Consider the following 72,089-nt stretch of genomic DNA (forward strand, 5'->3'; position numbering starts at 1 on the left):
GAGCATGCTCCAACGACAAAAGTAGAAACACCACAAGATAGATTGAGAGACAATAATAACAACAAAGTAACCACAATATGTGATTCAACATTCAGGGATCAAGAGATGGCTTGCATTGGCTTATTTGTCCCTGGACTTCTTCAACTTCATCAATATAAGAATCCCGTCAATATAAATAAAATCCTTGTCCGAACCACTTCTTCTTCTCCGGAATTGTTCGCATCTATCGTCGGAAAATATAATAGGAACACAATCAAACACATTTCACCAACAAAACAACAAGCAACAAGCATCAATCAAAAACTAACCACTCTTATACGGCTAACATACTAAAGACTTATAGATACTACAAAGCAACTAAAAGAGAAACCATTTTATTTACCTAGTAAAGGTATGAGAGTATCACACTTAGCAATTTCCTCTCTCGGTATCACCATGGCACAACTAAGTATCCCCTGGTAGATAACATCATAAAGGGGGCAAGTGCATTAGTTTGGCATTACAAACATTCATATTATATTTTGAAACATTTTTGGAAAAGCGGGAAATCATTCTCCCTATTTTATTTTGTTTACAAAACACTACTAAGAATAGGAAGTAAATGATATGCCACACCATTTGAAGACTTAAGCCAAACAATAGAACTAAGGTTAAGTTGCAGAGGTTTTGTTTTGCAAGAATAAAACATTGGTTGACCAATTTTAATGCAAAGAGGTGGTTAAAGTTTTCAAATAAACCAAAAAGTTTTGCTTCAACAACCCATGTCACACATACACATTACTAACAGTAACAAATAAGAATGAACAGAGACTAACACCATTTTTCCTAGATGGCCAGTATTAATACAAGACTAACCCAATTGGATTCACCCAAAAATATTAATCCTACAAATTTAGGAATTTGTTTGAATCTGACTGTACAGAAAACAAGATCTGTAAGCCATAAATCGTAGAAAAATCCTAAAAATATGATACCAATGCCATTCGAAAGATATTTAAATAGAGATGCATACAAAATTGGATTTGAGTTTAAATTATTTCTGAAACACTCAAAATTGAATTAACAAGGTTACTGCATGTCTTTACCATTTTCTTTATCTCTGGAGTTACAGAACAGATAAAAGTTTGAAACTTGTTTGAGATGATTAAGAAAACATCCAGCAGTCCTACAAAGTTGGAATCACTCAATTAGGTTCAAAGATGAATTTTTGGTGATTTAAAAGCTAACAGCCATGTCTGCAGAACACACAGAATAAGTTTAATTCATCAAAAATCGTACAAAAGTCCTAAAAATATGGGACCAGTAGCATTGGAAAGATAATTTCATTTGTGAACTAATGCAATTTGTTTCACTCGATTTGGGTGTGTAGATCTGGAGTTATTCACTAAAGAAGTTCTCTGGTTTTTGAACCATTAATTAACAGAGAATTTAAATTTCAGGCGGGCGGGAAAAATCTGGGCCGCGCAGTTTTGAGACGTGGGCCGGCCCAGGAGACATCTCCAGGTGGAGGTGAGGGAAAAAAAGAAAAAGAAAGGGAAGAGAGGGGCCCGGGTGGGCCAGGTGCATGGGCCGACGTGGCCATGCAGGCCACGCAGGCGCACGACCACGATCGGGAGGATCCTCGATCGTCTTCCTCCTGCGTCTCGGCACGCACGCGTGCGGAAGAAAGGACGGCGGCCAGGGCTCACCTGCGAGCAGCGCGGTGACCGGCAGAGACTGGGCGGGCTGGTGGCGGCTTGGGGCGGACCAGGGACGGCTTGGGGCGCCTCCTTCGTCCTCCACGGCTCCTCCCGTGAGCGACCTCCTCCCAGCTGTCCACGGGCCATGGCGACGGCGGCGAGCTCCGGTGGTCCTGGAAGCGCCGAGGGTAGGGTTAGGTTGAGCAGGACGGGGCCAACACAGTGGAAGGGAAGGAGGGAGAAGGGGGTGGCCAGCAGCGTCGCCAACCATCCGGCCACCCACGGTGACCACCGTGGGCAGCCTCCGTGGCGAGCAGCGGTGGATGGGGAGGGCTTCGGCGCCCCTGGTGGAGTACTGGGAGGAAGTGGAGAGGTGGGAGGATGGAGTGGAGTGGTGTGAGGGAGTGGAGTGGCTGGGGGCGCCTTTTATAGGCGGGGAAGGCAACGGGAGGGGGAGCCGGCGGTGGCATTGCCCAATGGGTGGCCGGGGCTGGCGTCAGGGGTGACGTAGGAGTGTGGGGTCGGGGTGACGTCCGGCTGTAGACGTCAGCAGGAGGGAGGGGCGAGCGGGAAGAGAGGGGGTCGAGCGGGAGGCTCCCAGAGACGCTGGTTCACGCTTGTTAGGGTTTGGAGTAGCTCGGGCCAAGGCCTCATGGGCTTGGGCTCGGTTTAGAAGAGATGGGGAGGGAGTCCAGGGTGGTTTGAGAGGGTTGGGGTCGGGCCAAGGAGGTGTAGGGGGTTAGGGTGGTGTACGGGCACCATGGCCCGGCCATGTGGAAGAAGGAAAAAGTGAGAGAAGGGAAAGAGAGAGGGGGTGGTGTTCTTCTAGGGTTTGCAAGAGAGAGGGGAGGAAAAGAGAGGGAAATAATGAGATAGAGAGGGTGCCATGCAAAGGTGGGACATGATCAAGTGTCATGGTTTAGAAGAAAAAGGTCAAAGCAAAAGAATTGGAGAAAGAAGGAAAATGAGAGGTGGTGTGGTGGTGATGATGGTGGTACCCAAGTTGAATTTTGAAGAAAGATCAAAAGAGTAGGTGAGAAGGAGTAGTAGGGTTATTCTGGGAGGTTTTGTATTTGCACAAGTCAAATTGGCTATCAAAAGTTCATGGTTCACCACATAGATATTTCAGATGTATTGTTGGTAATGACCATACCATGGGTATTTAATCACAGATCAAATAGCCTTTAATTTATTTTGGTGTCTATGGCCTTGTTTTTGATAGAGATTAAACTGATAGGCTTACTTGAAATATTTGAAAAAGAGGAGAGGTAGAATAATCCATAGAGGAATAGAAAATGTAGATCATTCTATTTTATTTAAGGAAACCAAAACTACAAATAAAAGCTTTTACAAGATTTTAGAGTCACATAAAGTAAGGGTAAGCCATTTGGTAAATATTTTGTGTTAAAACAAAATAACCGAAGAAACCATTTTGTGACACTATGATCTAAGGTGGTCATAGCCAATTTTAAAAGGAAAGGTTTTTGACAAGATCCTTTGAAACAAAACACAAAGAGGTTCTTGTGATTTTTGTGAAAGGTTATCTCAATGTTTTTGAAGGGAGGTGTTAAGGTAATACAAGAGTGACCATAGCTTCACCATTTTTCTGGAGACTAGAAATTGTGTGTTGAGGTATTTATGGGAAAAACACCAAGCATAGGGTTTATGCATTGTTAAAGAAAGGAAAAGAATTTTTCCAGGGCCACACATGTGTTTTATTTAGTGAGTTGCTTGTTTAACCACTAGAGGTGTTGTTCTTAAGGGTAGCTCAAAACAAAACTCAACCAGCAAATCAAGACAATTCATCATAACAAACAGATCAAGGCAATTCATCTTAATTAGTCTATAGAAAAAGTTTTTGTTTCCCCTAATTTTTGCACTTGGGATAAATAAACATGTTTGCAAAAGTTGGGGTGTTACAACCCCCGCTCGAATTGAGACCACCTGGAGAACGAGGACATCGAGGCGCACCCTCCGGTGCCCACGGAACAGCGTGGGGTGGACGGAGACGATGGGGCCATGGTGGTGCTGTGAGGTGGAGCTCGGTGGTGTTCTCAGAAAAAGAAGAGGGGAGAACTGGCGGTGGCAAAAGATGGAAGAGGGGGAATAGGTTTGGTGGCTAGGGTTTGTGGGTCGAGAAGATAATGAGGAGGGGGAGCAGGTGAGGCGCGGTGGGTGCGTGGTGATGCGGTGACGTCGGCCACGGACGGGTCACTCCTCCCGCGTGCGAAGAAGACGACAGAGAGGGGAGGATGAGCAAAGGGGTACGCAGGCTGGTGAGGGAAGAGTTGGGCCTGATCGGGCTGGACTGGAGGAAGGTGGAAACTGGACCGCTGGGGAGAAAGTTGGAGGGGGAAACGGGCCTGAGAGAGGGAAAGGGTCCAGGAAGGGGTTAGGGGTTTTCTGTTTTGTTTTCTTTTTTATTTTAAAACTGTTTTGTAAACTGGTTTTAAAAATAGTTCAAGCAAATTTGAATTTTGAATGAAGAGGTGAAAGGAGAGAAAAAAAAATAGTTTAAATAATAAATCTATTTGTTTGCAAGTGTTGGTTTTAGGCTTTTGTTAAAATGAAAGGAGAGAGGAGGGTTTATTAAACCATAAGAGAGGGGAAAACAAGATAATTAGGGTTTCAAAATAATTTTTATTTTGTAAAAACCATGGATGATATGATGCATGATGTCATGATGATTCCCAAAAGAAACACAAACAAATCTAATAGGGGTACTACCCGGGGCCGTTACAAAAGTGATCCATACACTTTTTGTGTGGGAATTTAAACTTGACATTCCCTTCTTTAGAATCAATGATAGCTCATGTTGTTCTCAGAAAAGGTCTTCCAAGGATTATAGGACTAGAGGTATTTTTCCTCATGTCCATTACAATGAAATCAACAGGTACATATGTCATATGCAATTCAACCATTACATCATTTACTTTTCCTAAAGCCTTTTTGGTTAAATCATTAGCAAGTAATAAATCAATAGAGCATTTATCCATATTTTTTAGATTAAGCAATTCATATAGCTCTTTTGATATGACAGAAACACAAGATCCTAAATCTAGAATGGCATGATGTGTTTATTTATCAATAGATATTAAAATTTTAGGGCTCCACGCATCCCCAAGCTTAGGTGGTATCATGGCCTCATAATTGTACCTCTCAATCTTCTCTTTAATGACATAGTTAGCAATATAGGAACCAAAACTAGCTTGATTAACATTGATAGTTGGATCTTTAGCAAATTTCTCAAGTATAGCAATCAATTCATTCAAGCTACATTTATCAAGATCCAAGAGTGGTTCCCTAGCTTCACTAAGCATTTTAACTTCTTCAATATATTTATCATTAGCAAACATAAAATTTTCTTTTTCATCCATAGTATTCAAAGTTTTTCAAGATTTATCTATAACTTCTTGCACATATTTAATTGTTTCTTCATGGCTCTTTTGTTGTATGATATTTTTGAAAGACACAACTTCTTGTGTTAAGAGCTCAACTTTACCAATCAATTCGTCTTGCCTTTGAAATTTTGCTATGAATTCCTTATTCAACTCTTTTTGTGAAGCAATAAAAGATCTAATGGTGTTTTCTAATTCATTAGAGTTACTACCACTAGCATATTTGTTTGGCACACAAGGGGGACGACCATAGCTATTATTATAATTATTATTCCCATATCCATTGTTGCCAAAGTTCCTTATCAAATTAACATCCTCATTTTCATTGTCGTTGCCAACTAAATCTTGTAAAAGGACATTATCATTATTTTGTTTAGCTATGTAGGCAAGTATGGCATAAATTTTATTGTATAAAGGTTTTTCTTCCTCAATAGAATGCACTTTCTTTGTAGGATTAGGTGCTCTTTCATTATGACATTGACTATGATTATGCAACATGCTTTCTAATACGGCTTTAACTTCACGCATAGTTTTACCCATAAAAACACCTCCCGCAGCAGAATCTATCATGATTCTAGACATTATGTTTTATAGAAAGAATGTAAGATAGTCCATTCATTAACTCCATGTGATGGGCAAGTTCTAAGCATGTTTTTAATTCTTTTCCATGTTGTTGCTACATGTTCATTATCATTTTGTATAAAAGACAAGATGCTATTTTGATTTTGTAGAATCTTAACAGGTGGGTAATACTTTTTATTGAAAGCCTCTTTAAGATCATCCCAAGAATTAATGCTAGCAGTAGGTAATGATAATAACCATTCTTTATCTTTTCCTCTAAGAGAAAATGGGAATAATTTTGGCTTGACACTAATGTTTTCCACATTTTGAAACTTTTGCATATCACAAATTTCGCAGAAATCATGTAAAATGCATAGAGTCATCTTCACTAGAACTACCACCAAATTGTTCGCTAGTTATAAGATTTAATACTTACTTCAAAAATTTCAACAGTTATTTCAAGTGTAGTGATAGGCTTAGCAATAAAATGATCATTAGGAGTATTTGTGTAATCACACAATTTAGTATTTCTTTTCCCCCATGATTTTCAGAAGATAGTTACTACTACTTTTTATGTGTTTTTCAAATTTTAAGAAAAAGAAGTAACAAGCAAAAACTAAAAACAAGCAAACAAAGACTAAAAACAAGACAAATAAAATACTATGCAAAATCTAAAAGAGATAAGAGAGCTCACAACGATGTTACCTCCCCAAGCTTTGATGAGATGCGGTTGTAAAAAGATTCCTACGACCTCAGAAAATATCACTAGCTGTGGAAGTTGGCAAACACTGTAATGCACTCCTTTCAGGTCCCCAACAATGGTGCCAGAAAATATCACTAGATGTGGAAGTTGGCAAACACTGTAATGCACTTCTTTCAGTTCCACGGCAACGGCGCCAGAAAATACTCTTGATGACGGCTACTAGCAATGCCAAACAGATCTTGATACGTTGGGACTTTAAGTGCAGAGTGTTATATCAGCAGAGTATCTTCCCCACAAGGGTGACTCGAGGGTTTATATCGAACTCTCGGGGAACTGGAAAAAAAAGTGTATACTCTTCTCCCTTCTTCTAGCAATCCTACAAATAAAATAAAAGTCTTGTGTCCCAAACTCCACTGTGTGGTTGTCAAGCACAAGGTTTCGCGTAAGTAAATAAACACAAGTAGAAATAAAGCAAATAAAAATAGACTAGATAAAATAACTAAGTAAAAACTGTAAAGGGGTTCACTGTTTTTGGTGTTTTAGAGGAAAATAAGAAAAGTAAATATTCTTGTATTTTACGATTAAAATAGTGCAGCAAAAAGAAAGCAAGATAAAATCAATATAAATGTGTTTCTTATGATAAAAAGTGAACCTGGGTTCATGGGTTCACTTGACTATTCTCTCTTTAAGTTGTAGTGGACAAATAATAATTCATCAATGAGATATGAAGGTACAAATAATAGTATGCGTAAGATCAGAATTAATATGGGCATCACGTCCTAACATAGAAATGATGCAACACATCTCTCTTATGCTCCACAAGAAAGAAACTTCATCAATCTTGTATTAAGAATTAACAGAGCATAGCCATAAGTACTTTGACATGAAGTTTGAATATCAAATATGCTACCTTGAACAAACGAGATCATCACTACTGTCACGTGACGAACATAGCACATGCATTCACTTTATCCCTAGTGAGACAAAAGAAAATGCAAAGCCATAATAGATCTTGAACATATTGTCACTATCCAATCACTAAAACCATGCTACTCCATCTAATACACACATCACCCCACACATGCGCTTGCATAGATGTTGGATCAGAACAAATTCTTAAAAACGGGGTACATAATATGCATCTATCAATACATCTTACACATAATATGATCAGATCTCATAGCACAATATCATAGAATAAGGATCCACCACATAGGTATTACAAATATGGCCATAATCATGTTAGGCAACTCATATGGCACTAAGAACTATGAAAAACATGAGAGAAATATATCAAGCTACTGCCACAAACCCGTAGTCCAGAGGTGGACTACTCTCCCTTGATCATGGTGATGATGATGAAGACGTTAGAGAAGGTGGAGATCCCTCCGGTGGTGATCTCGATGGAGTTTCACCCTCCAATCTTCTCTGCGCAGCCTCCGTTTTTGTGTTTCTATGTTGAGAGAATTCCTTATATGACACTAGTCTTAAATCTGATGCATTATATGACACTATCAACTTTTTGCTTCCTCATATGACCTGTTGTATAAAATTTATACCTTATATATATGACACTCTCGTCGATTCTGTTAACTTGTTCCGTCACTTTTTGCTCATCTGGACCAAAATACCCCCTTTTCCATTGATGTAATGGTTATTTTGGACTTCCTGTGATATGAGGATTCTTTTGGAAGTCTTTTAGCCTGACATATGTGAACTATTTGTGACTTGTGTGAATCTTGTTGCTTATGCCACTTGTTGAGATTTGTTCAATCAATTATATACATATAAACTGTGTGCAGGGGATATGGCATCAAAATACAGGGGAAGTTCTTCTGATTTTTTGAATTATCGTTTCAGTTATTATTAGTATATTTATATAGTTAAACAACTGTTTCTCTTATTGTCACATGAATTTTTGTCACACATTGCACCAGAGGCAGAACTGACTTTGTATGTGAAAAGTTGACACCGTTAGCTCAAAAAAATACACTAGAGTGTCATGTGAGGCATAAATTTTACACAAGTGCCCATAGAAGGAAGAAAAAAGTTGAGAGTGTCACATAAGGCATCATATTTTAGAACTAGTGTCATATAAGGAATTCTCTCTTCTATTCTTGTGCGGCGCTCTCCTCCCGAGAACTCTTCGGGGCCATATATATAGTGACTTTTAGGTCAAAATACGTCGGTGGGCGAAAGAACATGGGTGGCGCCCTCACTTACTGGGCGCGCCACCTGGTCTCTTTCGGGCCTCAGGCCTCTCCAGGTGTGCTTCCAGGGTCCAGGGTGCTTCTCCCGATGAAAAAATGATGCTCCAAAATTCCCAGGTTAATTTGACTCTGTATAGGTCTCTCAAAGTGAAAAATACGCAAAACAGGATTTTCCTGTTCTGCAGAGTTATATACCAAATAAAGGGGATCATTGGTAAATCCCCATAAATCAATGTAAAACATGGTATTATCATCATATATGTTGCAAATATGTGAGAATTCAATATGATAAAGGACAAAGTTCATGTATGCATTTTACATGCACCACCGCCATCTGATCTGCTCGAGCGACGGAAGCGAAGCAAAAGGCCGCATGAGACAACCCTGCTGAGGTAATATGACCACTGGCCCGCGACATCACGAGGAAGATCTATCACCGGCGTGCAAATAGGGAGAAGCTAATGAGAGATGCAGGACAGAGGAAGGATAACACTAGAGCTAGCAGCTTGGAAGACCAATCCCTATGATGTGTGGCGGTCCATGTGGACAAATAAATGATGCCCCTCGTTTGAGGTGGTAAACTGCGTCTACATAATCATCAAAAGTCACGCTGATAGAGTAGCAGAAGACTAAGGCAACACACACTCTCAGACGGGCATGTCCTCGGCAGCGGATCCGTCCTATCCGGTGCCATGCCCCGGGGCTACTATTGGTGTGCGAATATGACCACTGGCCCACGGCATCACGAGGAAGATCTATCACCGGCGTGCGAATAGGGAGAAGCTAATGAGAGATGCAGGATGGAGGAACGATACTCACTAGAGTTGGCAGCTTGGAAGACCAATCCCTATGATGTGTGGCCGTCCATGTGGACAAATCAATGATGCCCCTCATCTGTGGTGGTAAACCACGTCTACAGAAGCATCAAAAGTCGCGCCGATGGAGTAGCAGAAGACTAAGGCAACACACACTCTCAAAGGGGCATGGCCTCGGCAGCGGATCCGTCCTAGCCGGGGCCATGACCCGGGGGTACTATTGGTGTCACAAGAACCGGGGACTGCACGACCCGGCCAGCGCGCCTCACCTCCTTGGCATGTATGGTCTGATTCTGCTTCCCTGGGAACACACACCCAAGAGGGGCAGTGCCACTCTCATGGAGGACATAGCACATGGCGAAGGAGCCTTCACTCTGGCGTATACCTGGGCATGGGAAGCCCGGCCCGAACGGCCCGACCCGACCCGGCCCGAAAATCCCGGGCCGGGCCGGGCTTTTTCTCTCTATCGGGCCGGGCTCGGGCCAACATTCTTCAGCCCGTAACTAAATCGGGCCGGGCTCGGGCCACCGAAAAAAGCAAATTACCACTAGATCGGGCCGGGCCGTCGGGCCAGCCCGAAAAACCGGGCTTTTCGGGCCGCGGGCCGGGCTCGGGCCGAAATTTGCTGAAAGTTGGTCGGGCCGGGCCGGGCTCGGGCCAAGGATTTCCCGTCGGGCTTTTTTCGGGCCAGCCCGAAGCCCGGCCCGGCCCGAGAAATGCCCAGGAAGACTCTGGCGCTCCTTTTGGGGGACACGGGAACATGATCCCGGCCCTCCTAACCAACACAGCTTGTCCGGAGCATGGAGACCCTCTTGGACACTACTGCTCGTCAACTCAAATGGTCGCACGCGTGAAGGAACATACCTCTTCACGGGCAACTGGTGAAGTGTGGGCGTACACATGACGCCCATGTGCACAGGATGGCTGGATCCTATAGCAACTGAGGGCTAAGGAGAGAGTCTTCTCACCTTAGTTCTTCGGAAGGTGAAGAACAAGCTTGAAGGGTTCTCCCCCGCAAGTTCTTCATTGTAATCATCACTCCGACGATGAATTCGGGTAAGCAGGACGTGGGGCCTTAGCTCAAAAGAGCATCGTGAACTTGGGTAAAATTTTCATGTGTTTCTTGTGCTTGCATGAGATTGTTCGTATTGCCTTACCACCCCTCACCGAACCAAAAGAAGTGTTCTCACCCGGTGTCCATGAACGAACCCACGACAAATTGGCAACCTGATCTAAGGTTCGCGCTTCTTGTGCTGATGGTGTTGCCCCACTAGGGTTTTCTCGCGAGATATTAATCAGACTCCGCTATGCTGCTTGTTGTAAACTTGTAACCTAGTGCTTGATGGAGCAACCCTGTTTAGCAGAAGGCACATCCTCTTGGTGAGATTCAAGCAATCCTTTGGGCGTTGAAGCTTAGTTTGGTTTACTTGTTTCTAGTTGCTTAGTGTATTTAGTTGTTCACCCTGTGCATTCTCTTTTTTTTTCTTTGAATAAAACTGTGCCTATATATGTACCTAGTTTCCAATTTGAGCTCTTTTACGGTGATTGGCACCGAACCTAGGTTCCATGTGGTTTCATCTAATTTTATTTGCTAACTGTCACAAAAAAAATAGTCGGTCAGTTTTGGAAGGGAATAGCCTCCGATCATCTCTGACACACGTTTGTGAGTCCAAACCTACGTCTCCTTTGATCCTCTCCGACCCGACGAGCTCCTCCTAGATCTCCTCTTCGGTGATAGATATGCTCAACTGATCGTTGCTTCAAGATTTGTGCAATTTGCTTTAAGAAAAGTGTGCAAATTTTCTTAATTGATTGTTGTTTCAAGATTTGTGTTGTCGATGCTTCGGCCGCTCAAAAGGACCCTGTCTTTTATAATGTTCACAAGATATATTTGAGGTTTCGGTTCCACAGATTTTGGTTCCGGTCCCACATTTTTAGTTTCGCCTGTATGGTTCTGTCTATTTGTCACCGATAGATCGAGGTGGATGGGCGGTTATTAAAAATAGCAACCACTCTAAAGCTTATACATTTCCGTTTTTTGTTGTTCGTATGCGTAGTTCACGTGGCCGGTGGTTGATGTCTTAGTTAATTTAATCCCAGTCTCATTTCGAATCTTCCGGCTTTCATAACTGAACGTACTATCAAAGTGCAGGATCAAACAAAAGGCCATATGAATATCTCCGTCAGGTTCACCCAAAAACTAAATCCAAGCCGAGAAGATCATTGCTCCATTCGCCATCTTCGAACAAGACACGAGCGGCACCACACCCGTTCAACGTCACGGCCGATAGTAGCTAGCTCAACGACTCAAGCTGACGAAATGCCAAAAAGATACTTATCACGCAGCACCGTTGCTGGTAAAAATGACCTTGTCAGCCGAGTCATCGTGGTCCGGTAGTGCGACCTGCGCCGTGGCCCGCCGTCATGTCGCTTCTCAGTCTTCCCTTGTCTCCCTTCCGATTTTTCTTAGAGCATCTCCACTCGTCCCCCGACGAGGTCCCCGGCGAGTTTTTTTTACATCCGGATGACGTAAATCGGCTTAGTCGCGCCCCCGGTTCCTCGTTTTTGTCCGGATTTGGCCCTTCATCCATCCGGCGAGCCCACGTCATCCCCGGCCTCCCGGGGCGCGCTCGGGGACTCCGGATGAAAGATTTTGGCGCGAAACGTCGTGTGGACCCGCGTAGTCGGCGACAGGAAAAACCAAATCCTGTCGATTTTCCCTCCAATTTGCTTGCATATCCCCATTCTCTCCCGCCGAATTTGGCTATTCTCCTCGTCTTCCAGTTCCAGTTCCCGGCGGCGTCTTCTCGTCCACCACCACTCTCCTCCTCGTCCACCACAATGCCGCCGAAGGCGCCGGTGAGGAAGCCGCGGGCGAAGAAGACGAAGCCGCCGGGCATGTCGAACGCCGAGTGGGCGGCGGATGAGAGACGGCGCGACGTGGAAACAAGCGGCAGGGCGGAGAGGGTGAAAAGAGCCGCCGCGAAGAGGGCGGTGGCGGCGGCCCAGGACGAACAAGCGAGGATGATCAGCATGGCCATGAGCGGCGGCGGCGGCATGTTCCCCGGCCAATGGCCGACGCAAGGTACAACCAGTTCCCCGTCGTCCTTCTCCCCTTCGCTGTACTCGCCGTCGCCGACTGCCGTGTTCCAAGAGGGCGCCTACGTCCAACCGTCCAGGTCCACGACGTCGCCGCCCGAGCTTGACGTCGGCGGCGGCGGCCTGTTCGAGGGCACCTCGCCGGTCCTGCGACGAGGGCCGCTCCCGTTGGGTGCGATGGCGGCGCCGAACGAAGAGGAGATCCACGAGATGATCACCTCCGGCTCCATGGCCGCCGCTGCGAGCCTGGGGTTCTTCATGGCCGCCGCCGCTGCGTGCCCGGGGTTCTTCACGCAAGAGGAGACGAGGGCGACGGCAGCTGTGGCGGCGCGCAACGAGCATCGGGAGGATGTTGCCGACGGAAGCCAAGCCGTCGAAGAAGAAGACGAGGAAGAAGAAGAGCCAACTCAAGCCGCCGCCAACTCGTCGAAGGGGAAGAAGAAGAGGAAGAAGGACTCGCCGCCTGCCGAACCGCGTATCAAATGGACGCCGAAGGAAGAGGAGTGCCTCGCCGAAGCTTGGATGACCGTGTCCACGAACGGCATAATCGGGGCCAATCGGTCGTTCGACACATGCGGCTTCGAGTGAGGCGAGGCGTACGAGGAACGCAAACTCGTCGATCCCTACTTCAACAAGACGAACATGAACGTGTACCGGGGAGACAAGGCAATGGCCACCCATTGGGGGATCATGCGGACGGCGTGCGGCAAATGGCACGGCATACGAGGAGGAGGTCGACAAACGGCCGATCGGCGGCCACGATTTGGAGCAAAAGGTATGCTCCGTCGACCCCGCATCACCGAGGTACATCGTCGTTAAGCGACCCGTATCGCCGTGCTCTTTTTACCAGACTGCGCCGAGCTTTGGACATGTACACGGACGACACCGGCCCGCGGTTCAAGTTCCTCAACGTCTACGCCCGCCTTGAGAACTGCGAGAAGTGGAAGGAAACTCGCACGACCCTCTCGAAGAGCAAGACCGAGCGAGTACAACCCCGACGCTCCGGCGGCTTGCGCGGCGGAAGGGCGCCCGAACTCGGCCAGAAGAAGCTCAAAGAGCTCAAACGGACGGACAATCTCGCCGACAGGATGCGGGCGTCGATCGACAAGTGCTTGGACCGACTTGAGGTCGCACGCCGACGGGAGGAACGACAAGTTCGACGGCAGGTGGCGGGAGATGCTCGCCAACCAAGGCGTCCGGATCGCCTCGCCGAAGACGACGGCGGCGGCGAAGAAGAGGAACACGGACTTGACGTTCTCGATGGGCGGCGGCGACATGGAAATGATGGACGAGGAGATGAGGAATTGGTACCGGGGCCACCGCGGCGACATCCTCCGAGCCACTCCGGCCGATCCTTCGTCATCTCCGCCGGCTCCTACCTCGGCTTCCTCGCCATCTACCTCGTCGGCTGCGGCCGCTTCGACGTCCACCGCTGCTGCTTCCTCGTCGGGCCGCCGCGGCCGCTCGGCCACGGCGTGTGAGGAAGCGGGTCCGTCGGACACCGACGTGCTGGCCGGGACCGCCGAGCGAGCTCGTCTCCGTGTAATTTCCCTCCGATCGCCGATCTGTGGCCGATCCTTTTGCTCCTTTTGCCGATTAACTGGCCGTACTTGTAGCGCGGGACGGCGCTTTGTTTGAATTTAAACTATGTCCGCCGAACTCCGGGTGGACGACTGGAAATACGATACTCCCCACGATTTAATTTCGTCCAATCCAACGATTGTTTCGTTCGGATTTGGGCGTGGGGAGCGCCAACGAGTGAGGATGCTCTTAGGCAACCAAAGGCTTCTTTTCTTCCGGACCGCACCAATCCCTCCTCCACCCAGCTGTCTCGGGTGTTTGGTGTGGCTTTTTTTGGCTTTTGGCTTTGGCAAAAGCCACCAAAAGCACCTAAATAGGTGCTTTTTTTGGCTTTTGGATTTTGGAAGCCAAAAACAAAGATCCTATTCTTTTGGCTTCAAAATCCAAGCCATTAAAAAGATCTATTTGGTGCAATTTTACATTAGCCTAGCCAAAAAAGCCACACCAAACACCCCCTCAGTCACCCAGCAGTCGTCGTCACCGCGTCCTCTCTCCCCCTTTTCCCCCTTTCTCCTCCCCTTCCTCTCTCTTTCATTCCTCTCCCGGTCTCTCTCTCTCTTCTCGAGTTCCCTTGGAGCTGCAGCATAGCCAATCCCTCCGGTTGTTGGTCTCTGTTCCGGATCCAAGAATACTAGGAACTCTCCGCTGTCCGCAGGCGCGTGTTTTCTTGTTGGTATAGCTCTCTCCTTTCTCTTAGTTCTTGATCTTGACTTGATTGTGATGTGGCACATGTTGCTTTTGCCTGGTAGTTGGTTGTTGGTCTTGATTTTGGCTCAAGACTTTGTGGTCTATATGCTTTTCATGTTAGTTCCATGGTTTTTTTTCTTGGTTTTGTGGTAAATTTGGCGGAAACCACTTAGACGCTCCAGACGAAGTACTCTAGGTTAGTTGTTTGGTTCTGTTGACTCTAGTCTCAAGTGTGTATTAGTTTCTCAACTGTTTAAGATGCAAATTTTAGTCGGTCTGCTGTTCACTGAGGTTTCACCTCAATGGTAGTAGTCTGTTGCTCTTTCTTGGTTTGAACTTCTTGCTTTATTTCCTACTATTGGTACGCATTATCCCTGATATACACATCTCTGTTCTATCATTTCATAGCGAAAGATGTCGCTTGGACATTCTCCATAATTAAGGCCCTATCAGTTTCCTGTAGTTAGTGGAACGGAACTTAAATTATATGACCCAGTCGATCTTTGAGACATATAGGTATATCTTCCCTGGTAAAGGTGTTAGGGTTGTTTTTATTTGTGGCTCATGGTTGAGGATGGTACATGGCTTTAATGATACGCTTCACTGGGGTTGATATTTTCTTTTGACTTCTTAGCTCTCTTGCCATCATACAGAACAACATCTGCTCATTTCTTTCGGAATAGGAGCATTACTAATTATAGGACATAATGCAAGTTTCTTGGAAATACATTAGCTTGATTGGATCTCTTTCTTGAACCGTTTGGTTTGTGACCTAGCGATTAATTTTTTTATCCACTCCTCTGTTGTTTATGTTGTGTTCTTGACATAACAGTAGCGCAGAATCTGTTTAATCAGTCCATGGCAAACTATGTCAGTGGCCTGGCTTCAGTAATCGATGCCCTGCTACCTCCATGCAATTTTCTTGGGTCCATTTGAACATACTAATATATGTCCCACTAGAACTTTTCGGACACAATTGGTCCATTCTTCTCATGAAATTACAGGATTGCTCTCACTTGTTGTTTTAATGATGATGCAGTCCAATATTTGTTAGGTTTGTTCAGGTGTCATGTTTCCTCCTAACTTTGTTGGTATAGTGATCTTTGTTAGCTAGCGTGAAATTACACTTGATTCATTTGTTGGCAATTGAAGCTTCCATCGCATGCTTTAATCATCTAGTCCAATTATTAGATTCATGAAGCATGTGATGGACTAGATGATTAAAGGATGCGATGGAATCTAATAATTGGATTTCGGTCTTGTTGCAATTTCGCAGTGCGTTACTAAATCTAGGAGATATTGCAAGTTTCTTTGAATTTGTTACCTTAAATTGACCTCTTTTGTAAACCAGTGGAGAGATAAACTGGCTTTTTTTACGTGGCTTAAATATTATTGTTTATACTCAGTTCATGGTGGAAATATATATATACTAAATATGTTTTTGTTGAAGATGGCAGGATCAACTACATTTTGAGTATTGTTGCACAAGCTTGTAACCACCAGTATGTCGGCTAAGGCTTCAGGTCGTACATACAGACACACGGATGATTCACAAATGGCATACTACAACAATTCAGTGCCTTTGGGGGAAAATGGAAGGTTCTATGTAACGCAAAGCCATCTGGATGTTCACTACGTTTCTTCAGATGAGGGGTCACAGAAGATAAGATCCAACCCTCAAGTATTTGAGCCACAGTACTGCACCCTGGAGTCATCATCAGGGAATGGTGTGTATCCTACACAAAGCTCCACATCTTCTCAGAGCATCTCCCCTATAAGTGGGAGCCCCTTGTCTCAGCATGACAGCCACTCAGACAATGTATATGGTTCACCCCCAAGTGTCTCCTGTGTCACTGAGGTTGCGGATCTCCAGGTTAAACTGAAGGAGCTAGAGAATGCAATTCTTGGACCTGAATTAGACATAGCTTATGACAGCCCTGAGAGCTCCTTGCAAGCTAACAATCCTTTGAAACCTGATAATTGGAGACAACTTCTGGGAATTAATACAGGGGACTTGAAGGAGGTGATCATAGCATGTGGTAGGGCTGTTGCCGAGGATGATGTATTTGCAACAGAACTACTGCTATCAGAGCTAGGTCAGCTGGTGTCTGTCTCTGGTGATCCAATGCAACGACTGGGTGCATATATGTTGGAAGGCCTTGTTGCCAGGCTTTCTTCCTCTGGGAGTAAAATATATAAATCCTTGAAGTGTAAAGAACCTACAGGCTCTGAGCTCATGTCATACATGACTCTTCTTTATGAGATCTGCCCATTTTACAAGTTCGGTTACATGTCAGCAAATGGTGCCATAGCTGAAGCTATCAAAGGTGAGAACTTTGTTCACATCATTGATTTCCAAATTGCACAGGGGAGCCAGTGGGTAACTGTTATACAGGCTCTTGCCGCGAGACCTGGTGGTCCACCATGCCTAAGAATCACTGGTATTGATGACTCAGATTCTGTTTATGCCCGAGGTGGTGGACTGGATATAGTTGGGGCTAGATTGTATAATGTTTCTCAAGCGTGTGGTCTTCCCTTTGAGTTCAATGCTATTCCAGCCGCTAGCCATGAGGTTTACCTTGAGCATCTTGACATAAGGCCTGGGGAGGTTATTGCTGTGAATTTTGCTTATCAGCTGCATCATACTCCTGATGAAAGCGTGAGCACAGAAAATCACCGCGATAGGATTTTGAGAATGATCAAGAGTCTCTCTCCAAGGGTGGTGACTCTTGTTGAGCAGGAGTCAAATACAAACACAGCTCCATTCTTCCCAAGATACTTAGAGACTCTTGACCACTATACGGCAATGTTTGAGTCAATAGATGTTGCTCTTCCGAGGGGTGATAAGAGAAGGATGAGCGCAGAGCAGCACTGTGTTGCGAGGGATATTGTCAACCTAATCGCGTGTGAGGGCACTGATAGGGTTGAGAGGCATGAGGTGTTCGGAAAATGGAAGGCAAGATTTGAAATGGCTGGATTTAGGCCATACCCGCTTAGTTCAGTGGTGAACAACACCATCAAAACACTGCTGAATAGTTACAACAGTTACTACAGGCTTGAGGAGAGAGACGGTGTCCTTTACCTTGGATGGAAGAATAGAGTGTTGGTTGTGTCTTCTGCATGGTGTTGACATGTCTTCACGAGAATCTGATGTATGTATATTGTTTGCTTCCCGAACTTATAATCATTCAATAGTTTTTGCTAGATTGTTCTATATAACTCTAGCTACAAACCTTAAAAATATCTTCAGATGAATGCATTTATATCTAGGTCTACTACATAAACCATTCCATGCTAACTCAAATTGACCTTTACTTTGGTGATAAGACCTAGTCTGAGGTACCAGGATCAACAATGTCAGAAAACTGGTTGCTCCATTTTTTGCTTGAAAACAAGAACGATAATTTCAGACAGCCTTTAATTTTTACAGTTTCCTCAGTTTATGTTTTTTCTACATGCGATTGTGTTATTTGGTTGAGAACACTTAGTGTATGTTATAAGCACTGTATTGGATTCACCACTTTCAATATTGTACATGTACCAAAATTCACTTTTGATCTTGGGTGCATATGCTCCTGCCACCGAAAAAACTTATTAAAAATTCAAAAAAGATCCGAACAAAAAATTGGCGCGCACATATCGACATTCTATGTGTGCACGCCTAGTTTCACGGAAAATCAACATTTTGTGTGTCATGTGTAAAAAAAAGATAAAGAAATGTCTCCTGAAAAGCTTTTTCTAGCACCTTTTTGTCACACGACACAAAAGATATCGGTTTTCCGTGAAACGACTTTGTGAGCAAATAGAATGTCGAGATGTACGCGTTTTTTTGTCGGAATTATTTGACGTTTTAAACTATGTTCAAAACTCATTTCACCGGGAGCATATGCTCCCGAGTGCCAAAACGCCTTGTCTGCACTTTCTAGTGTGGTAGTGCCATAGCAGTACTTGACAGTAACCGATTAGAATTGATTCAAGTTTATTTTCATACATCCCTTGTGCAGTAGTGCTAGGCACACTCTCTTTTTTGCCTTTTTTTATCAGCACTGTTTAATTAATAGTTTGTTTAGACACCATGATGCCGGTTTGAGTATCAATATTAAAAATATCTTGCGTTTGTTAGTTAAATACATCCCCTGTGACTGCTGATGTGATCTTCTGTACCAAACTCCTTTAAAACATCATACCAGACGTGTCAAGAGAAGGAACACCCAGTAAGCAAATGCATGATCCATTCATCCTCCTGCTCCCACAGCACATGATTCAGGGTGAACCAGACCGCGACACTACAAGGGTCCTTGGACTTGGCTTCCTCTTAGGATCTTTGGATGGATTATGCTGCTCAACAGCTCCAGCTGCAGCAACTTCTTGAGCTATCTCTACCTGCAACATGATGCTAGCACGATATGGAATGGAGGAAACTACAAAGCAAATCAGTTCAGCGGGAAGGATTGGAATGAGAGGAGGAAAACAGATCAAGGGAGGAAGGTGGGCGGATGAGAAGATCAATCACTGGCAGAGGTTTGCAACATAGTCAGTGTTGTGGCTACTAGTATGGCCGCCGCCTAGCAAGGCTAGGGTTAGCAACACCCAAGAGGCGACTCGATCTGGAGGGTGGAGGGTGCGTGAGTGCACAAGAGGATCTAGGGTTAAGCGGCCAGCATAATGCTTCCTCCTGCTCAACTGGAGGGTGCGTGAGTGCACCTTTTTTGTTCTAAAAAAACAATTGCACCGGGAAATTTCAGTTACAAATGGGAGAATTTCAGTTGTAATCTTCATACAAGTCAAGAAAAACTCAGTTACAACCAGCCAGCACGAATCTCCGTTTTAGGATGATTCTCATCTGACAGAGAATTAGCAAAAGCGCTTTTCTAAAGGTAAATGTGGGCAAATTTTGAGTCACTCGACTCAAGGGGCTAGATTAGTCACTGGCTACTTAGCCAGCCTCTCACTATGCCAACAAGTCAAATCCAGGTGCCAGTTGACATCCAACTTACGAGTTGCAGACCGGGACTAATTTGAAGATAGATTGGGTTTTTTCATCACACGTGCAAATTGCTGATTTAACAAAAACTAATTTGATAAGATAACTGGGTGTTTAGTCCCTCCTGGACCACTGTGGCACTTGCAGCCGGTTAAAGGCCTAGTCTCCACTTGCAAGAAAAGACTCTTTGTTCTGTCAGACTCCGTACTATATTATTTTAGTTTTCTAGAGGATTTGTGCGGCACGTAAAGTGATCAGACAAGCAGGTTTTCTTTGACCTGGAGAATGGCAAACCTGGGTATCAGCTATCTTGCCCATTATCAAAAATGAGGATTTGTGTAGCATTAGGGGTATTGAACAACATTATCAAAAATGAGGAATTGTGCGGCGTTAGGGGTATTGAACAACATTACTAATTCGGTTGATAGTTGCAAACATTTTTTCATGCCGTAATAATTTTTAATGGCTGGATTGTAGTTTAAGCTTTTACACCGGTCCTTCCTTGCAATGTTCTAGCCTTCTTTTTTCTTGAGGAATACAATGCTTAGCTTACAACTGCAGGTCTTGTTACTATTATCTTCTAGTATATTGACATTTGAATCCTCAGTATGGTCATTACCTCTGAAGTCTAAATGTTAGATGACAAACTCGAAGTATACACATTTTAGAAACAAAGTATCACGCCTGTTATATCATCTGAAATCATGAACTTAATCATTTATATTTCCTCCGTCGCAGGTCCCATTGTGTCTTGGTCTCCATCTCAGGGATGCAAGAAAACCTGCGCTTTGTAGTGATACAACACTACTTGTGCTGCTTGATCGTGTTCAGTTATCAGCTCACCCATGCTCACTGGCGATTCTAATAGATGTTGTAATGTTTGGAGATTAAGATAGGCAGGCACAAGATTAGTCTCTGCATGTATGTGTTGACCCTTAATATGTAGATTGGCATAGCGGTGCTATGGTTTGCTGTAATGCTATTACTGGCTCTTGTAACACTACATGATGTTACATCGTACCCTGCTCCTGCAGTTGTTGTAGATGTTTATGTTTTTGAAGATTGCCTTTTGTCATTTTGGTCTGACCTATGCCATCTCTAATGGAACTATTTCATATATGTGCACACATAGATGTATATATGTGGATTATTTCCTAAGTTTGTACGCTAGACATCTTTTGCCTCAATTTTTTCTTTTGGTGCTGCACCTCTCTGAACCACCCTCTCAAACATGAATGTATGAAAAATGAGAGCAAAAAATACATGCAAACACGACACCAGCAGATATTCTCGGTTTGGAATTTTTAAAAATGTTCAATCTCTAGAATTGTTAACCTCATTGACCGTTTCTTTTAACCGTTGCCTTAGCGCTAGGAGAACTTAGTTTTCACCGTTGCCTTAGCGGTAGTGTCAAGGCTAGAAATAGTTTAGGTAATGGCCAAACAGAGACGATAACACATCGCGGTTGAGGTTTGATGTTGCTCCTTGAGTATCCTGACTTTGAGCTCCAGGGTGATAACCATTGGTTTAACCACCTAGAGATCTTTTCGGCCCCGTTCGGCTTGCAGCAATCCGAGGAGGGTTGGGGTGGATTGAGCCATTGAGGTGGTTTAAATCCCTAACAAGTTAAAATACACCCCAATCCACTCCAACACACTTCAATCCACCTGAGTAGGGGATTAACCGAACAGGACTTTCAGGTGGGTGATCAAGTGCTGTTGAAGCTACAACCATATGCTCAAACTTTCAGGAAGCCTACAAATACTTTTCTAAAAAAAACTGGAAGCCTACAAATACTTTGGCCCATATAGGGTCTTGGAACACACTGGTTAGCTGGCGTACTGTCCAGCTAGCAGTTGGGTAATGTGTTCCGTGTTTCACAATTGAAGGACTTCAGATCTGATTATACTCCTGTTCATGCCGATCTGCCTCACAAGAGCTTAAAAAGGTTTTGGGCCGTCGCTTGGTAGATTGAATGGATTATACTCCTGTTTATACTCCATTCGTTTTCACTAGTTTTTAGATTTTTTGCTCCAACAGAAATTATGCAAAATGAAAATTTGTGTTTATGAATAATATGTGGCCATCCTTTTTATGTATACACACAAAATCACGTGCATGTAGTGTTACATGTGCGACATTAGAAAAACATGAAAGGGTCTTGGCAACACAGGTATTCAAGTAGTGAAACAATAACCAGTACAATGTGCAGGCTTCACTTATGCATGACAGGCAAATCTTACCACCCATACTTCAGCATATGCTGGAACTTTGGACAATACAAAACAAGGTTGATAGCAAGAAAGCATGTATGCACAGCACTGTCCAGTGATCAGGCTAATTATTGTAACTTAGCACCATGGTCCATTCACTAGGGAAAATGAAAGGGTGTCTAAGATTATAAGCGGCCTTCGTTGGAACAAGAAAATGAAAAAGATGATGCGCAAAAGTTTCATCATCATCCCTCAAGGGCAGAGGCACCCGATATGATCTCAGTGAGCTCTGTAGTGATAGATGCTTGACGTGTCCTGCAGGCAGATAAAATTGGAGTGAATCAGCCCTGTTTTACAGTCATGTTTGGTGTTTGATGCGTCCAGTATACTTCAACTTAGATTAATGTACCCATGCACTGAAGATCTGATGGGAAAAAAGGAGGAGGGACAGACCTGTTGTATGTCAGTGTAAGACGATCAAGCATTTCACCAGCATTTCTGCTCGAGCTGTCCATAGCAGACATCCGGGCACCAAGCTCACTACATCCATTCTCTAGAACAGCATTATACATAACCTGCCAAGAGCACAAACTCAACACAATTAGCACATGATCCTGGCAGCAGAATTTCAACCAAATATCATTATTTTGTGCTATCAAAGAAATGTTTAAAATAGAAAGAAAAAAATTATAACTTGATTTGGAGGGAACAACTCTATGCAATTCATCCCCAGAAACTAAGAAAACTACAAAGGGTCAAGGTTTAAGCGATGAAATGTGACTTACGCAGGAAAACTGAAATTCGGTAAGATTCTGCAGAATTTCTGATTTTGTTTCACCTCCTTCAATTTCATATGAGTCCAGGTCACCAACCTTCCCACCAGATTCTGATTCTTTCTCCATTACCTACCAGGTAAAGAAGAATTGGAGCCAACACGAATTTAGTAAGCAGCTAATTTAACCGGGTATAGGCCATGGAAGCGCAAATTCATATGCCTCAAGAACAAGGACTCACCTCTGGGGACAGAATTGTGGCCATTGTGGGCTGAAATGATATGACCGACTGAAACTTGTTAAAAACAACTCTTATAGCATCATATTCCACATTTTTCAAGATATCATCTGCCAATACTGCGACCTGAAAAACCATTGAAACAATGAATTTAATCTCATCGAGAACATATACACTACCCATTGGTTCCAGAATTAGATACTCCATACATCCAAAGATACAAGGCAGACACAGTTTCAAGATATATCTTTGATCAACAATTATGCGATTCATAATTGACACCATTGGTTTCACATGTAAATGCACTTTCCAACAGTACCAATTTTGCATATGAAATAATTCAAACCTGTTGAACTACATGTTAGTAGAAGATCACTCCTGCGGAACATGCGTGCCTTATCTTTTCAAACAGAGTGGAACTAGTTTACGTAAAAACAACGCTTTAATGAAACCCTCATAATGCAATCAAATAAATGTGAACCTCTTGACATGCTAACACATGCTTGGTAAAAAGTGTAAATAAAATTATGTTCAGTAAAATGACACAGCTGCTTTGCAAAGTACGGAGTAGTATGATTCTTTTGAAGAAAATAGTGATGAAGAAAATGTTATAATGAGCATAGGTAAATACACACTGACGTCTAAATTGCTCCAACCCAGAAAGTCTGCATTAAATGAAACTGCAGAAAAGAAACTCCTAGATAGGTATGCTGCATGTAATTAAGAAGGTACTAGTACGACACCTTTGATATGCTACAGAACTTTAAAAAACATGTGAAACATTGTTTACTCAGGTTAGCTGTAAAATATAGTACTCTGATGCTTTCATTTATCAGGGCGGCAGTGAACACAGTAGTTTGCTGCTTTGGTTGTACGTCTTATTAGGAGTCACTCACATAGGAATGAAAGAATAACATTGCAATTCACGATGTATGTGTAATGGAAATAAAAAGCACAGCAAAATAATTTTACCTGTGTATAGTTAATAGGGTTCTTCTGTAACTCAGATACTGTCATTTCAATATGCTTCCTGGAGTCACGAATGAGTTGAACTTTCCCCTTTTCTCCTAATATGACATACTTGGTTTCTTTCTCTGGACCTGATAATAACTAGATATATAAGCAAACTGTTTTGATCATGAACCAGATATAAATGATGACAAATAATCATGAACCACATTACCAGAAGTCATCTTCAGAAGTGCTTTGCTGACTTTAACTGATGTAGAGTTGATACCACCACAGAGACCCTTGTCAGATGTAATGGCAACAATAACATTCTTCTTGACATCAACACCTGGTGTTTGCATCAAATATGTTAACAGCCAAACAAAGAAAACTCAAGGATTATATCCTTGAATGATTAAGAAATCAATAGATATAGATATATCCTATCTAGGAAAGCCATCCTCTTGGGGGGGGGGAGGGGGGGCGTAAGAGAGAGGATCTGATAAGTATGTTTCGTACCACAATGATATACAGTTTTCATTAAGAAACTGTGGGTCACTGAATTAATAAATGCGTTATTAGAATGAGAAACTAGGAGATCTCTGGTGCGTTTTAATTACTAGAATACATGTGCTAGATATCTATGATTAAGAAACCAAGATAACATCAGTACAAGTGCAACCATCTAATGATTAAGATATATATGTTGCATGCTAACATAAGCATAACATGCTGGAACCACCCACAAACACACAGACAGACCAATAAACGAAATGAAATTAAAAGGAATGCCCAACAATGGACAGGAGAAATAAGGAAATTGGATAAGATGCTACAATAAACATTGTATCAGATATGACAAGATGGCTTATACATACTAGGTGCATCCCCGAGAAGAGCTGTGAATGGCTGCCATAAACCACGTGAATTCTCTGTTCTTGTTTGAACAGCTCGAAGCTTTGATGCTGCAACCATCTTCATTGCTTTTGTAATCTTTTGGATGTTCTTGACACTCTTCATGCGGGTCCTTACTGAAAATCGTTATTAAAGACTAATAAATACGACATCATTTCATGAAGGCAATATAAGAGAAGGGCTAGAATGAAAATCCTAACCAATTTGTGTGGAGACGGACCGTGCACCAAGAATAGCAATCTCCCTGGAAGTTCAAAATGCAACAACGCAACAATCTGATTAACATAAATATTGTGCAGACAGCTGAACAGTGCTTTGATACTTTTTAAAAAATGGTGCAATCTCAAAGTCAAATATAGCAAGTATATATCATCTAGAAAAATAATTTCACCAGCAGTTGAAATTTATGTGAGAGAAGTGGAACAGAATGAACAAAACCATGTTTTAAACATTATAAACCAGTAATTTCATACACATTACAATTAGCAAATTAGCTAAGCACAACCTAAGAGCACAATATGCACGATCACAACTGGTAGCGTCAAAGCACAAATCGAATATCACAAATTTTAGCATAGCAATAGAACATTAAACCAGTAAATTTGCACCAAGACATTCATGGTGGGCAATTGGTAGAAACAGAGCACAGATCAGACATAATCTTTTCAGACAAATTAATTTTACGGGATTAGCTAAACCCAAATCATGAGAATAATACATGACCCACAGTTGGTAGCGTGAAAGCACAGCCAAACATAATGCCACAACGTTTGCAGAGCAAGCGCATCAAATTGTATCAAATTGTATCGTTATTGATACTCCTATAATTGTGAATCCAAAGGGAGCTTTACGTTTTCGCATCCATAACCTAAGAACGTGCACCCAAATCTTGAATACTGACACAACAACAAAAAAACGAGAGCGACGCCATGATTGAATCATGGCATTACACAACCCAATCAGAAATCTCAATCGTTTATCAGAGAGGCGTTCCAGAATCCAATTTAGACGACCATTTCGCCAGATAAAATCCCCTACCGAGCCTTCACGGATCCTTAACCCAAACAATCGTGAACAAACAGAACCAGAACGGAGCCATACATTTCGCAGTTTCCGCAGGCGAACACGACCTACACGAATCTCGCATCCGAGGGGTCATCTTCCGTTTGACCAAGAACACGTGGAACGTAGCTACTCGCCTACGGAGAGATCAGATCCGTAGACAGGCCCAGCGGATCTCTAGGGAACGAGTGGTATAAGGGGAGGCGGATCGATAAGGGAGACGGAGTAAATCGATAGGGATCTTACGGCTGGGGGACGGCCGGGTAGCGCGCACCCATGGAGGCAACCTGGGAAGGAGCCGAGAGGAGGGCCTGACTCCCCCTGCGTCGAAGTACCGCCGCCGCCGCCATCGCCATCGCTGGTGGCGTTGTTCCTCTCTGCTTCTTGCGGATTCGAGGTTGCAAATGGTATTGGGTGCGTCTGTTTCGCCGCAAGAAGTCGAGTGTAGAAAGCTCGGGGGTGGGGGTCGAGGAGATGGTGGACGTGCCCTAGACTTTTTCCGAGTACAAGAAGCGAAGGGGCCGCTGGTTCTTTTTCTGATAGGGCCACCGATGGGCTGATGCATAATGGGCCAGTAATAGAATCTGAATTTTCTTAAAGAAAAAATAGTCTCTCTCTCCAATCTCCATAAACCATAGCTCGTCGCCCTACACCAACTCCATGAGCTCCCCACTGTAAACATCTCAAGCAATATAATCTAGCATGACGTAGCTCTCCGAAGGAGCTGAACCTGTGTAACCCTGTGTCTTCGCACAATCTCGCTTCATAGATGGCTACTCCTTCCTTTCCTCACACCAACAAAAGTGATGCATCGTGTAGCAGCTACCTTGATTACATCCACGACAGTGGCACCCGCCGTGGGGCGTGGGGTGTCAAACAGAAGACCTCAGCTCCCGAGCGGTTCTACCAGTATGGAATGAGAGAATGGTCGATCCCCCCCAAAGGGGGTGCTACTGGGGCTTATATAGTGCACGGAACATTTACACAGAGGTCCCTATTGTCTATGGCGCCGGCTCCGGCTTCCTCGCGTGGTCCCAAGGCGCGGGGGCCCCGGCTGCCGCCCCTGTCCTCTTGTCGCGACCGGCAGGGACAGGACGGAGCGATGGACGGGCCGTAGGCCGGCATCTAGCTTCTGCCCGTAGCCTGTGGCCCCTCAGTAGCGCCGTCCATAGCCTGTGCAGCCCCGGAGAGCCGTGCCATGATGGCATGTCCATCACGTTGATCGGTGTAGCTCTGCAGTGGCCGGGATCAGCGAGATGGGACAGGTTCGTGGACTTTTGCACCCGGAGAGTGCCCAGGATCCTTCTCCTGGAAGGATCACCAACTTTTGGAGCCGGCCAGGGGAATGATGAACCCAGCCACGGGTGAGCCAGCCGGCCTGGCGGTGCCGAAGCCGGCCGACTCTATCTCAAGCCGGATATAATATATCTAAGCCGGCTCAGACCATGGCACCGCCGGCCACGACTAAGCCGGCCAAGACATGGTCCCAGCCGGCCCCAAGGCGGCCAGTCACGACTACTGTCAGCTGCTCCTCAGCCGGCTTTGCCGCGGGCCAGCCGGCCCTGAGCCAATTGTTCCAAGTTCTTTGACATACCCGGGGTTATCCCCGACAGCGACGGCCGATTCAGCACCGGTATGCGACCGACATCGATCTGCGCCTCCGAATCGCGGTCGTCGGACTCGTACTCGTGGACGATGCGCAGGAGCGCCTCGTTCGACCTCGTGACCGTCGGCCGGACGGCAGGATCCATCGGTGCTGGAGCGGAAGGAGGCAGAGGAGGCCATGGGCGGTGGTTTGATGCGATAGGGCTATGAGTGTCAGTGAGAGAGTGAATGGGAGAGAGAATGAGGGAACCGGTGACTGGAAGTGGGGAGCGAGGGTCAAGACAACGCGGTGTCTCCCACGGTTCTCCACACGTGCAACCGTTGAACAAGGGCATGAAAAATGGCACGACGGGACAAGCCTGCTGGAAACTGCCGATTCGGACGTTTCTCTAGGGCCTGTCCCAGGGGTGCTTTCAGAACCGGTTGAGCCACAACGCGGAGGACTTTCAGGCAACCAAATGGAAACAGGCCGATTTTTCTGAGCCGATGCAAGCCAGCGCCCCCAGCCTACCAAACAAGCCCCTGGTGACCCTGTGGCGTATATGGCATGCTCATAACGAGATGACACATGAGAAGTCTGCCCTTCAATCGAAGGCGCACGCAAGTTCTCGTGAGCTACTTGAACTCGCTGCTGATGATAAACAATACCCGGAGAAGGACGTGGAGGAAGGTAAAATTGTCATCTCGTGTACTAAAGGATTCAGCACCAAAGACGAAGGGCAGCACTTTTCAAAAAAAAAAAAAAAAAAAAAAAAAAAAGACGAAGGGCAGCACAAGGAGCATGCCAAACACCAGGTATGTGTACGATCAGAGATGGGGAAAGCGACTGAATGTTGATGGTTCATAGGATCAGTTCACTGGAGCGGGCGCTGGGATGACGGTATGAGACCACAGGCCAGATGATTTACGCTGCATGCCGCCACCTTGAGCAGTGACGTGATGCAACACACGCAGAACTAATGGCCATTGAAGAGGGTCTGCAGCTTGCGATAATTTGGTCCCCGTCCGTGCGGGCCAGCTCCGCCCCGCCCCGGCGAGCGCCGCTCCCGCCTGTGGCCGACGCGGCGAGCGCCGCCCCCGCCTGTGCCCGGCCGTGGCTGTCCACGCCACGCTGCCCCGTTCGACGTCGCCGGCGCGGCTCCAAGCTCGCCGCGGGCGCGGAGCTTGTTTCGGCTCCGGCGACTTCCGGCAGGTGTGAAAAAAAAGGAGGCGGCGGCGACGAGTGCCTCCATGAGTAGGCGACGGCGGCAGTCGACGAGGCGAGCCAAACTCCGGCGGCTGTACCATGGATTTCATGGGAGAAAGGAGGACAGAGGAGAGAGAATGCTGTGGGGTCTACCGGGTTGTCTTTGTCTCTCTGTCAAATGGGCCAGAACGGGTGTCCGGCCGGACAGAACGACCACAGATGGACGCCCGCTCGCGTCCGCCTCGACCCAATTCGCTCCAAGATTTGCGTCAGTTTTGGGTCAAACCGGACGCTGAGAGTATCCGCTTTTAAGATGGGTTGCCCCGCTGAGTGCAGTTTTGACCCATCCGGACTCATACGGAGTCCGTTTTTGGGTTTGGATCTTCCGGTTGGAGATGCCCTAACACTGGAGACGGATTGGGCAGAGCTGATCAAGGAAAGTCCGCCAAATCTGTCGGCTTATGCTTTCAGAGTGAATGTCATTCGTGAACTGGTTCGGGAACGGGGAATTAGAATAGCTAGCCTCAGAATCACAGACCATGTCTAACAGGCCCCTTATTTTTATGTCCCGTATTTCACGATTATTTCGTCCCATATAAAAAAAAGTGCTTGTCGATACACCGTTCCGTCTAGCAGACCCGTATTTCACCCCGTAAATTCGTAAATTTAAAACCACGGGAAACTTGTTCATATTCATTGTTCGTCGATCATACATACGGATCAACGAGCTTCGGCGGGACGTACGCGGCGCCGGCGTACCTGCAGGCAGCACGGCGGCTCCCCGCGGCGGATCTTTTGCATTGGAGACGTCACGCATCCTCCACGTTGTCCGGCAAACGGGATCGCTTCGATCCGCTCGCCGGCGAGGCGGTACTGCGGCAGCGTGCGTCCATGCCGGAGCTGGGGTGAAATGGGGAGCTTGGGAGTGAGGGATTTCTCGCCGGAGCTAACTAGGGAGGCGGCGGCGCACGGCGGAGCTAGGGTTGCGAGTGAGGGGTTAACCCTCACTCGCACCTTCGCCCGGTATAAGTAGGGACCGGCGGGGCGGATTTCCTGGGGCCCGTATTCCGCCGAAACCGGCCGGCCCGAATACGGGGTCTGCTAGACGGCCCAAACCGCGCCTGCCCCGTATCCCGCCGGAATTTTACGGGGTGAGCGGGTTATAAGGGGCCTGTTAGACATGCTCTCAGTGCAGTTGTAGGTCCCTTGAAAGCCCTATTCCTTCGACCGATCTCGCCTACATCAGATGTAAGACAAAAAAATGAGAAGATTTGAAGCTCCCTAAATGAACTCTGAGGGAAACCCATGTAAGCTTTGTATTTTATCTGTTGACCATGTAGAAGAGAACATAATACTACAATTAGATAATTGTTTTGATAGACATCTGAATCTGAATAGATGAAAAGTAAAATCGAAACCATCAAGTTACTGCAAGAGAAGACATAGGGTGCTCTCTATCTATGATTAGGATAACAAGGACGTCGCCTAGAGGGGGGTGAATAGACGGGTTGTAAAAACTTCTACTTGAGGACCAAACAAGGCGGAATAAAATTACTTAAGGTTTACTTATTTAGCTCAAAGCCTATCAACTAGGGTTTGCCTATGTACACCAACAACCTATGCTAAGCATGATAAGTAACAAGGTGATAACAAATCTAGATATGGAACAACAAGTCTAAGGGTTATCACAATGTAAAGCGCATAGGTAAAGGAGCTCGGGTTGAGAAGTAACCGGTGCACGAGAAGACGACGTATTCTCCTCGAGCCTTTCCACTAAAGGGAAAGTCTCGATCCACTAAGGGACCCTTGAGGGTGGTCACCGAACCCGTACAAGCTTGGGGCAAACACCCAAGTATCAAGCTTGAAGCAACTCCACAACGCCGGAGGCTCTCAAGTACAAGGCCACAAAGGCTACAACACGCCACACACGGCAATAAGGCCATGAAGGCTCCAACGCGTCACAACCGGCTCCAAGACCACAAAGGCTACCATACTCCACAAAGGCAACAACGCCACAAAGGCGACAACGCCACGAAGGCTCGCACGCCACAAAGATGACAAGGCCACAAAGGCCACAAGGCCACAAAGGCTATCACGCCACAAAGGTGACAAGGTCACGAAGGCAACAACACCACTAAGGTCAACAAGCCCTCTACAAGACAGAAACCCCAGAGAGAACCCAAACCGATGCACCTAATGCAATGGCTAAGAACACCACTAAGATGCCCAAGTTATTCTCTCCCAAATTCCAACAAAGCTACAAAAGCTATTGGGGAAATAAGGCAGGAAGAACAAAATAGGAGGAGGAACACCAAATTACTCCAAGATCTAGATCTAGCAAGATCCCCTCACTTGGAGAGGGATTCACTTAGTGGAGCACTAGATCTAGATCTCCTATCTCCTTTCCCCCAAAAGGATGCAAGAAAATAGTGGGGGGATCAAGAGGAGGATCAAGCTCTTCAAGGTCAACAATTGAGGAGAGAGAATGGGTGGGAAGAACTTGTGTGGACGGAGGTGGGAGAGATGTACATATAGCGGGCCAGAAATATGACTGTTGGCGCAGAAAAACGGTTAGATTCGCGCCCGAAACGGTACTACCGCTTGTCGAAGCGGTACTACCGCTCGCGCACAAAACAGTACAAAAATAGGCAGAAAAGTATGTGCCGAACCGGTACTACCGGACTACGAACCGGTACTGCCGTTCGTGTTAAATCAGAGATAGAGAGAGAGAGGCGGCGCAACAGCTGGAAAACACATGGAATATGGTGGCCGGCACGCGGGCAAAAAGTCGAGCGGGAAAGGCAAGCTGGAGCGATTCCCGCGCGCTGGGAAGCTGCTCTCCCGCGCAGGTCAACATGTGGAGCGAGCGAGCAGCGATTGCGGGACTTGGCCTTTCCCGCAGCGAGCAGAGCGGCGTGCGGCCGGGCGCAGCTGGGACGACCGGGAGGCGGCCCAGTGCGGGGCGGAGCAGCGGCCTGGCTGGGCGCGGTTGGTGGGCCGGCAGCTCGGTGCGGGCGTGGCCCAGGGCGGGGCTGGTAGGGATCTGGTGAGGCTGGGCGTTGGGCCGAAGGAGGGAGGAAGAAGGTGCGGGCCGGTAGTACCGGCCTGGTTCTGGCTGGGTACCGTAAGGCCTACGGTACTACCGGCCTGGTACCGGCCCGGTACCGCTCCGAGTCTAGTAGCGTTGGGAGGGCAGTCCGATACTGGGCCGGAAGCCCAACCGGCACTACCGCCCACCTTTCTTTTTTTTCTTTTTCTGCGACACGGGAAACGCGATAACTTAAGCTAGGAAACTCCAAATGAGGTGAAACCAATTTTGCTATAAAGAAGGCGACAAGAGATACCTTCACACATGGTGAAAACGTGCAAACAAGTGGATGATGATTTTCTTATGATCATAGAGGTGTAACCTCTCAATATGGTAAATCGAGAAAATCATCACCCTCGAACATGCAACATGCGATGCATCCGGAATCCGTTTCCGATGAGCTAGAGCTTGTCATGAGAATGAACACAAGCTATAAAACATCTCATGGATAAGAACCAAGAACAACCAAGAAACACGATGCAAATGCATACAAGGTTTGAGCTCTCTCCGATGATGTGACCCACTATCCTATCGAGCACAAACCTTGTCCTTGCGCGTTCCACTCGAGTCGGCAAGCTCCGTCTTCACCCTCTTCATCATTGTACATGCCACCATCTTCTTCCAACATACACGCCACCGTCTTCATCCATATTGTACCCACGCCACCGTCTTCATCTCTTCTACACCGTCTTCGTCCATCTTCATCTTGTACACCGTCTTCATCTCTCTTCGGCACCGTCTTCTTCATTGTACTCGATCTTCTCCATCTTGCAACCTTGAGACCAACATATAGCTATGGACGCGACCTAAGATAGATTCTCAATACAACCATTATTAGTCCATAGGGATTGTCATCAATTACCAAAAGGAGCCCCCATGTGTGATTTTGGTAATTGATGACAATCTCTTTGAGAGGGTTTAAATAAGGAATTTAGCGAGCAACCCAAGTTGAATATTTAGAACAAACTCCCCCATAATATATGCATGTGTGAATGAACATGAATTTCAATGCATATATCGGCAATTAAAGCCTAGCGGAGTATCCTCTAAATATTCAACCATGCAAAGCAACAAATGCAAGCATGAGAGGCAAATGCTTAAGAACCAAACAAATGCAATTCCTTCAAACCCTCCAAACTTCTCCCCCATTGGCATCGATTGCAGAAATGGACGAAAGGTTCCGAAGGCCAATATAGTGAGAGTTCTAACTATATTGAGGATCAAAGATTGCAAGAAGATATGAATGTGAGAAAGCTTCAACAAATGAAGCAAGCAATCAAATGAATCATCGAACCAAATGAAAGATATTATGATAAGATCAAGAAGAATGCTTTAAGTAACATGCGGAAGCTCCCCAAGGTTTGTGCACAAGATAAACAATTTGCATTGAAAAATAAGGTGCACAAACATGGAATCATAACTCTCGCAAGATCACTCAATGCAAAAGGTAACAAGTGAAATAAGGATTTATGTTAGCCGCACATGAGCATTTTAGATAGAATGAGGAAGCTCCCCAAGGTACGTGCACATGTTATAATATTATATTTGAATACAATGTGCACAACATGGAATCCTCACTCTCTCATTGCCATTTAAAACACAAACATTTGCAAGAGATCATAGAAGAGATTAAGTATCACTTGGAGTAACAAATGGTTGAGCATCAAGAAGAGACAACATAAGATAAGGCTCAACCAAATGGATGTGTGGGAGGTATGACAAAGCATATTATTAGACTAATACAAGGATGCGCATTGAGCATCATCATAGTCTTCAATGAATGAGGTTGCTAAGCATAACCATACCACACACAAAATTCAAATAAGATATCCAATGAGAACCATAAAGAAACACAAGCTTAATAAGAAGCAAATAAAATCAAAGTTTGTGCCAAAACCACATATGAGTGTGTGAAGATGAAAATAGGATAAAGTGAGCACTCATAATAAAATTCCTTGTGGAGCCACCAAAGAGACAAACAAGAATAGAAAGAATGGACTCCAACAAAGGGGGGTATCAAAAAGATATGTATTGTCTCTCATGTATATAAGTTTCTCTAAGTGGACAACATCACGAAGATATTTATCCACAAAGAAACATGCACACACAAGATAGGTGCAAAAGAAATAGAGCAAGATATCCAATGATGAAGTAATATACTATACCAATGAGATATTTGCGTTATAGCACGACCAAAGGCTCATATTTATCTCATTGTACATTGAACAACTTCAACCATAAACACCTCAAAGACATCACAAGAATCACCAAGAGAAGGAGATAATTGAGATGCTTTGAGAGAGGCACACAAGTATCACAAAATTAAATACCAAATGGAAGCATCAAATTTATGCAAATATATCTTTATTGCACATGTGAGCATATTGAGGAGAGGATAGGTAATTCAATTGTGAAGTTGACATATTTTGGATTAGGTGAATCATAAACATGATTTTTATATTTCCCAAAAAAATGCTCTCATCTCAACATACTCATATTTGCAATAAAGTGGTTTCATTTAAAAGCTTTGCAATACCACAACATTTTCAAGCAACAACTCATGTCAAAGATAACCCCATGGTTGGATATAAGATAAGCATGCATGAGGTAGATAGATACTTGTTACCCAGATGCAAATGGTGTGATGTAATAGATATGAGTTTGTCACAACATCATAGCTCGTCTCCAATAGTCACTTGTCCTTCACTTCTTCTTCATGAGTGAGACGAGCACCCAAAGCATCACCAATGTACCTAAGGCAAAGCTCAAGCACACAATGGTCCCCAAACTAATTGGGTCCGAGTAGTTAGTGAAACTACAACACATAGGACAAACTCCACGTAAATATATGCATATGGATATGAATTTGAATTTCATGCACATCTTAGCCGATTTAGAATTATTGTGGAGTTTTCCCTATGCATTGGATCAACGAAAGCAAGCATGCCATAAGATATACATGAAGTAAATATGCATGCAAGACTTTCAAGAACCAAATGGAGATATGACTTGGACAAAATCCAAAATAGAACACGATGGCACACAAAGGTGTGACATGTCAAAAGGTTGTCCAACCCATATCCAAGAATCAAATCAACACAAGATTGACCCCAAAGTTCAACAAATGAACTAAACACAACAGGCAAGATGATATCCAAAACACACATGCTCAAGGACTTATCTCATTTTAAGAAGCCTAAACTAAATATGAAGTAATGAGATAACCAACTCCCAAAGAAAGCAAGGTTTCAAATAAAACAAACCCTTAACACTTTTCATGATGGCACAAAAGTACCGAAAAGAAAAGGTTTGTCTTCCAAAGTCAAATTTTTGAAACAAGAGAGTTTTCCAACAAACATAGGAGAGCTCCCCCAAGATCAGTGCACTATTTAGGATTTTGCATTTGAATACAAAATGCACAAATGCGGGATCATCGCTCCACCGTTGTTTATCAAAACACTAACAAGGTTCAAGTGAAATAAGGAGATCCATAAGAAACAAGGAAGACACATGAGAGTCAAACCCACAAAGACAAATTCTGGCAAGAAATAAAGCAATTGAGCACACGAGCCAAGTGTGAGAATGATCCAAAGACATACCACACAACATGTTATCAATTTTCCAAGGACAAGAGATATATTGGAAATATTTCCTTATGGTGGTTTGAGGATATATCCAATATCATCTTCACAACTAAGGAAGCATATGGTAAATGATAAGAGTTAACCATAATGCAAATGGAGATTCTTGAGAGCTTCAATTTTTACACCACCATGCAAGGCAATGAATAGCATAACTTGAAGCACATGATTTTCCAAAGAGTATATAGCTAGCAATACAATGTGGAAAACCATGCCAAGAAAAACACTCACAAACAAAATCCAGGAGAATAGCAGTAAGAGCATTTTAGGCAAAATGGGATTTGTTTGAGCAAACATGTCACATAGGAACAAGATAATCTATAATATCAATTTTATGTGACACAACCTCAAGTGTTCATATTTTCTAAGTTTGTAATATGCACAAAGCATAATACTTTACCATAATGTGATAAAGGCATTTTTCGTACAAGAGGCAAATAAGAACCAATAGAGCTAATTAATGGACACTATAGAATTTTAATTCATCACGTCGCACATTTTAAGATTGTGAAATGCACAAAGCATATCACTCCCCCAAAATGGGATAGTCCATTAATTACTCACAAGAGCCAACAACTACGATATCAACAAGATGCAATAGGCTCAACACAGGAACAATTGTACATGATGTGCCACCCAACATATATAAGCATGATAGCAAAATAAGCAAGTAGGAGGCACAACATACACAACCACATGAAGGTACAAAACCAACACATGTAAAAGGGGCGAGTAACTTTCAATGTAAAGGAGTTGAGGACTCGTTACCGCAAGGAGGAGCATGAGTAAAGGATAAAAGGAATAATACTTGACTTGAGGAAATAAGAATGATGAAGATCCTCTAAGTCTTCATGAACTAGTCAAGTCTCCATGCCCTCCAATCATACCTATTGATCAAATTTTTGCTTGTTGGTCCCCACCTAAGTTGGGTCCTAAGAAGTTAGTCACAATAGGCTTGCCAACCCAGATGGTTCTTTTTACGAAACCACTTTGAGTGCCAACATATTTGGCAAACACACTCCCAACCTTATCCTTACGAAGAGAATAAGCAACATCGATCAAGATAGGGTTGGATGAGTTACCAATAGTGCACAAGGAGGAGATGTGGCCCTTCTCACGGCATATGTAGCATGTTCTTTTCTTCTCCTTCTTTCACTTGATTTCTTCACAACGGGAGCATTGGCTTGATCCTTCTCGGGTAGTGGCCTTTCTTCAAGTCGAGGTAGACCATGAGCTCCATTTTGAGGTAGACCATGAGCTTGACCTTGAGGTAGACCATGAGCTCCATCTTGAGGCCGCTTCCCTTGTTTTTTTCTCGCCAAGTGTGGCTTCTTCTTCAAGGGGTAAGATCTAACATGATGCCCTTCAATCTTGCACTTGAAGCACACAATCTTGGCGGGATCCTTCACATGCCCTTGGCCCTTCTTCCGCTTGTGCATGGTGGACTTCTTGTTGTTGTTGGAGTTGAATCCAAGTCCACTCTTGTCATTGGGAGATTGTTTCTCACTCAACATGACGTCAAGTTTGCTCTTCCCTTCATGACTCTTTACCAAGTCCTTCTTCAAAGAAGAGACTTGGGCCTTGAGCTCTTCGATTTCCTCTACATGGTTAGTAACAACACAAGTACTAGAGGAAGTGGAAGCTTCATTGTTAGAGCAACGAGGCAAGGTAGGTAATTCACCACAAGATATAACAATAGCATGAGTGGGTGAATTACAAGCACTAGCACATGGATTGTTAGAGCAACAAGGCATAGAAGGTAGTTCACCACAAGATATATCGATATCATGAGTGAGTGAACTACAAGCACTAGCACATGGAAAAATAGCATTTTGAGAAGTAGTGCTAGTACTCACATGAGGCTCATGAGATGTTACCTTTGACATGATAGCCTCATGAGCTAACTTTAGCAAATCACGAGAGACTAGAAGATCATCATGAGAGTTAGAAAGCTTTCCATGACTTTCTTACAATTTCTCATAATTGCTTGTTAGCAAAGCAAGTTGAGATCTTAGCTCAACATTCTCCTTCAAGATGGATGCTTCACAATAGGTAGAGTTAGTAGCACAAGCATCATCAATAATAGCACAAGGAGAAGGCAACTTAGGAAGCTCTATTAGGTTGGAAGCCTTAAGTTGCTCATGTGACTCGGTGAGTTTGATGAGCTCACTCTCAATGGCCCTAGAGCTACTTTTGAGAAGCTCAAAATCCTCAAGGAGTTTAGCATGAGCAATTACTAGATCATCATTTTTAGTTTCAAAAACATGTGCCATCTCTAAAGCTCTATCACAAGATTCCTTTACTTTAGATAGCTCTAGAGTAAAAGTCTCCTCAAGAGATTCATAGGTGGATTGTTGTTCTTCAAGAGCTTCACTAAGAGTTGCATCTCATTTGCATACTCGCCCTCATGCTCTTCCATTTTCTCAATAATTTTTGTGCTCTCAATGGCAAAAGCAAGATTTTCATAAAGTTAGAGCAAACAAATTTCTTCTTACGAAGAGCATGAAAAACCAACTCACTCATCATGTTTAAGGAAGCAACATTAAGTTCTTCCATATCATCATCCTCATCATCACTAGATATAAAGGGTTCCAAAGGGGGAGATACATTTGAAGCCCTAGCCATAAGGCATGTGTAAGAACCGTGAGATGATGGAGAGGATGAAGTAATTGAAGCTTCATCCGAGATCTTGTCTTGGCCCATAGTATCTTCGGTTTCCTTTACATTGTTAGTCACACAAATACTAGAGGAAAACGAATCATTTTTATCATGGCAACAAGACAAGGCAAGCATATCAACATGGGATAAAGATATGCAAGGACTATCAACACTAGCATGTAAGATATTTCTAGTGCTATAAGTGTTCAAGTCCAAAGATGAAACATTGCAATGGGATAGGGATGTAGAATCATCAAGAGAAAGCTCACTATCAACAATGCAATGTTCATCACCACTCACCATACCATTACCTTGTGTCTTACCACACATTGGTGAAGTGGAGAGAGTGCGATCATCCTCGATGGTCTTGGATCCACCATATGTATCTCGAAGCTTTGTCCAAAACTCATGAGCACTCCGGAAAGGCGCGATGGAGGAGATCACTATATGACTCACAACATGGCAAAGCACTTTAGTAGTTTGAGCATCTAGATAAGAGTTTTCCTTCTCCTCAAAAGATGGATTTTGTGGATCCTTAGGAGGAGAAAAATCCATATCAAGAATTTGCTCCACATGTGGGTGCATGTCCCTAAAATATTCAAGCATGTAGAATTTCCAAGCATCATAATTAGTGACATCAAATGTAAAAGTGTTATTGTGCACTAATCCTCTAGCCAATGTCATTACTCTCTGGACGGTGAAGCCCAACAAGATAAGAGAGCCCTAGCTCTGATACCAATTGAATGTACAAGGACGTCGCCTAGAGGGGGGGTGAATAGGCGGGTTGTAAAAACTTCTACTTGAGGGCTAAACAAGGCGGAATAAAACTACTTAAGGTTTACTTGTTTAGCTCAAAGCCTATCAACTAGGGTTTGTCTATGTGCACCAACAACCTATGATAAGCATGATAAGCAACAAGGTGATAACAAACTAGATATGGAACAACAAGCATAAGGGCTATCACAATGTAAAGCGCATAGGTAAAGGAGCTCGGGTTGAGAAGTAATCGGTGCACGAGGAGACGACGATATATTCCGAAGTTCACACCCTTGGGTGCTACGTCTCCGTTGGAGCGGTGTGGAGGCACAAGGCACTCCAATGAGCCGCTAGGGCCACCGTATTGGAAAGCCTCGATCCACTAAGGGACCCTTGAGAGGGTGGTCACCAAACCCGTACAAGATTGGGGAAAACACCCAAGTATCAAGCTTGAAGCAACTCCACAACGTTGGAGGCTCTCAAGTACAAGGCCACAAAGGCTACAACATGCCACACACAGCAACAAGGCCACGAAGGCTCCAACGCGCCACAACCAGCTCCAAGACCACAAATGCTACCACACTCCACAAAGGCAACAACGCCACAAAAGCTACCCCGCCACGAAGGCTACCACGCCACAAAGACGACAAGGCCACAAGGCAACAACACCACTAAGGTCAACAAGACCTCTACAAGACCGAAACCCGGAGAGAACCCAAACCGATGCACCTAATGCAATGGCTAAGAACACCACTAAGATGTCCAAGTTATTCTCTCCCAAATTCCAATAAAGCTACAAAAGCTATTGGGGAAATAAGGGATGAAGAACAAAATAGGGGGAGGAACACCAAATTACACCAAGATCTAGATCTAGCAAGACCCCCTCACTTGGAGAGGGATTCACTTGGTGAAGCACTAGATCTAGATCTCCTCTCTCCTTTCCCCCCCAAAAGATGCAAGAAATAGTGGGGGATCAAGAGGAGGATCAAGCTCTTCAAGGTCAACAATGGAGGAGAGAGAATGGGTGGGAAGAACTTGTGTGGACGAAGGTGTGAGAGATGTATATATAGGGGCCCGAGAAATATGACTACTGGGGCTGAAAAATGGTCAGATTCACGCCCGAACCGGTATTACCACTTATTGAAGCGGTACTACCGCTCGCGCATAAAACAATACAAAAACAAGCAGAAAAGTATGCGCCGAACCGGTACTACCGGACTACGAACTGGTACTACCGTTCGTGTTAAATCAGAGATAGAGAGAGAGGCGGCGCATCAGCTGGAAAACGCATGGAATATGGTGGCCGGCGCGCGGGCAAAAAGTCGAGCGAGAAAGGCAAGCTGGAGCGGGTCCCGCACGCTGGGAAGCTGCTCTCCCGCGCAGGTCAACATGTGGAGCGAGCGAGGAGCGATCGCGGGACTTGGCCTTTCCCGCAGCGAGCAGAGCGGCGACCGGCCGGGCGCAGCTGGGCCGACCGGGTGGTGGCCTAGTGCGGGGAGGAGCAGCGGCCTGGCTGGGCGCAGTTGGTGGGCCGGCGGCTCGGTGCGGGCGTGGCCCAGGGCGGGGCTGGAGCAGCGGGCTGGTGGGGATCTGGTGAGGCTGGGCGTTGGACCGGATGAGGGGGGGGGGGGGGTGCTGTACGCCGACCTGGTCGGCGCGGACCAGGCGCCGCACACCCCCCAGGCGGGTTGTTGGGCCGGCCCAACATATTCCCTCCTGTTATTTTTGACTTTTTTGCTTTTTCGTTTTTTCTGGTTAATTTTTCTTTTTACGTTTTTTAAAAGATGATTCTTTTTAGACCCGATTTTTTAAAATTATTTTAGTTTTTTTTAGAAATTTAAATATTTTCAAAATTTGAACATTTTTTAGGCTGGAACAATTTTCAAATTAGAAAAATTTTTAAATTGGAACAAATTTTAAATTAGAACAAATTTTAAATTGGAAAAAATATTTTTCAAAAAAATTATTATTTTTTATATGTGAACAATTTTCGAATTTGAACAATTTTTATACTTGAACAATTTTTGAATTTGAACAATTTTTATACTTGAACAATTTTCGCATTTGAACAATTTTATACTTGAACAATTTTCGAATTTGAAATTTTCTTGAATTTTTTTAGTTAGAAAATTTTACATTCAAAAATATAGTAAAATTAAAAAATTAAATATTGAAAACGAAAAAAGAAACAGAAATGAAAAAAAACAGAAATGAAAAAGAAACAGAAATGGAAAAAAAACAGAACAGAAAAATGACTCAGAAAAAAAAGCGGCCAACTGGCCCAACACCCGAACTGGGCCGGCCCGTACCGCGCGGGGGGTGTGCGGCGCGCGGTACGCGCCGACCTGGTCGGTGTATAGGATTTCCGCCGGATGAGGGAGGAAGAAGGTGGTACCGGCTGGGTACCATAAGGCCTATGGTACTACCGGCCTGGTACCGGCCCGGTACCGCTCTGAGTCCAGTAGCGTTGGGAGGGCAGTCCGGTACTGGGCCGGAAGCTCAACCGGCACTACCGCCCACCTTTCTCCTTTTTCTTTTTCTGCGACACGGGAAATGCGATAACTTAAGCTAGGAAACTCCAAATGAGGTGAAACCAATTTTGCTAGAAAGAGGACGACAATAGCTACCTTCACACATGGTGAAAACATGCAAATAAGTGGATGATGATTTTCTTATGGCTATAGAGGTGTAACCTCTCAATATGGTAAATCGGAAAAATCATCACCCTCGAACATGCAACATGCGATGCATCCGGAATCCGTTTCCGATGAGCTAGAGCTTGTCATGAGAATGAACACAAGCTCTAAAATATCTCATGGATAAGAACCAAGAACAACCAACAAACACGATGCAAATGCATGCAAGGTTTGAGCTCTCTCCGATGATGCGGCCCACTATCCTATCGAGCACAAACCTTGTCCTTGCGCGTTTCACTCGAGTCGGCAAGCTCCGTCTTCATCCTCTTCATCATTGTACATGCCACCATCTTCTTCCAACACACACGCCACCGTCTTCATCCATCTTGTACCCACGCCATCGTCTTCATCTCTTCTACAGCGTCTTCGTCTCTCTTCGTCTTCTAAACCGTCTTCATCTCTCTTCGGCACAGTCTTCATCCGTCTTCTTCATTGTACTCGATCTTCTCCATCTTTCAACCTTGAGACCAACATATAGCTACGGACACGACCTAAGATAGATTCTCAATACAACCATTAGTCCATAGGGATTGTCATCATTTACCAAAATCACACATGGGGCTCCATGTTTTTCATAAGCTAACATGAATCTATCCGCATAGGGCACATTCCACGGACAACCGTAGACAGGTGTTCATACAGAAGTCCCAGAATTATCCTTCCTATGTAATCATGTAGGGATTTATTAAGTGTTTAAATAATGTATATATAATGAGACTGGCCGGTCTAAAAAAATTACAACTTATCACAAATACCATACTTCCAATTAAAAATGAAAAACCATTGAATAGTTTTTAGAACTCCTATTCTTCAGTTTTTCTTGGAAGAGAGTCTCGATCTCAGGCATGACTTAGTGACGACCTAATGAAAGTACAATATGTGCAATATATGTGAAAACACCTAAGGAAATGCACTCCCATGCTTCAAGCATGATCTCATGAAAAATGAAAAAGGCAAAGAAATTACCAGGGCATATCAAGATGTGTCAAAGAATTATTTAGGAGAACTACTCAGCATCCATATTTTACAAAATAGATACATCAGAAACCACATTGGCGAACCTGACAGCCACCGGATCGCAGAGTAGCAAATGGTGTTAGCCATGAACTAGCTAAGATAGGTAAAATTCAGAAAAAAGCTGAAGTATGGCGTGCAAACTTCCCTGGGGAAATTGCAAAAGCTAATGCTCATGAATCATGATTGTAATTCTATGTTGATTTAATAAATTTCCTTTCCCCCACACCAAAAAAAAAAAGGTACAATTTGTTTGCAGGTTATTCTTTTGGGTACCAGCTAGATTCTGCTTGAACCGGCTGCTTAAATTTGACCAGGATATCTACAGCAAGGTTTGCTGGCGGCATACTAGTTGACTACTTGATGGATAGCTGCTTTATGCCTTTTTTCGATGGTTGGTTTTCATATCAACCCTCTGTAATCCTTATGTAATAACGTACTGATATTGGAACTTTTTAATGATGCTGCTGTGTTCATCAAGCATAGGCCAGGTTGCATATCCTCATTTTGAAAAAAAAAGACATACCTGAGCAGTTAATACATAAGTTAACCAAAAGAAATCTTAGTTTGCAACTGAATCCGGTTTGAATTCTGTCATAGCACTAGGGTGTGTTAGCTACTTTGCCCTGCGTTTGTAAACAGAGACTAGTTCACAACTAGTACAAAATAATTCTTGGTGAAAGCTTAAGACTCCTTACGCCTCTCTTTTGCATCATCTACGCCAGATTACAAAACGTTGGTGCCTTACTGCCTTGTCCTATAGCTAGGCATAAGCTTTGCCTTCAACTCACGGTTAGCACATAAACTTAGATGCAATTCTCCAAAAAAATCTTGTAAGGAAAAATGGAATCATGTCAGGACTGGTATCAAAACTTTTGGTGAATGTACTCTCACGGGATTTCCTGTATCAGGAATATGTGCAAAAATGAAGCTTGGGAACTTCAGTAAATCATTTGCAGGCGCTGCTCTGTTACACCACTTTCTCTTCCAGTGTATGAAGTCGTTAGAAATTTAGCTCGAGGAGATCTTGGTGAAGGCAAATATGGTGGGATGGAGTCAAAATTATGACCAGGGGAAGCAGCTGCGGCTTCGGCCATGAAGTTCTGGAAAGGAACAGTGGTCAGGAGAGCACAAGGACAACAATGATGTTTGTAGGGAAAAATCCGATGCAAAAGTAACGCATTTTGGAGTCCCAACATAGGACTGCAGAAAGTAAGATGTAACAAAAGAAAGTAAATGGAAGCAAAAAATCATTCTACAGTGCTCACAACTTCAAAAATAGTTATCTAATTCTTCTGCCAAAGTTCTAACTTCAAACATCAACTAAAAAATGATGTACTTTAAGTACTCTCTCCAGCCCAAATTCCTTGACACATGTTAAGAGTGCACTTGTACTAGACATAGTATATGGCTGCGCCAATTAATTTGAGCCAGAGGGACTAGTATATTTTTTGTGTAGAAAGTAGGGCAGAACCATTGCTGAAACTAACGAATTAAGTAACATACTGTAGAGATAACAAAAGAGGTAGAGAAGCATGTTGGTGTTATCTCAAACCAGCACTGCATCCTGTTGAAGTAGTTTACAAGAAAGAAGCACATATCTGAAGGAATAGTCTACCAGAAGTAGTCAGCAGGACTCTAGCTTGCATACACACAGAATCAGTAAGGATTTGAAGAAAACCAGTATGGGTTCTATTCTGAGAGAGGTGGATCTTTATGCGATCAAAAGGATTGAGCACTAGACAGTACACAACTACACACAAAACATAGGCCATGGAGAAGCAGTTTTCATTCAACAGAGCCATGGAGGAGCCATCCATAAGTTATTCCCTAGCATAACCAGCTGAAATCATATCTAAAAGATAATACTGTTGCTCAGCATAAGTACAATTAAATTTCTGGTTAATTGAATAGATGTCACCTGCAATTTCCTGCTATTTGAGAAACACCACTGCAATTTTCATCTTTCAAAAAACTCCACTTGAATTCTCTGTACAGTTCACAAATGCCATTATGCCCACTTAAACACACATACCGGCTAATATACTCCCATGTTTCCTGTTGTACATATGTATGCATGGTGGTCCCCATCCGAATCAGGCTTAGTACATGGACTGGGTTGACCCAAACAGAATGTGCCACGATTTCTTTTCTCCATCTCGCTCCTGAATCCCAACCTAACCCTAGAACTGCTGCGGCGGAAGCGGGCGAGCATGGCGGTAGCAAGCACCTGATTTCTGCACTCCCACCCATTTGAACATGTAGCTAAATTGATGGTTTTTGTATGCATGTCAAATGTTCTCTATGCATGTTACTTTGAAGAGTAAAATCTGCTATAAACCATGAGTTTGTAGGGGTGGTCGGAATCGAACCATCAACTACAAATACGCTCGCGGCCACGGTCACGGCACCGGAAGCAAAGACTCTCCCGACCCTCTCGCCTGCTTAGCGACTCCGCGCGCCGCGACATCGCAGCCGCCGTCGAAGTGCACGCCGCCAACAAGCTCCTGGCGAAGTGGTACGCGCACGGCCGCTGGGCACGGCAGCGGTCCTGCAGCAGCGGAGGAGGACATTAGCGGGGGCCTGCACCTGTGCTCACAAGTCACAACACGCTCTGCAGCCCCGATTTGCTTTGTCCAGTGTAGCTTGCCGAAATTTTTCTGCCGAGAAAGCAAATGTGCATCAAACTGATCAAAGGACAAGAAGCTAGCAAGCTGATTGATGTCTAGTATCTAGCTGATTGATTCCTCACTGGCTGTCTACACATGAACCAAGACTCGCATCAAGCAAGCCAGGGAGCTCCATCGTCGTTGATTCAGTCGTCCATCCTCTGGATGGGAGGCACCGCCGATGCTGCTTTGCATGCGGGCATCGCTGGCGTTGCATGGGACAGGGAGGCGCCACCGCTGCTTTGTATGATAGAGGAGAGATCAAGAAAAGATACAAAGGGAGGGGATGAAGAAGACAAATATGACATGTGGGGCACAGGTGTCAGTGAGAGAGATGAGAGGACAGACCAATCCTCCTGTTTGGCAATAACCAAAATTCCACCTTAGAACAGGAACACTAAGTTTAGGGTGCTGATTCCAGGGATTCAAAATTGAGGGTTTGATCCCGACACATTCAAACCCTGGCAGACACCGGTGCGAGAACAGAGGCTGAGACAGTTCGGTTACTATCTACCGTTGGTGTTAAAGGGAGAACTGCGATGAGCCAACCCTGGTACGAGAGGACTGCTTTTCTCCAGGGGCTATAGTTTTAAGGCAAGTAGGCCCATAGAGTTGAGGGTTTGATCGCAACACGTTCAGACCCTGGCAGACACCGCTGCGAGCCTGCGAGAACAGAGGCTGAGACAGTTCGGTTCCTATCTACCGTTGGTGTTAAAGGGAGAACTGCGATGAGCCAATCCTGGTACGAGAGGACTGCTCTTCCCCAGGGGCTATAGTTTTAAGGCCTAGCCTATCGAGATGCCCTCTATGAATTCAATGTTTATTCCAGACTTTACTTTCAACCTGGAGCTATGTTACTTTGAACCTGGAGCTGTATTATGAGCGTTGAACCTGGAACCAAGAGCGTAAGGATGTTGAACTTGCCGCTGTAAGATTGTGTTCTCCACTTTTATTATGTCACAAATTTATCCAGTTGTTGTCACAAACTCATGCTTTTGTTCGGGTCGAGCCGGACCATGTCAGCCTGATTCAGGTAGAGTCGGACCATGTATACGTATACGCGACAGGAAATACATATAGTATATTGGCCAGTATGTTTTTAAGTGAGCATAATGGCATCTGTGAATTGTGAAGAAAATTGCAATGACGTTTTTCGAAAGATGAAAGTTGGAGTGGTGTTTCTCAAATTGCCGGAAATTGTAGTGGCGGCATCTATCCAATTAACCCCTACATTTCTTATAGAGAAGTCACTGTTACCTTTATCAGCTGCTCTGCAGTCTGAACATCTGTTGCAGAACTTCCATTGATTTCAATAGACATTGCATCCCCCTCCAGATCGTTTATCAGGATGCTCGATCTGCTGACACGACGAATGTAATCAATTCTTGCACCAGTTGGGCCAATCACAGCTTCAGCATAGATAATTGGAATTTGCATCTTTTCAGTAACCTGTCAATTTTATCATCCACCATCACAAATAGATACTAATATTGTTGTCAAGAAAATTCAAAGCATTAGCAAGCATAGGAACTCTACAGTAGAAATCATACAAACCTGTGAAGTGATTGCTGGTGATTTAATAGTTAATGGATGTTCAACCACATGCGGTGGTGCTTCTGGCCCACACGCAGACACACGGCAGTGCAAAAGGTTTTCCACAGTGGCTGGTGGATATACCCTCATGGATGGAGATGCTTGTAGTTCATATTCAGACATGCCAAGAGTTGGAGGTAGATCAGCAGCAGCGGATGCAGATACCCTGCTTGGATGAGATTCACCTTCATATAATGATATTCCCAAGTGTGGATGTTTTCCCATTTTAGCTGATTGACATGTCTTCCTCATTGGACGTGCTTGTTGACCATGGACAGATATAAGGGAACGTATTCTTTCAACGGTAGCTGATGCACCAATTAGAGGGCTTGCTCGTAATTCATATGTAGCTAGGTTGTGGTGCGAACCTAATTCTATAGGAGCTGATAGAAATGTTCTTATGGGTGGTGAAAATGTTTCTTGTCTATATGCACCTATACCATGGCATGGAGGTGTAACTGATCGATATCTTCCAAAAGATATAGGTGCTTCCCATCTGTACTCAAGCACATCATCTTCCACAAGATTCATGCTCCTGCATCTTGAATAGCAAGTTTGAGTCCATGGAGGTTCACGCTGGTGATCTTCAGAATGACAGACTGGACTAACTGCTTGTAGAGGGCCCTCAGGATGGTCACTGTAGTGAAAAGGGGGCATGCCCTCATGATGGTCACTGTAGTGAGTTTCCATGTGTAACATCGGCGAAGACACCTGAAGAATTAAAAGTTCCTCGAAACTAAATACTGGGAAGAGCAGAAATGTTCTCTAATTTTTGTGTCTGTTAAAGAAAATGTTCAAAACAGTGGCAATCACTTACATGAGGGTCGAATAATGGGATAACACCTCTATCAACCAGGTACTTCCTCAAATGAGAAGCAACGAGCTCCAAAGCCTTCCGCACTCGTGCAGGTTGTCCCCATATTTCAACAATCCTATCTTCTTCAAGTGCAACTAATGGCAAGTCACAATCTGCATAGTCAAAGCATGCAAGGAATGAAATACTAGCTAAAGAACACTGGATGCTGGAACAATAAATCCAAGGAAAACACTGAACGAATGGCACACCGAAACTGCTTAACATCAGATGGAAAAGATAGCATGTCTGGCAATAATAAATAGGCGATAGCAACTTGTTATTCAAATAAAAGTGAACTAAAGGACATAGGAGTGAAACCCACTTTATCTATGGATGCAATGGAAAACATAATTCATCTTAGACAATAAAGTTTTCTGCCGTTTCATTTATGGGCAATTTTTTGCAGTTAAATGCATATGACTATGCAATCAGCTACACAAAAACCAAGGAATACATGAGAGTGGATGGACGATTGGAAGAATTTAGAAAACTTTAAGTACACACTGTACTCAGTCTGAACCCTCTACATGTGTAGAACCCAAGTTTGAAGTATATAAGTACACACTTGGTCAATTGAATTTTCTGTTTCTGCCTTTACCTGGCGACTTGACTGATTTTTTGCATGGCCAAAGTAACAGACCTATGAGACCAACATTTTATACTACCGCATATATACATCCAAGACAATCATTACTAAGCAAAAAAAAATATTTAAAAAATGCCTTTTGAGCCTATGATTGGCACATCACACATGCAAGGTTAGTTGAGAGAATATGATAATGCAAGAAACCGTAACATCGTAAGCTTCAGACTTTCATATTCACCCAATAAAGATTCCAAGTAAACTGAGTAACTATGAGATTAAGTAAGCTGCTCGCTGACAGTTTAACTCTATGGGCTTGTTTGATTCAAAGGAATCCTATTGTATTCATTTTAAAATTCTACAAACGAAATGAAAGTCTGGCTTCCAAATGACTTCATTTTGTACGATTTTCATCCTTAGGATTTTTTCCTATGTATACCGTTTGATTTGTAGGATTGAATCCTTAGGCATGCATAGGAATTTTTCCTATAGGATTGCATTGCACTATGTTTTGGCGGAAAATTTCCATCCACTCAAACCTCATGCTACAATTCCTTTGATTTTCCTGTGAATCAAACGCTACCTTAAAAGAAATTCCTGTAGGTTCCAAATCCTGTAGTATTTCACTGGACAGGACATTCTAATCCTGGGGTTTTCCTATTCCTGTGTTCTAAGAATCCTACGAATATCAAACAGGGCCTATATGTGTACGTCATCCAAATAACCAAATGTATGCTGATACATTATGACAATCAGTGATATTTGTAGAAGGAAGCAGTGGATGTGGAAAAGTAAGCTTAGAGGTGCACCAGAAGAAAGAACTTACCAAGGACATTAATGTTAGTTTTAGAAGCTTCCTCGATAGAATTTATCATCAAACCCTGCTCCCCAATTAGGCTCACTGCCTGTTCAGCTGGTATAAGAATCCGTGCCACAGCTGTACTATCAGATCCCATGTCTAGACCATCATCATTGATTATGTGCTGATATATCCTTAGTAGTGCATTCATGGCTGGAGGTATTGGTTCATCTGGTTGCTCCTTTGCGAATATGATAACCTTTCAATGAAAAAGGTGAAAGAGAATTTTAGGAAAACTGAAATGTAAATCAAACCTCCTTCCAATTCACGGAAGTCCATCATTTTCAGAAGGTCCAGCGGCTAAACTTTTATTAATCTTTACTACTTATAAAGTTTGGAGTTGGTGGTGAGTTCACTCTCCCACTTAAAATAATATAAGGTGGCACTAACATCTTAGAAAGGAAATGAATAAACAACTATAACCATTCAACATGTGGGGCCACCAAGGGTTTGGATAAACAACCATCCACACATGTGGGGACACCAATCATACAAAATATATCCAATAAAAAATGCATTATAATCATACGTAGTACCAGCAAGTTTTGCAATAAATAATATAAATAAATATAAACAAGTGCTCTCCGAGAAACAATACTTTTTTTTGCCAAAACCACACAACTATTTCATGACACCAAGACTTTTCCGAAAATCCTCATGAACATGGTGTGTGGTTTTTCATAGCAACGCACGGGCTCAATGTTAGTTTAAGATAGAAAAGAAGGAGTACAAGAGCGCGTCAGGAAGTCCATCATTTTTACAACTACTGTATTGTAAATCAAGCCTTTTTTATGTGCTGATATACACTAAGAAAGGAAAAGAATGTGTGGTAATAAGAAAAGGGCAAGATGAAATATTGATGGAATACCAAGACACAACATTGATGGAATAATAAGCACAGAGTTGAACAAGCACTAAATCCTTAGCAGTCAGTTCCCTGTTAGAGTGCAACTTCGCATCTTCATGTGGGCTAGTAGTTGATTGTGTAAGCCAAGTTTGACGGGGCCAAGAAATTGTATATGCATGCAAACAGATTTTTATTAAAATGCTGCCATATTCTAGGCGAAAAGGGAATATAAAAGTGTCTTCAATTATAACAAACTTAAACCCTTGGGCTGGTCAGAAAATGCAGAGAAGACATAAGATATATGTTCAATGTTCAACTTACAACTCTTTCTGCCGCAGCAAGATGACCACCTATTATGCGGACACAGGCTTTTGTTTCCTCACACAGTCTTCTAACCTTTTCTCCTTTGTGGCCAATGATTTGACCGACCTTGGTGGCAGAAATTAAAACCCTGAAGACTGTGGTTCCAGGCCAACCAGGATACCTATTTTCACCAGCAGAGCAAGTGGCATCGTCACCATAGTTGACAGCATCGGTAATGCCACGTCCCATAACAGTCCCAGGAGCTTCCTTTCCTTCTCTTTCATGAGATTTCCTGATCATTTGAGTAACCCACCTCTCTGTTGAATTTCTCTGCATCTCAGCCATTCCCACCAAGCACTGAAGCATCACAACAGATAGAGAATACAATAATGAAAAAGTGTGTGCATTTTAGCTATTCCCAGTAGCACTGAAAGATCACAACATACAGACAAATACGATACTGAAAGAAAGTTGCACATTTCACCCATTCCCACTAGCAGTAAAGTATGAACACAGATATAAGAGCACAACATAAAAAAAACACAGCTAGCAGGACGTTCCAGTTAAGCTAAATCACATTCATAGTGAGATAGAGGAGACTGAAATAAAGAACTCAGGCACAACATCGAAGAATGCAGTTAGGCATTTTCTTGACAAATGCGCAATAGAACGTAATGCACCTAGCAACCTAGGGACCTGAAAAAGTACATATTTTGCACCAAGGATACCCCAAAGTAGGCACAAATACTATAAAGATTAAGGATTAAATCGAAGGGCATTTCAAGCTGATCTCAAGCAGCAGCGCCAGCAACCACTATAGGAACAACAACAGCTGGAGAGATGCATCGAAAGGTAAGCTTAAAACTCCACGCTATAAGCCCGCCATTATACCTAACAAGGGGGCTCCTTGTAGCAGCAGAATCTCAAAACTAAGCCGACTGGACCCGAAACCGCACCGCAGCGCCCTGCAGGCCTGCTGCGCAAGACACTCGAATCCGAGATCGCGCCGCAACAAATCGAGAGGGAGAGTAGATAAGGGGAGGGTACCTTGAGCCGTCGGTGGGCGTTGAGCGCCCCGTCGGCGGAGGCGTGGAGCTTGGCAACAGAGCACGAGAGTAGAGAGGGGAGGATTTAGAGTTGGTAGGGCTTGAGGTTTAGAGTTGGTGGGGCCACTACTCCTTTCTTTTAGGGTCCACGCCTTATATTACTCTAGGATGTTTGGTTTGTGGGAGTTCGAACACGGGAATGGGAATTGGGGCGATTTTTTTTTGTTTGAAGGCTCCGAAGGGGCATACTTTCATTCAGAAAAGCGGTGCGGTTATATTTTACAAAAAAGTCCTCTATAAAGTAGGCTAAGTATAACAAGGATCTTAGATTTAGCTAAAAAGACCCTACAAATAGAGTAAAATACACCCACGGTCACTCTATTTGTCGAGGAAAATCACTTTGATCACTGTATTCTCTATTGTGGATGTTATGGTCATTGAGATCATCTTTGCCGATCAATATGGTCACCGCTCCCAGGATCGTACGTATTCATGTATACGTGGCACAAGCAGACTCTTTGACCCAATGGATATTGCATTTAGGACCCTGATTACTTCCTGTGCGGCTTTGGAATTTATAACCGTATGCATGGAGGGGATTTTCGCAAAGGTTTCGTTATATATGGGGCACTGGAACTCCACCTGGACTCTTATACAAACTTATGTACTGACATGTGAGGGCTTTTCCCACCTATATAACATGCATCCGATGCCTCCAACGAGTTTACTATTTCCGCCACAGCTCACATCCGTTGATATGGTATCAGAGCCTATCTCTTCCATCGACATCTAGCCCTACCCAATACTTTTTGCTGCCGCCACTGCCGCAAAAGAATACACTCCCGTCGTCGTGATCTTCCAAGACACCGCCGCCGCGCATAACTCTGTATCCCCAGCTGTTGTGATTCTTTCGATCACTGCTGAAATAGCCACAAAAACCCTACAACCTATGTCGTTGTTGTGATTCCCTCGATCACCGTCATCGCAATAAGCAATACCCTGCCACCGCCAAGATCCTCTTGGCACCGCCGCAATAGCCAAAACACTGCCATCGCCGAGCTCCTCTTGGCCGCTGCACCTCAAAACCCTAGAAATATATACCCATATCCGATAATACCCTACACCCGAGATGGCATCGTCCTCTTCATCGAGTGCGCTCAATACCTCCCTCGGTTCTCCTACGTCCGCGAAGCTCACCTGCAACAACTTCATCTACTGGAAGACCTTTGTCTTCCCTATTCTCTGAGGTGCCCGGGTCTACGGTTTACTTGATGGCACTGATAAAGCTCCCGCCCAAGTCCTGGAAATTGAAGGTGGTGGAAATAAAAGGCAGGTGATGATGGGATTCGTAGCATAGAAAACAAAAAAATTCCTACCGCAAGAACGAAAACCAAGCCAAGATGCAATCTAGAAGATGGTAGCAACGAGGGGATCAAGAAACTAACGCTTGAAGATTTCCAAAGCCTGCGAGATTAGATCTCGTTGTTGCAGAAGATGATCACTTGCCACTTTCAAAAGCGCGTAGAAGATCTTGACGGTGCCACAATCGGGCAGCACCTCCGTACTCGGTCACACGTTCGGTGTTGATGAAGACGACGTCCTTCTCCCCGTTCCAGCAGACAGCGGAAGTAGTAGATCCTCCTCGGAATCCCGGCAGCACGACGACGTGGTGGCGGTGGTGGTGGAGAACTCCGGAAGGGCTTCGCCTATGCGCCGCGGGAGTTGTATGTGGAGGAGGGGCGCTAGGGTTTGGGGAGAGGGGGGTCTTGGGCGCCGGCCTCAAGGGGGTGCGGCCAAGGTGGGAGGCTTGAGTGGCCGGCCCCCCTCCCCTTGTCCCTCTTTTTATAGGTGGAACCCCCAAGAGTTGGACTACAAGTCTTCGAATAAGACCCCAACCCAAAACTTGCCATAAGGTGGGAAACCTACCCAAGGTGGGACTCCTACTCAAGGTGGGGCTCCCACCTTCCTTGGAGGGGGGTGGCTGGCCACCATGGTGGAGTCCACCTGGGACTCCTCCCCCTTAGGGTTGGCCGGCAATGCTAGGTGGAGTCCCAGGCATGGTGATTTCTTCCGGACTTTTCTAGAACCTTCTAGAATCTTCCATAAATGCACCGGATCATTTTCAAACTTGGAAAATGACTTCCTATACATGAATCTTATTCTCCGGACCATTCCGGAACTCCTCGTGATGTCCTGGATCCCATCCGAGACTCCGAACAAAACTTTGAACTCCATTCCATATTCCATATCTACTTAAACGACATCAAACCTTAAGTGTGTCACCCTACGGTTCGCGAACTATGCAGTACATGGTTGAGACCTCTCTCCGACCAATAACCAATAGCGGGATCTGGAGATCCTTAATGGCTCCCACATATTCAACGATGACTTAGTGATCGATTGAACCATTTACATACGATACCGATTCCCTTTGTCACGCGATATTTTACTTGTCCGAGGTTTGATCATCGGTATCTCTATACCTCGTTCAACCTCGTCTCATGACAAGTACTCTTTACTCGTACCGCGGTATGTCATCTCTTATGAACGATTCATATGCTTGCAAGCTAATTAGACGACATTCCACCGAGAGGGTCCAGAGTATATCTATCCGTCATCGGGATGGACAATATCCCACTCTTGATCCATATGCCTCAACTCATACTTTCCGAATACTTAATCCCACCTTTATAACCACCCATTTACGCAGTGGTGTTTGATGTAATCAAAGTACCCTTCCGGGATAAGTGATTTACATGATCTCATGGTCGAAGGACTAGGTAACTATGTATCGAAAGCTTATAGCAAATGAACTTAATGACGTGATCTTATGCTACGCTTAATTGGGTGTGTCCATTACATCATTCATCAATGACATAACATTGTTATTAATAACATCCAATGTTCATGATCATGAAATGATGATCATCTATTAATCAACAAGCTAGTTATACAAGAGGCTTACTAGGGACTCCTTGTTGTTCACATAACACACATGTATCAATGTTCCGGTTAATACAATTATAGCATGGTATGTAAACATTTATCATAAACATAAAGATATATAATAACCACTTTATTATTGCCTCTTGGGCATATCTCCAACAGTCTCCCACTTGCACTAGAGTCAATAATCTAGATTACATTGTAAGGTACCTAACACCCATGGCATTTTGGTGTTGGTCATGCTTTGCCCTAGGGAGAGATTTAGTCAACGGATCTGCCACATTCAGATCAGTGTGTAGTTTGCAAATCTTTACTTCTCCATCTTCGATGTACTCGCGAATCGAATGAAAACGCAGCCTTGATATGCTTCAGCCTTCTTGTGTGACCTTGGTTCTTGTGCATTGGCGATGGCACCCATGTTGTCACAATAGATGACTAGTGGGTCCAATGCACTAGGAACCACACCAAGCTCAACAATGAACCTCTTCATCCATACCGCTTCCGATGAAGCCTCCGAAGCCGCTATGTATTCCGATTCTGTTGAAGACTTCGCCACCATGCACTGCTTGGAGCTGCACCAGCTTACTGCGGCACCATTCAATATAAACACGTACCCAGACTGAGACTTAGAGTCATCAGGATCAGTGTTCCAACTTGCATCGGTGTAACTGGTTACAACGAGCTCTTGGTCACCGCCATAACAAAGAAACATATCCTTAGTCCTTTTCAAGTACTTCGGGATATTCTTGACCGCTGTCCAGTTGTTCCATTCATGGATCACTTTGATATCTGCTAGTCAAACTAACAAGCATGTGCTATATCCGGTCTAGTACACAAGCATGGCATACATGATAGAGCCTACTCGCCGAGGCATAGGGGACCTTGTTCATCCTCTCTCTTTCTTCTCGTCGTAGCCGGACCTTGAGTCTTACTCAAGACCTTACCCGGCAACATCGGTAAGAACCCTTTCTTACTTTCATCCATTCTAAACTTCTTTAGAATCTTGTCCGAGTATGTACTGCTGTGAAAGCCCTATTAGGCGTCTTGATCTATCTCTATAAATCTTGATGCCTAAAATGTACGCTGCTTCACCAAGGTCTTTCATTGAAAAACACTTATTCAAATAACCTTTTACACTGCTTAATAGTTCTATATCATTCCCAATCAATAATATGTCATCTACATATAATATCAGGAATGCTACAGAGGTCCCACTCACTTTCTTGTAAATACAGGCCTCTCCATGACACTGTATAAACCCGAAGTCTTTGATCACCTTATCAAAGCGTCGGTTCCAACTCCTGGATGCTTGCTTCAGTCCATAAATGGAACGCTGAAGTTTGCATACCTTGTCAGCATTTTTAGGATCGACAAAACCTTTGGGTTTTACCATATACAATTCTTCCTCAATGTCACCATTAAGGAACGCCGTTTTGACATCCATCTGCCAAATCTCATAATCGAAAAATGCAGCTATTGCTAACAAAATCCTCACAGACTTTATCTTCGCTACAGGTGAGAAAGTCTCATCGTAGTCAACTCCTTGAATTTGTCGGAAACCCTTTGCGATAAGTCGAGCTTTATAGACAGTAACATTACCATCAGCATCTGTTTTTCTCTTGAAGATCCATTTATTCTCGACAGCCTTGCGGCTATCAGGTAAGTCTACCAAAGTCCACACTTTGTTATCATACATGGATCCCATTTCGGATTTCATGGCTTCTTGCCATTTGTTGGAATCTGGGCTCGTCGTCGCTTCTTCATACGTCGTAGGGTCTTCATCATTGTTGTCCACAATCATGACATTTAGACAAGGATCATACCAATTTGGAGTGGTACGCTCCCTTGTCGATCTGCGAGGTTCAGTAGTTACCTCGTTCGAAGTTTCATGATCATTATCATTAGCTTCCTCTGTTATCGGTGTAGGCTGTACAGGAACATCTTACGGCACTACGCTACTCTGATCTACGAGAGAAGGTTCAACAACCTCGTCGAGTTCTACTTTTCTTCCTGTCACTTCTTTAGTGAGAAACTCCTTCTCAAGAAAGGTTCTGTTCTTAGCAACAAAGATTTTGCCTTCGGATTCGTGATAGAAAGTATACCCAATAGTTTCCTTAGGGTATCCTATGAAGACGCATTTCTCCGCTTTGGGTTCTAGCTTGTCCGGTTGTAACTTTTTACATAGGCTTCGCAACCCCAAACTTTAAGGAACGACAACTTAGGTTTCTTATTAAACCATAATTCATACGGTGTCGTTTCAACGGATTTAGATGGTGCCCTATTTAAAGTGAATGCAGTTGTCTCTAATGCATAACCCCAAAACGATAACGGCAAATCAGTAAGATACATCATAGAACGAACCATATCTAAGAGAGTTCGATTACGACGCTTGGACACACCATTGCGCTATGGTGTTCCTGGCGGTGTCAACTGTGAAAGTATTCCGCATTTCTTTAAATGCATGCCAAACTCATAACTCAGATATTCACCTCCGCGATCAGAACGCAGAAACGTAATCTTCTTGTTACGTTGATTTTCTACTTCACTTTGGAATTCCTTAAACTTCTCAAAAGTTTCGGACTTATGTTTCATGAAATAGATATACCCATATCTACTCAGATCATCTGTGAAGGTTAGAACATAACGATAACCACCGCGCGAGGCTACACTCATTGGTCCGCACACATCGGTATGTATGATTTCCAATAAGTCTGTAGCTTGCTCCATTATACCATAGAATGGAGTCTTAGTCATTTTTCCCATTAGACATGCTTCGCATCTATCAAGTGACTCAAAGTCAAGTGACTCAAGTAGTCCATCGGAATGGAGTTTCTTCATGCGTTTCACTCCAATATGACCAAGACGACAAGTGCCACATATAAGTAGAATTATCATTCAATTTAATTCGCTTTGCATCAATGTTATGAACATGTGTATCACTACTATCGAGATTTAACAAGAATAAACCATTCATCTCGTGCGCATGACCATAAAAGATATTATTCATAAAAATAGAGCAACCATTATTCTCGGACTTAAATGAATAATCGTCTTGCATTAAACAAGATCCAGTATATAATGTTCATGCTCAACGCAGGCACCAAATAACAATTATTGAGGTTTAAAACTAATCCCGAAGGTAGATGTAGAGGGAGCGTGCCGACAGTGATCACATCGACCTTGGATCCATTTCCAATGCGCATCGTCACTTTGTCCCTCGCCAGGCTTCGTTTATTCCGTAGTTCTTGTTTTGATTTACAAATGTGAGCAACCGAACCAGTATCAAATACCCAGGCACTAGTACGAGAACCAGTAAGATAGACATCTATAACATGTATATCAGATATACCTTTCTTCTTCTTGACAAGGCCGCTCTTCGTATCAGCCAAGTACTTGGGGAAATTACGCTTCCAAAGGCCCCTTCCCATTGCAAGAATAGCACTCAGCATCGTGTTTAGGGCCACCCTTAGGCTTCTCAGGAGGCGCGGCTGCTTTCTTGCCGCCCTTCTTGAAGTTGCCCTTCTTAGGTTTGCCTTCTTCTTGAAACTAGTGGTCTTGTTGACCATCAACACTTGATGTTCTTTCTGTATCTCAATCTCAGCAGACTTTAGCATGGAGAAGAGTTCAGGTAACTCCTTGTTCATGTTCTGCATGTTGTAGTTCATCACGAAGTTCTTGTAACTTGGTGGCAGTGATTGGAGGACACGATGAATACCCAGTTGGTTAGGAATCACTATCCCCAAGTCACTGAGCTTCTTCGCGTGCCCGGACATAGCGAGCACGTGCTCACTAACGGAGCCGCCCTCTTCCATCATACAGCCAAAGAAGTGCTTCGAAGCCTCATAGCTTTCCACGGCCGCATGAGTTTGAAATATCGTTTTCAACTCATTGACCAGCTCATAAGGGTCGTGGTGCTCAAAACGCTTTTGGAGCTCCGCTTCAAGGCTGCATAGGATGCCACACTGAACTTGAGAGTACCGAATCACCCGAGTCTCGTAAACATTCTTTTCTTCCTCGGATACTGCAGGGGGTGGTGGGGGACCTAGCGGTGCATCAAGCACATATTGCAGATTTCCGCCATTGAGGAAGATCCTCACATGACGGAACCAGTTGGTGAAGTTGCTACCATTGCTTTTAAGCTTTTCTTTCTCTAGGAACTGGTTAAAATTGATTGATGGGGCCGCCATGATCTACAACATATATTTGCAAGAGTTTAGACTAAGTTTATGACAAATTGAGTTCAAATTTTAGTTCTACAAAATTAAACTAGGTGAACTCCCACTCAAAACAATATCCCTCGCATTGTCTTAGTGATCACACGAACCAAATCCACTACACCAAGTCCGATCATCACGAGACAAGATGTAATTTCAATGGCGAACACTCAAAGTGTTCATCATATCAATCATATGACTCATGCTCTACCTTTCGGTATCCCGTGTTTCGAGACCATGTCTGTACATGCTAGGCTCGTCAAGGCAACCTTAGTATACGTGTGTGCAAATCTAGCTTGCACCCGTTGTATGCACATGTAGAATCTATCACACCCGATCATCACGTGATGCTTCGAAACAAAAAGTCTTAGCAACGGTGCTACTAAGGATGAACACTTTATTATCTTGATATTTAGTGAGAGGGATCATCTTATAATGCTACGTCGCGATCTAAGCAAAATAAGATGCATAAAAGGATTAACATCACATGCAATTCATATGTGATATGATATGCCCCCTTTGTCTTTGCGCCTTTGATCTTCATCTCCAAAGCACGGACATGATCTCCATCATCAACGGGCATGATCTCCATCATCGTCGGCGTAGCGTCATGGTCAATGACGCCGTCTTCATGATTGTTCTCCATGTAGCAACTATTACAACTACTTCGAAATACTACTCAACATGAAATTTAAAGACAACCATAAGGCTCCTGCCGGTTGCCACAATACAATAATGATCATCTCATACATATTCATCATCACATTATGGCCATATCACATCACCAAACCCCGCAAAAACAAGTTAGACGTCTCTAATTTGGTTTGCATATTTTACGTGGTTTAGGGTTTTCGAGTAAGATCCAATCTACCTACAAACATGAACCACAACGGTGATACTAGTGTTGTCAATAGAAAGAGTAAATTGGATCTTCACTATGGTGGGAGAGACAGACACCCGCAAAGCCACTTATGCAATACAAGTTGCATGTCGAGCGTGGAGCAAATCTCATGAACGCGGTCATGTAAAGTTAGCCCGAGCCGCTTCATCCCACCATACCGCAAGATGCAAAGTACACGAACTAAAGACAACAAAGCATCAACACCCACAAAACAATTGTGTTCTACTCGTGCAACCAATCTATGCATAAACACGACTCTGATACCACTGATGGGATTCGTAGCATAGAAAACAAAAAAATTCCTACCGCAAGAACGAAAACCAAGCCAAGATGCAATCTATAAGATGGTAGCAACGAGGGGATCACGAGACTAAGCCTTGAAGATTTCCAAAGCCTACGAGATTAGATCTCGTTGTTGCAGAAGATGATCACTTGCCGCTTTCAAAAGCGCGTAGAAGATCTTGACGGTGCCACAATCGGGCAGCACCTCCGTACTCGGTCACACGTTCGGTGTTGCTGAAGACGATGTCCTTCTCCCCGTTCCAGTGGGCAGCAGAAGTAGTAGATCCTCCTCGGAATCCCGGCAGCACGACGGCGTGGTGGCGGTGGTGGTGGAGAACTCCGACAGGGCTTCGCCTATGCGCTGCGGGAGTTGTATGTGGAGGAGGGGTGCTAGGGTTTGGGGAGAGGGGGGTCTTGGGCGCTGGCCTCAAGGGGGTGCGGCCAAGGTGGGAGGCTTGAGTGGCCGGCCCCCCTCCCCTTGTCCCTCTTTTTATAGGTGGAACCCCCAAGAGTTGGACTACAAGTCTTCGAATAAGACCCCAACCCAAAACTTGCCATAAGGTGGGAAACCTACCCAAGGTGGGACTCCTACTCAAGGTGGGACTCCCACCTTTCCTTGGAGGGGGGTGGCCGGCCACCATGGTGGAGTCCACCTGGGACTCCTCCCCCTTAGGGTTGGCCGGCCATGCTAGGTGGAGTCCACCTGGGATTCCACCTTCCATGGTGATTTCTTCCGGACTTTTCTAGAACCTTCCGTAAATGCACCGGATCATTTTCAAACTTGGAAAATGACTTCCCATACATGAATCTTATTCTCTGGACCATTCCGGAACTCCTCGTGATGTCTCGGATCTCATTCGAGACTCCGAACAACATTCGAGCTCCATTCCATATTCCATATCTACTTAAACGACATCAAACCTTAAGTGTGTCACCCTACGGTTCGCGAACTATGCAAACATGGTTGAGACCTCTCTCCGACCAATAACCAATAGCGGGATCTGGAGATCCATAATGGCTCCCACATATTCAACGATGACTTAGTGATGGATTGAACCATTTACATACGATACCGATTCCCTTTGTCACGCGATATTTTACTTGTCCGAGGGTTGATCATCGGTATCTCTATACCTCGTTCAACCTCGTCTCCTGACAAGTACTCTTTACTCGTACTGCGGTATGTCATTGATACGTCTCAAACGTATCTATAATTTCTTATGTTCCATGCTACTTTTATGATGATACTCACATCTTTTATACACATTATATGTCATTATTATGCGTTTTCCGAAACTAACCTATTGACGAGATGCCAAAGGGCCGCTTGTCGTTTTTTGCTGTTTTTGGTTCCGTAAATCCTAGTAAGGAAATATTCTCTGAATCGGACGAAATCAACGCCCAAGCATCCTATTTTTCCACGAAGCTTCCGGAACACCCGAGAGCCACCGTAGGGGAGCCTCGGTGGGCCCAGATGATAGGCGGCGCGGCCGTGGCCTAGGCCACGCCCCTATTGTGTCACCGCCTCGTCGGCCCTCCGACTCCGCCTCTTCACCTATTTAAAGGTCCCCGACCTAAAACCTCGATACGGAAAAGCCACGGTACGAGAAACCTTCCAGAGCCGCCGCCATCGCGAAGCCAAGATCCGGGGACGAAGTCTCTGTTCCGCACCCCGCCGGGACGGGGAAGTGCCCCGAAGGCTCCTCCATCGACACCACCGCCATCTTCATCAACGCTACTCGTCTCCCATGAGGAGGAGTAGTTCTCCATCGAGGCTAAGGGTTGTACCCGTAGCTATGTGGTTAATCTCTCCTATGTACTTCAATACAATGATCTCATGAGCTGCCTTACATGATTGAGATTCATATGAGTTTTGTATCACTATTCATCTATGTGTTACTCCAGTGATGTTATTAAAGTACTCTATTCCTCCTCCACGGTGTAATGGTAACAGTGTGTGCATCGTGTAGTACTTGGCGTAGGTTATGATTGTAATCTCTTGTAGATTATGAAGTTAATTATTGCTATGATAGTATTGATGTGATTTATTCATCCTTCATAGTGTGATGGTGATAGTGTGCATGCTATGTTAGTACTTGGTGTAATTGCGTTGGTCTATCATGCACTCTAAGGTTATTTAAATATGAATATCGAATGTTGTGGAGCTTGTTAACTCCGGCATTGAGGTGCTCTTGTAGCCCTACACAATTAGTGGTGTTCATCATCCAACAAGAGAGTGTAGAGTGGTTTTATTATGTGATCAATGTTGAGAGTGTCCACTAGTGAAAGTATGATCCCTAGGCCTTGTTTCCAAACATCGAATCTCCGTTTATTTACTCGTTCGTTGCATGTTTACTCGCTGCCATATTTTATTCAGATTGCTATTACCGCTCATATACATCCATACTACTTGTATTTCACTATCTCTTCGTCGAACTAGTGCACCTATACATCCGACAAGTGTATTAGGTGTGTTGGGGACACAAGAGACTTCTTGCATTGTGATCGCAGGGTTGCTTGAGAGGGATATCTTTGACCTCTTCCTCCCCGAGTTCGATAAACCTTGGGTGATCCACTTAAGGGAAACTTACTGCTGTTCTACAAACCTCTGCTCTTGGAGGCCCAACACTCGTCTACAAGAATAGAAGCACCCGTAGACATCAAGCACTTTTATGGCGCCGTTGCCGGGAGGAAAGGTAAAAGGCACTCATACTCCGGTCCCAGGTAACTAAGTACTTTTCTGTTGCCATTGTGTGAGTGTTCGAAGCTATTTCCTTTAGATCCTGCAATTGCATCTTTTTGTTTCTTGTTAAACACTAGTAAGGCATAATGGAAAACATCTGTGAACTTTTTATACTATTTCCTGAGTCAAGACATGAATGGTTTAATGCGAAAATTAAAAAACCTATGGAACCTTATTTGCATGCTAGTAGCAATGATATTAGTATGAACGCTTTGAACACCATTGTTGCTAATGATATGGAAAATGCTAAGCTTGGGGAGGTCGGTTTTGATGAGAATGATCTCTTTAGCCCTCCGGGTATTGAGGAGAAAGTTTATGTTGATTATGATATGCCTCCTATATATGATGATTATAATGATAGTGGTCTTTTGGTGCCGCCTATATTTGATGATGAGAATAATAATGATAGCTACTTTGTTGAATTTGCTCCCACTACAACTAATAAAATTGATTATGCTTATGTGGAGAGTAATAATTTTATGCATGAGACTCATGATAAGAATGCTTTATGTGATAGTTATATTGTTGAGTTTGTTCATGATGCTACTGAAAGTTATTATGAGAGAGGAAAATATGGTTGTAGAAATTTTCATGTTACTAAAACACCTCTCTATATGCTGAAATTTTTGAAGTTACACTTGTTTTATCTTTCTATGCTTGTTGCATTATGCTTCATGAATTTGTTTATTTACAAGATTCCTTTTCATAGGAAGTGGGTTAGGCTTAAATTTGTTTTGAATTTTCTTCTTGATGCTCTCTTTTGCTTCAACTCTTGTTTCTTGCGAGTGCATCATTAAAATTACTGAGCCCATCTTAATGGCTATAAAGAAAGCACTTCTTGGGAGATAACCCGTGTGTTTATTTTACTACAGTACCTTTGTTTTATATTTGAGTCTTGGAAGTTGTTACTACTGTAGCAACCTCTCCTTATCTTATTTTATTGCATTTGTTGTGCCAAGTAAAGTCTTTGATAGTAAGGTTCATACTAGATTTGGATTACTGCGCAGAAACAGATTTCTTGCTGTCTCGAATTTGGGTATGATTCTCTGTAGGTAACTCAGAAAAATCTGCCAATTTACGTGAGTGATCCTCAGATATGTACGCAACTTTCATTCAATTTGAGCATTTTCATCTGAGCAAGTCTGGTGCCTCTTTAAAATTCGTCTTTACATACTGTTCTGTTTTGACAGATTCTGCCTTTTATTTCGCATTGCCTCTTTTGCTGTGTTGGATGGATTTCTTTGTTCCATTAACTTCCAGTAGCTTTGTGCAATGTACAGAAGTGTTAAGAATGATTGTGTCACCTCTATACATGTGAATTTTTGATTATGCACTAACCCTCTAATGAGTTTGTTTTGAGTTTGGTGTGGAGGAAGTTTTCAAGGGTCAAGGGAGGAGGATGATATACTATGATCAAGAAGAGTGAAAAGTCTAAGCTTGGGGATGCTCCCGTGGTTCATCCCTGCATATTTCAAGAAGACTCAAGCTTCTAAGCTTGGGGATGCCCAAGGCATCCCCTTCTTCATCGACAACTTATCAGGTTTCTTCTCTTGAAACTATATTTTTATTCGGTCACATCTTATGTACTTTACTTGGAGCGTCTGTGTGCTTTTATTTTTGTTTTGTTATTTTCATTCTCTGAATAAATTCTTGTGTGGGAGAGAGACACGCTCCGCTGGTTCATATGAACACATGTGTTTTTAGCTTTACTTTTAGTGTTCATGGCGAAGGTTGAAACTGCTTCGTTCATTGTTATATGGTTGGAAACAGAAAATGCTGCATGTGGTAATTGGTATAATGTCTTGAATAATTTGATACTTGGCAATTGTTGTGCTCATATAGATCATGTTTAAGCTCTTGCATCATGTACTTTGCACCCATTAATGAAGAACTACATAGAGCTTGTTAAAATTTAGTTTGCATGATCAGTTTCTCTAGAGTCTAGATATTTTCTGGTTAAGGTGTTTGAACAACAAGGAAGACGATGTAAAGTCTTATAATGCTTACAATATGTTCATATGTGAGTCTTGCTGCACTGTTTTACACTTGAGTTTGCTTCAAACAACCTTGCTAGCCTAGCGTTGTATTGAGAGGAATTCTTCTCGTGCATCCAAATCCTTGAGCCAATAACCATGCCATTTGTGTCCATCATACCTACCTACCACATGGTATTTCTCTGCCATTCCAAAGTAAATTACTTCATGTGCTACCTTTAAACAATTCAAAACTTTATTACTCCTTATTTGTGTCAATGTTTTATAGCTCATGAGGAAGTATGTGGTGTTTTATCTTTCAATCTTGTTGGGCAGCTTTCACCAATGGACTAGTGGCTTCATCCGCTTATCCAATAATTTTGCAAAAAGAGCTGGCGCGGGGTTCCCAGCCCCCAATTAATCAACCTTCATTAATAATTCTCTTCACATGTTTTGCTCGATTCATCAGTAAGCAACTTAATTTTGCAAATAGACACTCCTTCATGGTATGTGAATGTTGGAAGGCACCCGAGGATTCGGTTAGCCATGGCTTGTGTAAGCAAAAGTTTGGGAGGAGTGTCAACCATAAATAAAACTAAAATACATGTGTAAACAAAAGAGAAGAGGGATGATCTACCTTGCTGGTAGAGATAACGTCCTTCATGGGAGCCGCTCTTTGAAAGCCTGTTTGGCAAGGGGGTTAGAGTGCCCACTACCATTCGTTGACAACAACAAACACCTCTCAAAACTTTACTTTTATGCTCTCTATATGATTTCAAAACTTAAAAGCTCTAGCACATGATTTAATCCTCGCTTCCTCTCGCGAAGGGCCTATCTTCTACTTTATTGTTGAGTCAGTTTACCCATTCTTTCTATCTTAGAAGCAAACACTTGTGTGAATTGTGTGCATTGATTCTTACATGTTTACCTATTGAACTTGTTATATCACTTTGTGTTGACAATTATCCATGATATAAATATGTTGAAGTTGAAAGCAACCGCTGAAACTTAATCTTCCTTTGTGTTGCTTCAATGCCTTTACTTTGAATCTATTGCTTTATGATTAACTCTTATGCAAGTCTTATTGATGCTTGTCTTGAAAGTATTATTCATGAAAAGTCTTTGCTATATGATTCATTTGTTTATTCATTATCTTCACCATTGCTTCGAATCGCTGCATTCATCTCATATGCTTTACAATAGTATGATCAAGATTATGATAGCATGTCACTTCGGAAATTATCTTTGTTATCGTTTACCTACTCGAGGGCGAGTAGGAACTAAGCTTGGGGATGCTTGATACGTCTCAAACGTATCTATAATTTCTTATGTTCCATGCTACTTTTATGATGATACTCACATGTTTTATACACATTATATGTCATTATTATGCGTTTTCCGGAACTAACCTATTGACGAGATGCCGAAGGGCCGCTGTCTGTTTTCTGCTGTTTTTGGTTCCGAAATCCTAGTAAGGAAATATTCTCGGAATCGGACGAAATCAACGCCCAGCATCCTATTTTTCCACGAAGCTTCCAGAACACCCGAGAGCCACCAGAGGGGAGCCCTGGTGGGCCCAGATGATAGGGCGGCGCGGCCAGGGCCTGGGCCGTGCCCCCCTATTGTGTCACCGCCTCGTCAGCCCTCCGACTCCGCCTCTTTGCCTATTTAAAGGTCCCTAACCTAAAACCTCGATACGGAAAAGCCACGGTACGAGAAACCTTCCAGAGCCGCCGCCATCGCGAAGCCAAGATCTGGGGGACAGAAGTCTCTGTTCCGGCACCTCGCCGGACGGGGAAGTGCCCCGGAAGGCTCCTCCATCGACACCACCGCCATCTTCATCAACGCTGCTTGTCTCCCATGAGGAGGGAGTAGTTCTCCATCGAGGCTAAGGGCTGTACCGGTAGCTATGTGGTTAATCTCTCTCCTATGTACTTCAATACAATGATCTCATGAGCTGCCTTACATGATTGAGATTCATATGAGTTTTGTATCACTATTCATCTATGTGTTACTCTAGTGATGTTATTAAAGTATCGTATTCCTCCTCCACGGTGTAATGGTGACAAGTGTGTGCATCGTGTAGTACTTGGCATAGGTTATGATTGTAATCTCTTGTAGATTATGAAGTTAATTATTGCTATGATAGTATTGATGTGATTTATTCCTCCTTCATAGTGTGATGGTGACAGTGTGCATGCTATGTTAGTACTTGGTGTAATTGCGTTGGTCTATCATGCACTCTAAGGTTATTTAAATATGAATATCGAATGTTGTGGAGCTTGTTAACTCCGGCATTGAGGTGCTCTTGTAGCCCTACACAATTAGTGGTGTTCATCATCCAACAAGAGAGTGTAGAGTGGTTTTATTATGTGATCAATGTTGAGAGTGTCCACTAGTGAAAGTATGATCCCTAGGCCTTGTTTCCAAACATCGAATCTCCGTTTATTTATCGTTCGTTGCATGTTTACTCGCTGCCATATTTTATTCAGATTGCTATTACCGCTCATATACATCCATACTACTTGTATTTCAGTATCTCTTCGCTGAACTAGTGCACCCATACATCTGACAAGTGTATTAGGTGTGTTGGGTACACAAGAGACTTCTTGCATTGTGATCGCAGGGTTGCTTGAGAGGGATATCTTTGACCTCTTCCTCCCTGAGTTCGATAAACCTTGGGTGATCCACTTAAGGGAAACTTGCTGCTGTTCTACAAACCTCTGCTCTTGGAGGCCCAACACTGTCTACAAGAATAGAAGCACCCGTAGACATCAGTCATCTCTTATGAACCATTCATATGCTTGCAAGCTAATTAGACGACATTCCACCGAGAGGGTCCAGAGTATATCTATCCGTCATCGGGATGGACAATATCCCACTCTTGATCCATATGCCTCAACTCATACTTTCCGAATACTTAATCCCACCTTTATAACCACCCATTTACACAGTGGCGTTTGATGTAATCAAAGTACCCTTCCGGCATAAGTGATTTACATGATCTCATGGTCGAAGGACTAGGTAACTATATATCGAAAGCTTATAGCAAATGAACTTAATGACGTGATCTTATGCTACGCTTAATTGGGTGTGTCCATTACATCATTCATCAATGACATAACATTGTTATTAATAACATCCAATGTTCATGATCATGAAACGATGATCATCTATTAATCAACAAGCTAGTTATACAAGAGGCTTACTAGGGACTCCTTGTTGTTCACATAACACACATGTATCAATGTTCCGGTTAATACAATTATAGCATGGTATGTAAACATCTATCATAAACATAAAGATATATAATAATCACTTTATTATTGCCTCTTGGGCATATCTCCAACAGTTGATTCCTAATCTTGCATATGCTACCTGGGTTGCACGTGATCAAACAGTCCTTGAATATCTTGTCAACCCCTTTTCACAAGAAATTGATGCTCATGTAGCTGGCCTTGAGTCCACTGCCGAAGTCTGTGTAGTCGTCACTAATACGTCTCAAATGTATCTATAATTTCTGATGCTCCATGCTTGTTTTACACCAATTTATATATGTTTTGCTCATACTTCGTTGCACTTTTATACATTTTCCGGCACTAACCTATTAACAAGATGCCACAGTGTCAGTTCCCTGTTTTCAGCTGTTTTGTATTTCAAAAAAGCTGTATAGGAAATATACTCGGAATTGGACGAAACAAAAGCCGAAGTCAATATTTTTCCGTAACAAAGACAGAGTCCAGAGGGGAGTCGAAGAGAGGCAACAGGGCGGCCACGCCAGCCCTAGGCGTGACCTAGCCCTAGCCGCGCCTAGGGGTGGTGTGGGCCCTCCTGGCCTCCACCGACATTGCCCCTCCGCCTATTATTTGATCACAATCTCGGGAAAATCCTGAACACCCAAGCCTTCATCCACGAAAAGTTCTGTCACGGCCACCGTGCAAACCCTAGCTCGGGAGGGTTCTGAAGCTCTTCCCAGCACCCTGCCGGAGGGGGAAATCATCGCCGGAGGCATTGATGGCGTGTATTTCACACGTTCGTTGGGCAACCCCAAGAGGAAGGTATGATGCGCACAGCAGCAAGTTTTCCCTCAGAAAGAAACCAAGGTTTATCGAACCAGGAGGAGCCAAGAAGCACGTTGAAGGTTGATGGCGGCGGGATGTAGTGCGGCGCAACACCGTAGATTCCGGCGCCAACGTGGAACCTGCACAACACAACCAAAGTACTTTGCCCCAACGAAACGAGTGAGGTTGTCAATCTCACCGGCTTGCTGTAACAAAGGATTAACCGTATTGTGTGGAAGATGATTGTTTGCAGAGAAAATAGTAAAAACAAGTATTGCAGCAGATTTGTATTTCAGTATTAAGGATGGACCGGGGTCCACAGTTCACTAGAGGTGTCTCTCCCATAAGATAGAAGCATGTTGGGTGAACAAATTACAGTCGGGCAATTGACAAATAGAGAGGGCATAACAATGCACATACATGACATGATAAGTATAGTGAGATTTAATTGGGCATTACGACAAAGTACATAGACCGCCATCCAACTGCATCTATGCCTAAAAAGTCCAGCTTCAGGTTATCGTCCGAACCCCTCCAGCATTAAGTTGCTAACAACAGACAATTGCATTAAGTATGGTGCGTAATGTAATCAACAACTACATCCTCGGACATAGCGCCAATGTTTTATCCCTAGTGGCAACAGAGACAACACAACCTTAGAACTTTCTGTCACTCGTCCCAGTGTCAATGCAGGCATGAACCCACTATCGAGCATAAATACTCCCTCTTGGAGTTAAAAGTAAAAACTTGGCCAGAGCCTCTACTAGTAACGGAGAGCATGCAAGATCATAAACAACACATATGTAATAACTTGATAATTAACATGACATGGTATTCTCTATCCATCGGATCCCGACAAACACAACATATAGAATTACAGATAGATGATCTTGATCATGTTAGGCAGCTCACAAGATCCAACAATGAAGCACAATGAGGAGAAGACAACCATCTAGCTACTGCTATGGACCCATAGTCCAGGGGTGAACTACTCACTCATCACTCCGGAGGCGACCATGGCGGTGTAGAGTCCTCTGGGGAGATGAATCCCCTCTCCCGGCAGGGTGCCGGAGGAGATCTCCGAATCCCCCGAGATGGGATCGGCGGCGGCGTCTCGCAAGGTTTTCCGTATCGTGGTTTTTCGCATCGGGGTTTCGCGACGGAGGCTTTAAGTAGGCGGAAGGGCAGAGTCGGGGGCCGGACGAGGGGCCACACCATAGGGCGGCGCGGCCCCCCTGGGCCGCGCCGCCTTGTGGTGTCGCCACCTCGTGGCCCCACTTCGAATGTTCTCTGGTCTTCTGGAAGCTCCGTGGAAAAATAGGCCCCTGGGTCTTCGTTTCGTCCAATTCCGAGAATATTTCGTTACTAGGATTTCGAAACCAAAAACAGCGAGAAAACAGGAACCGGCACTTCGGCATCTTGTTAATAGGTTAGTTCCGTAAAATGCACGAATATGACATAAAGTGTGCATAAAACATGTAGGTATCATCAATAATATGGCATAGAACATAAGAAATTATCGATACGTCGGAGACGTATCAGCATCCCCAAGCTTAGTTCTGCTCGTCCCGAGCAGGTAAAACGATAACAAAGATAATTTCTGAAGTGATATGCCATCATAACTTTGATCATACTATTTGTAAACATATGTAGTGGATGCAGCGATCAAAACAATGGTAATGATATGAGTAAACAAGTGAATCATAAAGCAAAGACTTTTCATGAATAGTACTTCAAGACAAGTATTAATAAGTCTTGCATAAGAGTTAACTCATAAAGCAATAAATCAAAGTAAAGGCATTGAAGCAACACAAAGGAAGATTAAGTTTCAGCGGTTGCTTTCAACTTGTAACATGTATATCTCATGGATAGTAGTCAACATAGAGTAATATAACAAGTACAATATGCAAGTATGTAGGAATCAATGCACAGTTCACACAAGTGTTTGCTTCTTGAGGCGGAGAGAAATAGGTGAACTGACTCAACATAAAAGTAAAAAGAATGGTCCTTCAAAGAGGAAAGCATCGATTGCTATATTTGTGCTAGAGCTTTTATTTTGAAAACATGAAACAATTTTGTCAACGGTAGTAATAAAGCATATGAGTTATGTACATTATATCTTACAAGTTGCAAGTCTCATGCATAGTATACTAATAGTGCCCGCACCTTGTCCTAATTAGCTTGGACTACCGGATCTTTGCAATGCACATGTTTTAACCAAGTGTCACAATGGGGTACCTCCATGCCGCCCGTACAAAGGTCTAAGGAGAAAGCTCGCATTTTGGATTTCTCGCTTTTGATTATTCTCAACTTAGACATCCATACCGGGACAACATGGACAACAGATAATGGACTCCTCTTTAATGCATAAGCATGTGACAACAATTATTATTCTCATATGAGATTGAGGATGTGTGTCCAAAACTGAAACTTCCACCATGATTCATGGCTTTAGTTAGCGGCCCAAAGTTCTTCTCTAACAATATACATGCTCCAACCATAAAGGTGGTAGATCTCTCTTACTTCGGACAAGGCGGACATGCATAGCAACTCACATGATATCCAACAAAGAATAGTTGATGGCGTCCCCGTAAACATGGTTATCGCTCAACAAGCAACTTAATAAGAGATAAAGTGCATAAGTACATATTCAATACTACAATAGTTTTTAAGCTATTTGTCCCATGAGCTATATATTGCAAAGGTGAATGATGGAATTTTAAAGGTAGCACTCAAGCAATTTACTTTGGAATGGCGGATAAATACCATGTAGTAGGTAGGTATGGTGGACACAAATGGCATAGTGGTTGGCTCAAGGATTTTGGATGCATGAGAAGTATTCCCTCTCGATACAAGGTTTAGGCTAGCAAGGTTATTTGAAACAAACACAAGGATGAACGGTACAGCAAAACTCACATAAAAGACATATGGTAAACATTATAAGACTCCATACCGTCTTCCTTGTTGTTCAAAACTCAATACTAGATGTTATCTAGACTCTAGAGAAACCAAATATGCAAACCAAATTAGCAAGCTCTAAGTATTTCTTCATTAATGGGTGCAAAGTATATGATGAAAGAGCTTAAACATGAGCACAACAATTGCCAAGTATCAAATTATCCAAGACATTATAGCAATTTACTACATGTAGCATTTTCCAATTCCAACCATATAACAATTTAACGAAGATGAAACTTCGCCATGAATACTATGAGTAGAGCCTAAGGACATATTTGTCCATATGCTACAGCGGAGCGTGTCTCTCTCCCATAAAGTGAATGCTAGGATCCATTTTATTCAAACAAAACAAAAAACAAAAACAAACCGACGCTCCAAGCAAAGTGCATAAGATGTGACGGAATAAAAATATAGTTTCAGGGGAGGAACCTGATAATGTTGTCGATGAATAAGGGGATGCCTTGGGCATCCCCAAGCTTAGACGCTTGAGTATTCTTATAATATGCAGGGGTGAACCACCGGGGCATCCCCAAGCTTAGAGCTTTCACTCTCCTTGATCATATTGCATCATACTCCTCTCTTGATCCTTGAAAACTTCCTCCACACCAAACTCGAAACAACTCATTAGAGGGTTAGTGCATAATAAAAATTCACATGTTCAGAGGTGACACAATCATTCTTAACACTTCTGGACATTGCATAAAGCTACTCGGACATTAGTGGATCAAAGAAATTCATCCAACAT

General features: G+C 43.7%; 3 protein-coding genes across 4 annotated transcripts; 1 reads left to right on the forward strand and 2 right to left on the reverse strand.

Moving 5' to 3' along the window:
- The first annotated feature begins 14,563 nt into the window (after positions 1-14,563).
- LOC124650040 (scarecrow-like protein 21) lies at positions 14,564-20,792 on the forward strand. 2 transcript variants are annotated; one of them, XM_047189607.1, is made up of 3 exons: positions 14,564-14,719; positions 16,191-17,885; positions 20,456-20,792. In XM_047189607.1, exon 2 carries the CDS (start codon positions 16,238-16,240, stop codon positions 17,861-17,863), a length of 1,626 nt encoding a protein of 541 aa, XP_047045563.1. In that variant the 5' UTR covers positions 14,564-14,719; positions 16,191-16,237; the 3' UTR covers positions 17,864-17,885; positions 20,456-20,792. The 2 variants fall into 2 exon arrangements, with proteins under 2 accessions (XP_047045563.1, XP_047045562.1); XM_047189606.1 differs by having other exon boundaries at positions 14,565-14,719; positions 16,184-17,885.
- A 1,082-nt stretch (positions 20,793-21,874) lies between these two features.
- Positions 21,875-26,331, reverse strand: LOC124650042 (ATP synthase subunit gamma, mitochondrial-like). Its single transcript, XM_047189610.1, has 9 exons — positions 26,113-26,331; positions 25,005-25,048; positions 24,768-24,920; positions 24,125-24,238; positions 23,914-24,041; positions 22,945-23,067; positions 22,716-22,835; positions 22,384-22,505; positions 21,875-22,245 (listed from the first exon to the last, which is right to left on the reverse strand). Exons 1-9 carry the CDS (start codon positions 26,220-26,222, stop codon positions 22,176-22,178), a joined length of 984 nt encoding a protein of 327 aa, XP_047045566.1. The 5' UTR covers positions 26,223-26,331; the 3' UTR covers positions 21,875-22,175.
- Positions 26,332-43,111: 16,780 nt separating this feature from the next.
- Positions 43,112-51,380, reverse strand: LOC124650096 (flowering locus K homology domain-like). The gene is made up of 7 exons (XM_047189660.1): positions 51,268-51,380; positions 50,239-50,577; positions 49,038-49,269; positions 47,590-47,741; positions 46,734-47,483; positions 46,437-46,628; positions 43,112-43,613 (listed from the first exon to the last, which is right to left on the reverse strand). The coding sequence occupies exons 2-7, from the start codon at positions 50,563-50,565 to the stop codon at positions 43,452-43,454; spliced, it is 1,815 nt and encodes a 604-aa protein (XP_047045616.1). The 5' UTR covers positions 50,566-50,577; positions 51,268-51,380; the 3' UTR covers positions 43,112-43,451.
- Positions 51,381-72,089: the final 20,709 nt, after the last annotated feature.

Source organism: Lolium rigidum, chromosome 4 (assembly GCF_022539505.1).
Source record: "Lolium rigidum isolate FL_2022 chromosome 4, APGP_CSIRO_Lrig_0.1, whole genome shotgun sequence".
NCBI classification, from domain to species: Eukaryota; Viridiplantae; Streptophyta; class Magnoliopsida; order Poales; family Poaceae; genus Lolium; species Lolium rigidum.

Coding starts and splice junctions, on each gene's coding strand:
- LOC124650040 (XM_047189607.1), top strand. CDS start 16,238: ATGTCGGCTAAGGCTTCAGGTCGTACATACAGACACACGGATGATTCA.
- LOC124650042 (XM_047189610.1), bottom strand. CDS start 26,222: ATGGCGATGGCGGCGGCGGCGGTACTTCGACGCAGGGGGAGTCAGGCC. Junction 24,921..25,004: donor GTCCGTCTCCACACAAATTG/GTTAGGATTTTC, acceptor AACGATTTTCAG/TAAGGACCCGCATGAAGAGT. Junction 22,246..22,383: donor CTTACACTGACATACAACAG/GTCTGTCCCTCC, acceptor ATCTGCCTGCAG/GACACGTCAAGCATCTATCA.
- LOC124650096 (XM_047189660.1), bottom strand. CDS start 50,565: ATGGCTGAGATGCAGAGAAATTCAACAGAGAGGTGGGTTACTCAAATG. Junction 47,742..49,037: donor AACTAACATTAATGTCCTTG/GTAAGTTCTTTC, acceptor TTGACTATGCAG/ATTGTGACTTGCCATTAGTT. Junction 46,629..46,733: donor CACCAGCAATCACTTCACAG/GTTTGTATGATT, acceptor TAAAATTGACAG/GTTACTGAAAAGATGCAAAT.